Here is a 68,818-nt window from a genome sequence, read left to right as displayed (position 1 = left end):
CATAATAGTCAACTGTTAGCAGATATTGTCCGTTTTGACCAATTACGTATTGTTGTTCGTTGATTTCCACAGCCTTACAAACATCCTAAGGAATGTTTCGTTCCCCTCGCTCAGTATCTGACTCTGATACTATTTGTAACAAAATTGCAAAATTAATTTATACCAAAAAAACAATTATTATTATTTTTCTCTCTATATAAACACACTATAATTCTCGATCCAACGGTTGGCCTGAGCATAGGTTAATTGATTCAAGCATATATTCTCGACTAAGAAGTTAATAGTTTAACCCTAAACTCGAGAAAATAAAATAAAAAAATTAAGTTGTAAAATAGTGTTCGGTAAAAAATATATATATATTAAATGGTTGTAAAATAGTTACAATAACCAAAACTTAAATTAATAAAAATACTAATAAACTTTATATTTGGTCAAAAAAAAAAATTAAAATTAAAATTCCAATACTACCCTTAATCTTTAAAAAAAATTTAAAAAAATACTATTATCGAAACTATTAACAAAACAAAAATACTTGTGAATTTCAAATTTAATTAAAAAAAAACCATTACTAACGTAAAGAACTTTACAATTATTTTTAAAAAATAAAATTATAATTGTATTTTAGGGAGTATTTTTAATTATTTTTTTAATTTAAGGATATTTTTAAATAATTAAAATTTGTTAAAGGTTAATTAAGGAATTTGAAATTTAAAGATTATATTTTTATTAATTTAACTTAATTAAAATTATAAATTATTTAATTAAATAAATAGGCTTAAACTTTCTTTTACAAAGCTATTATTCAATAAAAGTAGCCGTTTAAGCAAATACCTTCCCCGAAACTTTGAACTTCTCCATTTCTTTTGTTTTCTTTCTTGATTTCACGTGTCCCAATCTCACGTCTCTTTGCTTTACTGTGTAGAAGAAATCAATAAATCAAATCTGTAAGTTTAGATTGCCAGTTCGTCTCTCTGAATCCATTTCTTCTTCTCAGCAAAAACCCTAAACCACGCGATCTCAATCGGAATAAGATTCGTTTCCAAATACCCATTTGCTTTAAACCCTAATTTTGATCTAAAACCTTCGTTTTATTTACATCACGGGATTTCTTTCCTTCCTTAAATGTCGCCGCCGGCGGTGGAATTACGATCTCCGGCGATATCCCCACCAGTCGAATGCTCGTCAGCGGCGCTCCAAAACACTGAGCTTAACCCCCATCGATTCGATACATCGTTTGGTTTCCCCGCTTTTTGTACCGGTGATTTACAGGGTGACCAGCAGAGAGTGAACTCTTTTAGCGCTAGTGATCCGAGTGGACTCGATTTGAAGGTTGTTTCTGATTCTCAACGTGTGGCTCGATCGCGGCCGAGACTTACGAAGGTCAGGAAACGGGTTGCGTCGCAGCATGCGAGGTCGAAAGTTGGTTCTTGCGAGGTTAGTTCTAATGATGAGTTTGTGTTTTTAGGTGATACTAAGAAATTTGACGGTGGTTTTGTGTTTGGAGCGAATCGGGATGGCGATTCGAATTCTGGGAATACGGTGTCCAACGATGATTTGCATAAGAAATTGGCTTCTGGGAAGGTCGAGAATGAAGGGTTTGTATTTGGTGCTAAACTGAGCAACTGTGCTTCGAGTTCAGAAACTTCAGACAACAAATGTGAACAGTCTAGTGTGAATTGTGAGAACCTTGTAGCGGACGATGGGGTGAAGATGAAAGCAGAGTGGAAATGGGAGAATTTCATGAATGCTGGTAAGCTCGACTCCGGTGGTGGTAGAATGAAAATGGATTCCGTAACGAATCCTGCCCTGAATAACAGTACGGAGACGATTGATCTGGCATCCACGGTTAATGCAGAAGAGGAAGAGCTTGATAAATCCGTGGGGAAGGCGGGTACTGAGAGTTGTAGCAATCTTAAAACTAAAAATGGTGGTTATTTAACGAAATCTTTTGATTCGAAATTTGTTTTTGGCGACAGTTGGTTTGATGCAACAAGTAATGTAGGAAGCTCTGTTCCTGATTTCGGAATCGAGATGAAAGCAGAAAGCTCAGCAGCGTTTCAGAATGCGGAAGCAAGTAATGTTAACTTAGGTTGTGAAGAGGGTAGGACCCTCAAGGAAGATCTTGGTAGAGATGTATTTATATTCGGGAGTTCCAGCTTAAATAAAGCAATGAAAGGGAGGCCAAAGACACTATTTACACTACCGGATGAGATGAAGAATCTGAACATCAATGATTCTGGGAGTATTAGTGGATGTAAAAAGCCTGAGTGTTCAAATGCTACCTTTGCTGATATCTCTTCCAGCTCTAATGATTGTGACAAGCCATCTGGCTCTTTTGAAGGTCTGGCAGGCTCTACTGGTAAGACCTTTGAGGATAATCCTGAACGTAGTGGTAAGTGCAAAATTGAATTTCAAAGTGGTTGTGAATTTCCTTCTGCTTTTGAGAGTTGTTCTAGCGCTGAGCCATTTAATTTTCTGTCAGGATGCTTTGTAGGTTGTGGTGGGTGTCAGTTTCCTAAACCTTGTGTAAATGATACTTTACATGTACAAATGGCCTCAACAACATCATCATTCTCATCAGCTAACTTTCAATGTCAATCAAATGATAATCCACAAGTTCATTTGGGTGAAGTTGGAAAAAGTGATGAACATGTTTCTTTAGATACAGAAAATAACTTTACTTCCGGGGAATTTAAAATTCCACAGTGGGACCCTTCTTCTTTCAAAGAAAATCTGTTCTCAGACCTCAATAGGAATTCGGTATCGAGTATTAAGAGTAAACTGAACAAAACTAAGAAAAAGAAAGTAAGGGGAAATCTGAGGCAAGCTAAATTGCAAGATAGAGTGTCAAAGGACGATGACAGCTCCCAAATTAATCTGGACTCTCCTGGATCTTGCACACCTATGGATTTCTCCCCCTATCAGGAAACTATGTCTGTTGATCATTATTCAAGAGATATGCCTGGTGAATCCTCCGACCCAGTCCATAGTTATGTACCTTGGACGACAGATTCTACAGTCTGTACCAATGAAAATGATGTTCTTTTAACTGGAAGAAAAGTAACAGATGCACATAATGGTATTTGGAAATATAGTGATCCTAAAGTGGGAAGTTTTGGGCATCATAGAGATGGGAACTCTGTTCATAGTTTTGAAGGTTTTGATTCTAGAAATGAAACAGTCTGCTCCAGTCTCAAGACCGAGCAATGCTGTAGCAGAGGTTTTGATGGTGGGGTTTCTACAGAACCTACAGTGGCTTTCAACGTGAGCTCGGATACACTAGAAAGCAATGGCAAAAGTTTTACATTTTCTGCATCTTCTGCCATTCAAGCAAGTTTATCAGAAACAAAGAGCCGGCACAGAAAGAGAAATAAGAAGAAGTCCAATCACAATGCATTTGTCGTCTCCCCAAGTCCAGATATTAAGTTAGGACTACCTCTTGATTTTTCATCCATTGGCAACTCATCTTTGCATTCAGAGGATTCAAGTAAATCGAAAGCAGAAGAAAAGCCTAATCAAGGGTATTCTTTCGCGACTGCAATTCAAGAGACATGTGAGAAGTGGCGACTCAGGTATTTTCCAGAAAGACCAGTTTTAGCATAGTTTTTCTTACTGATTTTAATCACGTGCTCTAGTTCCATGTTATATAGCTGATATCAAAAAAAAATTCTTTGACCCTGTGATAGAGGAAACCAGGCGTACAAAAATGGGGAACTCTCAAAAGCTGAGGATCTGTATACACAGGGGATAGGTTCTGTCCCACCTAATGAAGGATCAACATCTTGCATTAACTCTCTCATGCTCTGCTACAGCAATCGTGCAGCCACGCGAATGTCACTTGGAAAGATTATGGAAGCTTTGGAAGATTGTGGGATGGCTACTGAACTAGATCCGAACTTTCTCAAAGTTCAAGTGAGGGCTGCAAAGTAAGGATTTTTTTTTTGTGATTTTAGGTTATAGTTATAAATTTATTCTAACAATTTATGCAAATGAGCAATCTATGATCGTATGTTTTACTTGTATGTTTCTTTTTAAAAGTATACAAGGAATCTCAACTTAGTACATGTTTGCATGCCCCAGGATCTTCTTTCACTAGCATCTCTTATGGTCGTTAAGTATCTCGAGGTTCCAAATTGGTCTTGGTTTTTTTTTGTAATTATTGCCTATGGAAATTAATTATTTCTACAAACTTTTTATTACCAAGTTGCTTTAATATACTTCCTGTTTTATTTAGATATATTTCTTTGAGCATCTAGCGAAGAGAAAAAAAATTCCCATTAAATCATGAGAAATGCACTTAATGGTTATACTATGACTGAGCAGTCTAATCAATTATCACTGGTAGAATTCTTTATTTATGTATCAATTCAATACAATCTGCATTGCCTTTTCAATTGATACTCATCTATTCTTATGTTCTAAATATTTCCCTTACGGTTGTACATCCTCTTCTTGGGGTAATTGAAAATGCATTACGGTATTCCAGCAAGTACTTAGAATCTAGGAATGGTGTATGTTTAGATCGGAGGATGAGCAATGTAATATTTACACTTAATAGTTAAAAATGCACTTAATAATTACACTATGACTGAGTGATCTAATCAATGATCACCTATATTTATGTATCAATTTGATACAATCTGCATTGCCTTATCTATTGATACTCATCTATATTTATGTTCTAAAGATCTTGCCTCCCATTACAGTTGTCATCTTCTTCTTGGGAAAATTGAGAATGCATTACAGTATTTCAGCAAGTGCTTAGAGTCTAGAGAGGGTATATGTTTAGATCGGAGGATGGTAATTGAAGCAGCTGATGGCCTCCAAAAGGCTCAGGTATGTACTACATTTTTTTCTACTTCACCTTATGGGCGCTGGTGTAAGTTATCTTGTTATTTTTCGTCACAGTTGGCACCCACCAATATATGAGTAATTTGAAGTTTTTAGAATAAAAAATTAATGAAGGTTCTATATGGAGATTACATTTTAATGACTCACTTTAACAAAAAAGAAAAAAAAAAAAGAAAAAAAAAAAAAGTTGGGAAATTTAGATGGGAGAGAAGTTGAAGATACGTTTCCCTTTGTTAAAATATATTAATCTTTTTTTATAACTTACTAATATAAGCCCTGACATCATATGATTGAACTGCTATATGAAATGTGGACACCACAACTAGAATATCTGCTGCCAACCAATGTGGGATTCTCACAATCCACCCCCTTTGGGGCCAGCGTCCTTGCTAGCACTCGTTCCTTTCTCCAATCGGTGTAGGACCCCACCAAATCTACCCCCTTCGAGGCCAACGTCCTTACTGGCACACCACCTCGTTCTACCCCCTTCGGGGAACAGCCTCCTCAGTGGCACATAGTCCGGTGTCTGGCTCTAATACCATTTGTAACGGCCCAAGCCCACCGCTAGCAGATATTGTCCTCTTTGGGCTTTCTCTTATGGGCTCCCCTCAAGGCTTTAAAACGCGTCTGCTAGGGAAAGGTTTCCACAACCTTATAAAGGGTGTTTCGTTCTCCTTCCCAACCAATGTTGGATTCTCACACTGGTCTAGTGCTTTCTTCATTTGTTGGGAAAATCTCTAAATATGATAATTTTATCTTAGGTTTCTACATATTTTTATTGGAAACCTATATTTTCATTGATTCTGAACTGTTCTGTTGGCGTCATACTTTTTATATTTTTGTGGTTACTGGGGTGTATATCTGTGTTCTATACTCATAAAATGAGAGTTAAAAGAAATACAAAAAATGACTCTAATTCTACATTCTAACTTTTGGTTAGGCAAGTATCTTCCTACATCATCATGGATAGTGGATGTATAATTTTCCCCCACATCCTTGTAATCGCCCTCGTTCTCTGTCTGCTGTTTGTTCATGTGAACAGAGTTCTCAGAGTTCTCAGCTGTATTCTGATGATTGTTTGGCACTTCTTTTCTGCAGAAAGTTGCCGAATGTACAAGGCGTTCTTCTGAACTTATGGAACAAAAAACTGAAGATGCAGCTCTCAGTGCCCTGGATTTGATTGCTGAAGCTTTATCCATCAGTCTGTATTCAGAAAAATTACATGAAATGAAAGCCGAAGTACTCATTAAGGTTTGTATCATTTCAACTTAGTTTTTACGTACAATCGAGTATGATCATTTCCCTTTTGAAAATGTCTTATTATTTATGTTATGGATGGTTTGTTCTTTTCTAGACAACTGTGGTCTTTTATTTCTCAACTTCGATCTCATGTTTGTTTTTATTTTTCATTGGATCTTCTCCTGCAGCTCCAGAGGTATGAAGAGGCAATTAGGCTGTGTGAGCAGAGTCTTTGTTTTGCGGAGAAAAATTGTATTGCAGAAAGTGTTGTGGTTGAAACAGATATTTCTAGATGTCAAAGTCCTTCACTCGCTAGGTTGTGGAGATGGTGCTTGATAACCAAAGCTCTTTTCTTTCTTGGAAAATTTGAGGATGCTCTCAATACAGTTGGGAAAATTGAGCAAGAGAAGTTTAATGAAGAAAAGTGAGACACAAGTACCTTCTTGAGTACTTCTAAATCAATTAGGATCTTCATTTCTTTTAGTTGTTTGATCTTGGTGCTAATATTTTTCATGCAGGTCTAGAAGCAAAAGTTTGGAATCATCATTTGCATTAGCGGACACAATACGTGCACTTCTGCGTTGTAAGGTATGTGACTATTTTGACACTTTGAATTCAATTTTTTCTCTTTCCTGATTTTCCTATATTTGCTTAGAACTATTAATGTAATGCCACGAAGTTTTCTTAACCTAATTAGTGATGTATCTTGCATGCAAAAGACATAATGCGGAAGCTCATATAAGATAACTTTGAAAATAACGGCATGGTCTTACATAAGTAGTTCAAAACACGAACTTTGTAAATAGTGGCATGGACCAGCTTCTTTGCTTTCATCATTGATATCACCTTTGAAAATAATGGCATTGATATCACCTTTGAAAATAATGGCATTGATATCACCTTTGGCATAGCTTCTTTGTTTTTTGCCTTTGTGGGGATTTTACAAGCTTTAGGAAGGCAGACCTAGTTGAGTACTTTCCAGATCCTCAAGGGACCAATTGATTCTGTCCTCCCCTTCACCATAGTAAGCTTGAATTTAACTTACCAATGAGGTTCTTTCTGTTGGAATCTTTTGTCAGAAAGTAAGGATAGAACCTCCATTAATCTTTGTACCAATTGGAGGGTTGTAATCTTTTCAAATTTGGGTTTTGGCTCTCTGTTTTTTTTTTTTTTTTTTTTTTTTTTTTTTTTTTTTTTTTTTTTTTTTTTTTTTTTTTTTTTTTTTTTTTTTTTTTTTGTTCTTTTTGGTAATGTCATACCACCTATCATTTTTTTTATTTCCTAAGAAAAGGAAAATGTTTGTTCTATAACCTTAGTATTTTTAATTTGAGTATTTGTGTTTATAATCCAAATTATTCATAAAGGGTTGTTCACTATGAATGTAACTGTTTCAAGTTTTTTTATGGGATAAACATTTGCCAGTTGTTGGAGAAATATTACAATGTGAGAAGTAGTTTCCTGTTCCATCTGCTGTATTATGATCGCTGTTCGTCGATTCCTTAGGGTTTGGGAATTCACGCTGCTTCTTCAAATTGAAACTAAAAGCATTTGATATTGAATAACCAGAAACTTTCAAGTTTAACCAGAGTTAATAATCCTTTGAGGCAACCTTTATCTACGTAATTTGTGTACGCATGAGTTTATAAGTTATAATTTTCCACTTGATGCAAACATGGTCTTAAATAACAGAGTGCAGGGAATGAAGCATTTCGATCAGGGAAATACGCTGAAGCAGTGGAGCATTATACAGCTGCATTATCTATTAATGTTCAATCCAGATATTTCACTGCAGTTTGTTTATGTAATCGTGCTGCAGCATACCAAGCTTTGGGTCAGATTGCCGATGCCATAGCTGACTGTAATCTTGCCATTGTCCTTGATGAAAAATACTCGAAGGTAGGCTTTTATATGCTAGTGGAATATGCTGTTGCATGGAGCTTGATTGTTGAATTTAAATTGTTTCTTGTTCACTTAAACTTAGTATTGGTGGAAGAGATTAGTTGACTGTTAACATTTAATGGTACACCATGTGCTTTATATTGTGTTTACGGGCACGGTAGGACATTTCTCGTGTGCTTTTTTTTAATGTTTATTTAGCAAAAAAATTGTTGGGAAATCTATGCTTTTAAGGTTTTGGATGCTCCTGGGTATACTTTTCAGCTAAAGTAATATGCTCAAATGTTATGTGGGCATTTCCAACACCTCGCTTTCTGTACTCAAATAGCATGCAACAATTAGAAAGAGAAATAGGGAAACCGAGTTGCCTTGTGTCAGCCTTGGTAGTGAGGACTTTTTCCTTCGTCTCATATTTAGAAGAATTGATTAATTAAGGCAAGAGATGCAGCATAAATCTAGTTCCTCCATTTACCTCCTAACGCTTTAGCCTAGAGAACGTCTTTGAAAGACCAAGCAAATCTGCTATAAGCTTTATCCAAATCCAATTCGAACACAATATCTTCATGATTTCTTCTATTGCAGTCATCGACCACCTTGTTAGTCACAAGAATGGAATCAATAAGTTGGGCATAAATAGTCAAAAGGTAGCATAGAGACCTTAGTCCTTCAGGAGCTACCTTCGCCTGTAAGGTTGTAGTGATAGGTTTACCTGACCAAATTCTTAGATATGTTGTGATGTTTCTCTGACCTAGCATGATATTTAATGCGATGTCCGATAAAAATTTCATTGGAATACGGAGATGATGTTTAACTCTGTTGTCGAACTAATGCTCTGTTGTGGGTGGCTAGTGGGTGGTGGCTTCCTCTTCCTGCCTTCTATAGAGATCTGTTTTATTTCTAATATATTGGTTCTGGTAAAAATTGATTAATGCTTTCTTGTGCAGGCATTTTCTAGAAGGGCAAATTTCCATGAGATGATCAGAGATTATGGTCAAGCAACTAGTGATCTCAAGAAATTTATTTCCATTGTTGAAAATCAATCTGATGACAAGGTCACGCCTAGTAGACAGGCGGGTAGTGTCGAGTTGAAGAAAGCTCGTAGGAATAAGCCTTTAATGGAAGAAGCCGCTAAGAAAGAAGTTTCCTTGGATTTTTACCTTATCTTGTAAGTTTTAGCTTTGGCTGATACTTCAATTTTCTGATCGATAGTATTTATAAAATTCCTTGAACCTTTATAGACGTAATATCCTAGTAGGAATGTTAGTATCTGATCCAGTTTCAAAATTTTCATGTCAGGGGAGTTAAACCAACGGACTCTGTATCGGACATTAAAAAGGCGTATCGTAAAGCAGCCCTCAAGCATCATCCTGACAAGGTTTGGAAGTGTTTTATGCCTGTAATTTATTTGTGTTGATACACTATAGGCCTTGTAACTCGTTTTATGATACCACTATGCCCATTGTTTGTTGGAGTTCAGGCTGGTCTGTTCTTAGCAAGAGGTGACAGCAGTCATGATGGACGACTCTGGAAAGAAATCTCCCAGGATGTTTATAGGGATTCTGACAGGCTTTTTAAGCTCATTGGAGAGGCGTATGCTGTGCTCTCAGACTCCAGTAAGGTTTGTAACTTCGTATCTAAAACTCGAGTAATTTCATGTGTATGCTCGTTAGTAGTTCATCTTGAATTGAACTTTGTTGAATTTTGAAGAATATCCAATACATTGAACTCCAGCCTCTTTGTTTCACTTTACTCAATATATGTACAAACTACTGCTTGAGCCACATGGCTGTTTGCTTCTGGACATTGATGTCTTCAAAACTAAATACTAGTGCCACTTTTTTCCTCCCTCCATGTTTATCGGTTTCATGGCAGTCACGGACTAGGGTGAAGGACTCGAATTGTGGAGGTTTTACCACCAGCCTTGTCTTTGGTAAAACAAAGAGGGAGTTGGGAGGGAAAGTTTGAGATCCCATATCGGTTGGAGAGGGAAACGAAACATTCTTTATATGGGTGTGAAAATCTCTCCTTAGCAGATGCGCTTTAAAAACTTTGAGGGGAAGTTCGAAAGGGAAAGCCCAAAGGGGACAATATCTGCTATAGTGGGCTTGGGTTGTTACAAATGATATCAGAGTCATACACCGGATGGTGTGTCAGCAAGGACGCTGAGCCCCGAAAGGGGTGGACACCAAGCGGTGTGCCAGCGAGGATGCTGGACCCCGAAGGGGGGTAGATTGTGAGATCTTACATCGACTGGAGAGAGGAACGAGTGCTAGCGGGACGTTAGGCACCAAAGGGAGTGGATTGTGAGATCTCACATCAGTTGGAGAAGGGAGTGAAACATTATTTATGAGGGTGTGGAATCCTCTCCCTAGCAGACACGTTTTAAAAACCTTGAGGGGAAGCCCAAAAAGGACAGTATCTGCTAGTGGGTTTGGGCTGTTACAAATGGTATCAAAGTCAACGGTATGCTAGCAAGGATGCTAACCCCCAAAGGGGGTGGACACCAGGAGGTGTGCTAGTGAGGACGTTGGGCTTCGAAGGGGGTAGATTGTGAGATCCCACATCGATTTGGAGATAGGAATGAATGTCATCGAGGACACTAAGCCCCTTTAGATTGTGAGATCCCACATCAATTGGAGAGGAGAACGCGTTCCATTCTTTATAAGAGTGTAGAAACCTCTCCTTAGCATGTATGTTTTTGAAACCTTGAGGGGAAACTCAAAAGAGAAAGCCTAAAGAGGACAATATTTGCTTCCTAACGGTAAGCTTGAATGGTTATAATTGGATCCATTGTTCTATCAAGCGTTAAAAATGAAAGAGGTGTTGATACTTCCCTTCTTGTAGTGGGGCTAGTTTGTTGCTGCCTTGTTAGTTCAACTAAGGATCGTAATTTAGTGTTGGTTGTTTATATAATCTACTTCGAATCTATACTGACACTGTTTCCTTCTTCACAGAGATCACATTACGATCTTGAAGAGGAAATAAGAAAAGCTGCAAAGGAAAGCAACAGAGGCAGCAGCAACAATAGAAGATCTTCCTCCAATGTCCATGGCTGCTCTCCATTTGAGCCATTTGAGAGAAGTGCCAATGGACGAAAGTACCAGAACAACTGGAAGTCGTGGGGAAGTTCGCAATCTCGATGGTAAACGGAGACCGACCACGTTTGTACAAAACTTCATTATCATCATGGAAAGGGAAGAATAAGAGGGAGGGAGAGAGAGAGAAGGCCAAAGCAAGCTGGGAAGAACATCAAAAGCTAACCACAGAAGAAGAAGGTTGAAATATTTTTTTTCTGCATTTCAACGCCGGAGCTGAGCTGAGCTGAGGCTGATTAGTGGGGAAGTCTTCTCAGTTGTTCTTATATGGTGTATTCATAACAATTTTGTTTCTAAAATTTATGATGATTTTTTTTGGGGCCTTTTTGAGATTTGTCTTGAACTCTATATGATACGTTTGGTAAAATTCATTCATATTAATTCATCTATAATTACTTCTCAATTTTTCAAAATTCTAAGCTAATCCTTCTATATTTATACTTTTTTCTTTTTTTTAAAGTATCAAAAAACTTTCAATAATATCTTGATATTTCAAAGGAAACCATTCATCGTTACTATTAGTACCATGTTTCAAAATATTCGTAAACTTTTTAAAATAACATTAAAATATTTATACATAATCTACGACATTTTCATTCTTTATTAATAGCACGATAGAATATTTAATTTGAATATTACCTTATTGCTCACGAAAAATACTCAATTTTCCTATATTGAAAACCTACATGTAGCCCAAGAACAGAATCTGATGACAAAATAAAAAGAGAGACGAAAATGGTTATTTTGAAGAAGAAAATAAAATTGCTCAGAAAAAAAATAATAATAAATAAATTGACAAGATAATGAACAAGATAATCAAATTCATAATTCTACACTTAAAACATAAATTGACAAAAATTATGAAAAGTTACATATCATTTCCTTAGAAACAAGGAATCAAATATGGAAAATGTTGCTCAGATCTCTGCCGTTTGTTTGTCAGATGAGAGGTTCAGAAAATATAACAAAAAAAAAAAAAAAAAAAAGGGCCAAACATCCAAAATTTATCTGGTTGCCTGAGCCTGTGCATGCTCTAGTAGTTGAGTGACTAACTTGTAGGTACGCCCAGATAATGATTTGGTGTGATCTATCAGTTCTTCATATCTGAAACCAAGCACACCAATAATTGATTCAAAGGTTTTACTTCAGGAGGCAAAAATTTAATGAACAGAGAGCTAATCGAAACGAGAATATGCATTATATCTCGAATTTTATTACCGTCTGTCTATTCGATCTATTGTACACTAAGCGTACAGACCCACTAGACACTTTTTAAAGTTCAAAGACGACCAAGAAAGTTCATCGACAAAATTTGTAACGCGTATATTGGGCACTCTCGGGAAGGCTGAGAAATGGTTTTGCTGAAGTAAAATCTACAATAGGGAAATATACTTACACGTTGGGCTGGTTTGGTTCCATTATAACCGTTCCCGTCTTGGAATCAATCTTGGCATCAAGCTTTGAGGTCCGAACAAGATTAACAATCCACCGCTCCGCTCCCTCGTAATTTAAGTTCAACTTCTCGGCAAGGACACTGCCACAAGTTACCAGCATGTCATTTATAATAACGAAATGAAACAAGATAACCCACAATGACAGAAAATATGCAAGCAAGGGATAACCTAAAAGAATGGAAAGAGAAGTATAAAATAAATTTAAAATGAGAATGAATATGCACCTCATGTCAATGCGCTGATGTATTCTGCAGTAAGTCTCAAAGATGAAAAGGCGAGCATTTTCCAAGAACTCGTCCCTCAAAGGAACGGTAGAAAGGTTTCCCTCTTCAAGCCTCTTTCCTAGGAAAGGGTCATTCAATATAACCTACATTGAGGACAAGTAGTTAATTATGACTTGATAACAGGGGGGAAATCTAAAAATTGATTACATTTATCATTCAAGGCCAGCTAGAATACGACTTAATAACCGAATCATCCAAACAGATGCAAAACCCCACCATGAAAACAATGAACAAAAAAGCACCATTGTAAATTAGCATATAACTCCCTAATTCCTAGTGAAAAAGAGAAGCAGGAAACTTACTTCTTCACACTCTCTCATCTTTTTTTGTGCCCCATCAAAATCATAATTGACATAGACACAAGTCAAAAACTCTGTGATGGGATCCTTATAGGAATTCTGTTCTTGCTGAATAACCTTGATAAAATCTTTGAACTGTGGCCTCCGCCTTTTGTTAACGATGAATGCAGTGGCCAAATAGCGTAATAGATGGGGAGCATTGGTTTGAATGGCACTTAAATACCTACAGATAAGAAAATTACCAGCTCATTAAAACATGGAAAGGCCTGAATTACCTCATCTCCATGCATCCTCTATTCTTAACTCATCTCACAAATTTCTTTTCATGTTTTAACTCATCTCTACAAGACTAGATTACAACATCATCGAACATTACCATCCCATTAAAACAACAGGGAAACAACATGATAATGGAGGACGTATGGGACATATTGTTTTTTAAGAAAGATATTTTCACATAATTAAGAATAACAGAGAATTAGCAATAAAAATAAGGAAGAGCACATCTCCATGCAGTATCAGTAAAACGTAGTGAAAAAAGGCCAAATTTAGTATACTTACTTATCTTGATTAAAAAGGTCAATTATCTGTGTTCTTCCATTGTCATGATTGAAAAAAATGAAGAGGCTCCAATGCATCAACCATATTCTGCTTTGCACTTGATTCATATGCGACGAGAAATTCTTAAATAGACATTACCCGAAAAAAAGTCAGTAACGTGATGACATATTATCGTACAAAAAAAAGGAAGAACCTAGATAGGCCACACCACCTTAGAGTCGATAATTTCCTTCAAACGATTAAGCTCTTCAACAGCAGTATCCCAGTTCTGCATTAAAATCTCAGCTGCCCATTTTCCCCATAGAGCACTCAGGCTCCTTTCACTATTTGTGCACAAAGCTCTGTACTGATAGAGATAGTCAGCAGCACCAGAGTAGTTCCCGCACTCGAACTGAAATTTGGCATATTGATACAATGCTTCTATTTGATCTGGACCAATCTGGAATTAGGGTTTTATGAAACCCAAAACGATAAATCAATAATCATTGTCAATATTAGATGGAAAATTAAAGAAACCTCAACTGAATCAAATATAATAAGAGTTTTACACAAAAGGAGCAAAGAAATTGTAAAGAATCATGGAATATCAGTAAAGAATCATGGAATATCAGTAAAGATATCATGGAATATCAGAATCAATACTCACCATGCCTCAAAGAACAAACTGACTCGAGCAGGAACAAAGAAATTAGCGTTGTTTATGGTAAATAAAGCACATGTAAATCTAAGACCATAAACTCAACCTGATAACGATCATTAAGCATTTGAAGATTGTACTGCTTATCAGCCCTCAATTCCTGAACAGCAGCAGGATTCTGAAGAAAAGTAACAAGTGGCGCAGCAGACTCCTCCAAAGCTTTAAGCCTCCCCACGACTTCCGCCCTCCTGTCCACCATATCTGCGCCAATCCCATCACAAAGTTAGACCCAACACACATCAATAATTAAAAAAAATATTAACAAAAAAAGAAACCAATAAGCAATAAAATCAAAACCAAGAATTGTCCATGCCTTGAGGAACATCGTCAGTGTGGTACAGCGACTTATGGATGTCCATGGCGTAATCAACCATGTTGGTTTTGTTGAGAAGTTCGATCTTGGCCTTTAGGATCTGCTCGTCGGGGTAAAGCTGCCTCTCTTGAAGAAACTCAAGGAGAGGGAAAACAAGATGGCGGTCCAGATTCGGCGCAATTCGTGGAGTTAGATCGTAATCCGCCATTGTACAGTTGCTTGTGCTTGATGAGGATTCAGAGAGTAGATGGCTTCGAGGAGGAGGGTGGATAAAAACCCTAATCGGCCACAGGAGGAAGAAGTCTGTCTGTTCGTTTAGGTTTTAGCCATTTTTCTTTTTATAATGTCAATTTTACCCTTATACTTTTCGAAAGTACCATTTTGCCCCTATCTCACTTGATGCTTCAAAATAAAAAATTTATTATTATTATAAAATTATTTTAAGAAATATTAATTATTAAATTAAACAAAACATTATATATTAATTAAATTAGTTACAAATTAATATTCTCCCCAAATTTTATTAATTAATTAAATGATCTTAAAACGACAATTCCAATAATTTTACGTGTCTTTCATCACCGTCATTTGATCGAGTAATTCTACTTTTGCAAGTCCAAAGAATTAGGGCGAAAATTACATAGCAGAAATCTAAATGGTGGGGTCGGGAATTGATAACTCTCCCGTTAATTTTTTTACAGAATAAGTCTCCTTCATTTAATTTTGAGAACTCGATTCACTGAAAACGGATTGAGCATTCAACGGAGCAAAGTTTGCACGACTGTTCACACGTGAGAGGAAAAATTCATTAAATGAGTTGTCAGATGACAGTCTAACAGTGTCACACGACCAATGAGAGGTCACTATGTGTCCTACTCGGTTTAATCATCCCTAAATTCGTAAAAGGATAAGCAGATAAAAAGAAGCAAATGTCTATCAATTTGAGAGATCTAATCCCGAGTTCCTTAGCTCTTGATTAGAGTTCGTTATTTTATTTTATGAATTCGTTAACGTATTTCAGTTTTTTGTTTAGCTCATGTTCAGTGGTCGAAGTTAAGTACTCGACTACACGTATGGTACATGAGTTTAGTTTTTACTAATTACTGATTTCTTCTATGAGATAGCTAAATCGAAGTCGAGAGCATCGAACTCTCCCGTGTCCATGCTAAACCTTCGAACATCCATGCAGGTTCTTTCAAACATCGAACTCTTTCGTATCCATGCAACCAATTACAACATATGTTCCGAATAGTGAGTGCATAATCTAAGCCCCGAACATCCATCTAGTCATTCAAGTTCTCTCGAGCATCGGACTCTTCCATGTCCATACTAATCAATTTATGGCATACATTCCAGTTTAAACTCACCTTTGATATACTAGGTGTGAACTTCTTCGAGTTGTGATCCCAAGAGTTAAGTTACTAAACTCACCTTTGATAGTTTTTGATGCTCGCGTTAAGTCGAACCCAGGAGCATTATAAAATATAGAGAACTGAACTTAAAATTGATGTCATGGGCCACCTAGGTTGACTTTGATGCAAATGACAAAATTGAATTTTTATTAAGGATAAATTGGTGACACTATAAGTTAATCGAGTAAGTGGTCTTGCTATTGGCATGGTTATCTTTGATATTGACAAGGCCCGTATATTTGATGTTGACATGTGCTCCGTGGTTCTACACGTGTCATATATAATATATATTGATATGTGTGAATTATTTATGGATCGATATGTTTATGATATGTATATGTTATAATATGTGAATTGTATGACAACATTTACCGTACGATGTGTTCAATAATATGTTTGAGATATGATACAAGAAAGATGCATTAAACGTAATGTAATGATGGGAGTAAGATATGTTAAAGAAACGTTAATATTAGGTTACGTATCGAAGTGCTATGGATATGAGAGATCGATAAAAACGATACGGTCACAATCGATTGATAAAAGAATATGGTTAGGTTATGAGTAGAAAGGGATAAGATTATAATATATTGATAGAACAATAGCGCTAGAATACATTCTTGTAACGATATGACTGTGATGAGTATAAGAATGTTAAGACTGATAAGTTAGGGAATGATATGACCACAAAATATTTATGATATGATATGATTATGATTCGACATGTGAATTACGTATAAATATATTGTGATATGATATGAAATATGTTATGGTACGAGATATGTGATATATTGACATGTTCATGATATATTATGATGCAATATGTTATAGTATAATATGTATAATATGATGACAATTATTCTGTCGAAAAGCATGGAATGTTATGATATGATATATTTATGTTTATCGGTCAGACAGGAGAACGATCATTATGTTTAGCCAAATGTTGTCGTGACAGTTACTAGTTCTAACAGATGTCCGACCTAAGGAGTTCCTAGGAGTATGCTTGTCCGACAAGGAAAGTGGTCAACGGTGTGCGAACTGACTGGTGAGTCCATCCTCACACGTATGGATTGTGTGTAGAGTATATGGTACACATCCAAGTAACCCGTTAGGATAATACCGTAGGAAAATAGATTGAAATGATAGATCTCGTCATTGCATTTGCATGTTCTTGCATTTAACCCCAATAATAGAGTCACTTACAGAATATTTCTTTAAATACTCAAGCCATGTGCTACTACATTTTTCCAGATTAAGGCAAGATGACGACATCATAACTCGAGACCATGACACATGCAATAGAGTAGTCGTATTTATTTTCTTAGACTTAAGCTAGAATATGTTATTTTTAATTTAAACATTAATTTATTTTATTTAGACTTAGTCTATAGCTGTGTTTTAAGCGGAAGATTATGTTTTAGGAAGGTTTAAAAGAAGTATTTCTGCATTTAATGTTCATGATATGGATACAGTAACGACCTTAAATTAAGTAGAAAACTAAGCTTAGCTTTATATTTCCCGGGCGAGGAGTTGTGATACCAAGCTTATGGGGAGAGTAATTGGAATATAATGTATTCCCAAGAATCATTTATACCCGTAAGGGCAAGAGTATTCAATAATACCCTTAGCCCAATGAATCGTTGCACATTACATCATATATGACACAATGACCTAAATTTTAGGGTCAAATGAGAAATTGGAAATCTGGGATAGGATAAGGATAAGGCTGCATAAATATATTCTATCAAACACAATGGAAATCAGAAGGAAAAGCCAAAGAACACTCGAGGCTTTATATTGAACGTACCTGATGGAACGAAGGCTGAAGAACTCCTCAGGCAATGAGAAATGGTAGGACTGTCAACATGAAAGCCTCGTAACTGAAGGTTGCTGAACCAGAGTACATGGTGTCCTTTTCCTTGAATTTTTCGGTCAGCCCCTGTAAATTTTTACATCGCGGTCACTTCGAGTTTTAGTCACAAAGATCGAAATGGCTTTGTTTTGGAAGGATCGGGTTGACGGTTCATTCAAGGAGTTCAAAATAACTGTGTGTGAAAGACCATTGCATGTTACATGAAAGGAGAAAAACAAAAAACAATAGTAGTAATGAGAAATTAGATGGTAAGTAACTACTTGATAGCCATGGGTGTTCAAATGGTGTAACAGGTTGTGAGATCCTATATCGATTGGAGAGGGGAATGAGTGTCAGCGAGGATGCTGGCCCCGAAGGGAGGTGGATTGTGAGATCTCACATCGGTTGGGGAGGAGGCATTGTTTATAAGGGTGTAGAAACCTCTCCCTAGCAAACACGTTTTAAAACCGTGAGGCTAATGGCGATACGTAACGGGCTGAACGGACAATATCTGCTAGTGGTGGGTTTGGGCGGTGTGCTAACGAGGACACTGGTATCAAAGCTAGGCATCGAGCAGTGTGCTAGCGAGGACATTGAGTCCCGAAGGGAACTGGATTGTGAGATTCCACGTTGATTGGAGAGGGGAACGAGTATCAACGAGGACGCTAGCCCCAAAAGGGAGTGAATTGTGAGATCTCACATCGGTTGGAGAGGGGAACGAAGCATTCTTTCTAAGGGTGTGAAAACCTCTCTCTAGCAGACACATTTTAAAATCATGAAGCTAACGGCAATACGTAACGTGCCGAAACAGAGAATATTTGCTAATGATGGGCTTGGATTGTTACACTGGTATTTCGAGGTATTCATAGGCATCAACATGAGTGGAACAAAATCAAGACAACTAAACAAATATGCATGACTAAATACACGGATTCAATGATCATGTCATCACCTCTAAAGAGTATAGACTGTAGTATACAAAAGACATGCAAATAAAAAAAGCTCACCTTGACTGTAAGACAACACCTGCAATTGCAAAAATAAAAAGAATTGATAAGAACAGTGATTAATGTGAAGTGAAAACTCAACACTAAAGGGTAACTCAGAAACTCTCATCAGGAGTACCACGTAAAATCAAGAGTAAGGAAGACAAACTAATACCAAAGACCCTTGATGTCTCCCGGGTCCGGCCCTTGGGGCGGGTGTGCGTGCCCCCCGGGACATGGGAACAAAGCTTCAACTCCCAGTTATAAAAAGAAAACGTAAGGAAGACAAACGTACTCTATAAAATTATCATACTCAATGGCCTTGCTATTCCCACCACTTTTGTCAAACTTAGACACCAGCAAGTCCAAGATCATTGGTGAGACAGAAAAGCCCAAACTGAAAAGTGCTTCTTTCAACTCTCTGGAATCAATTTTTCCACTTCGGTCTGAATCAAATCTCTCAAAAATACCCTGAAAAAGATCCAATAAATAGTCAGTTAGACAATGTTGGCTGAAATGATATTAAATCTTCAGCTTACCCTCCAGCTTAGAAGACCATAAAACAGAGCAATGAACTCCTTGGGTCCTGTTTTCCAGAAACGAAATGCAAAAGACAATATCAATAGAATGATAAAAAGCAGGATTTCCAGATGAAGGTCACTCAAGGCCTAATGCATAAAAAATTAATAATAATGATAATAAGATGATTCGAGCGGATTAAGAACAGACACTTTAACCATCACTCTAATTCAAATGACATCGTCATTGTTTTGCATCATGGAGGAATGATTACCTTGTAACAGAAAGAGTGCGTTCATGATGTTCATAGGTATGATTTATGAACATTAGGAGCAGTTGAGAATTATTGAAAGAAGTAGTCCTACCTTGGCTAATTAAGAGGAAGATCGTGGGTTTACAAGTAAGGAACAATATCTCAATTGGTATGAGGCTTTTTGGGGAAACCAAAAGCAAGGTCATGAGACCTTATGCTCAAAGTGGACAATATCATACATTGTGGAGTGTTGTGATTCCTAACATGGTATCAGAGTCATGCTCTTAACTTAGTCATGTCAATAGAATCCTCAAATGTCAAACAAAGAAGTTGTGAGCCTCGAAAGTATAGTAAAAAATGACTCAAGTGTCGAACAAAAGGGGCGCCAAAGAAAGGAGTCGAGCCTCGATTAAGGGGAGGCTATCCGAGGGCTCCGGGAGGCTCTATGATGTACTTTGTTCGAGGAGAGGATTGTTGAGAATTATTGGCAGGAGTAGTCTCACATTGGCTAACTAGGAGGAAGATCGTGGGTTTATAAGTAAGAACACTATAACAAAAGTACGAGGCCTTTTGAGGAAACCAAAAGTAAAAACGAGAATTTATGCTCAAAGTGGATAATATCATATCATTATAGAGAGTCGTGATTCCTAACATAAACAGATCAACTAACAGAAATAAGAAACCATCATAATCACTAAAAATCACTAAAAAGGAAGATAACAATTCTATGCAATTATATGAAATTCACCTCGAAAGTTCTAACAATGAAGCGTTCAATTTATAAATAGACATTGATCTCTGTCAGATTATGTTCAAATTAGCTTAAACTAATAGTAAGACCTCCCCTGCCCCACTGGCCAAACTGTTTGTCTTTTTTCTCTATCTGGGCCCTCCAGATTCCCACAGGTTCTCTCNTCCTTTTTCTCATAGCCACATGAAATTTTATTGTTGCCAGGGCAAACAAAAAGGCGATAGAGGGAGCAGAGAGATTACCGATCTTCCTGGTGCTTGTGTTGGTGAAATGAAACATCAGGAGGTGAACAGTTCTCATGCTAAACTTCTGATTATACGATGACAGAACACCTTGCAACTCCTTATCATCAATAAACCCACTCCTATCCCGATCGGCTACTTGAAAACACGCAACGATGCTCGGATCAGTCCCAGGCGGAAAGGCGGAGGGCATGAGTGAGGCAAATGGGCTTCCATACGCAGAAGGCGGTGGATAACCATGACCACCGCTGGCTGATCCGCCGTAAGACTGATTAGGCTTGTCCTTGGGCGGTTTTTCGCCCGGAGATGATCCATACGGTGCCGACGGTGCGCCATATTGCGCGGCCACCGGAGCGTACGGCTGCTGAGACTGTGACGGAGGATGTTGCGAGCCGTAGGGTGGAGAACTGTACGGCTGAGACGTCGGCGGTGGAGCTCCGTAACCGCCACCACCGCCGTAACTATAACCGTAACCGGAAGGTTGATTTCGGTAACCTGACATTTTCCGATTAAGCAAAAAAAAAATGAAATTACTGATCCTAATGAGTAATGTGATCCGAAAAAATTTTCTGGTGGAAGGTTTATATAATCTTATTTGTTCATGCCTGATTTTAATTAAAATTATTTAATTTTAAGAGATAATAATTTTAAAAAAAATTAATAGGCAAATATGACCTAAAACCTAGCTTTAAATTATTTTTAAATAATAAAAAATAAAATAAAAAGATTTAATTTGAAGAAATTCAAACTTAAAAATAAAATCAACGGTAATAAATGACTTTGTTGTTATTAAAAGAGGTTCATTTATATATTACAAATTATAATAAAAAAAATTTCTTTTTATATATTTTATTCATTTTATAATTATAGCAAAAAAAAAAAAAAAAAAACGGATAGTATCTATTGGCGATAAGCTTGAGGTTTTATAAGTTGTATCAAAACCAGACATCGGACAGTGGCGAGGACGTTGGCCCTCGGGGGTGTATTGTTAGAACACACATCAGTTGGAAATGGGAACGGAATATTCCTTATAAGTGTATGAAAACCTTTTTCTATTAAACGCATTTTGAATCCGCGAGACTAACGATGATACGTAATAGACCAAACTTATGATAGAAATTTTAGAAATCCATTCATTTCGTAATAGTATCCGTAGATGTTTATATTTTCACACATATAAGCCCAAGGATGATCGACCTAGGTCGAATAACCGAGCTCGAGACCCATTGTAGTGTTGGGAAGAACCAAGCTCAATGGCTGGTCTCAACCAAGGTTGACTAGGTTGAGGCTTAAGATGACATACTACTTCTATTTTAGGTTAATGCAATGCACTATTGTACGGCTTACAACAACATCGCAACTCGAGACCACGACACGTGCATATGGTAGTCACATTTATTTTTTTAGACTTACACTAGAATATAATGCTTTTAATTTAAAAGTTTATTTAGTATTTTGTTGTGTCTTTTTAAGAGTGTTTTCAAAACATGTAAGTTCATGACTGTGTTTAGATGTGATATATATATATATTAAGTTTTTATAGTAATGAATTTCAATAATTACATTCAAATAAATAACTTTAATAAAACTATAAATTATAAATATAAATAGTTAGCATAATAATCACATTAAAAAATTAATTATACCTTATATTTTAAAAGTTAAATTAAATTAATTTTAAATGAGACATATTTATACATATTATAAAACTATCCTAAGTTATTAATAAAACAATAATAAATAAATAAAATTATAATAAAACAATAAAAAGGGAATTTAATTAATTACAGTTTATTATTTGAATACTCTAAAATTTGTATTAATAATTAAGTCAATAAAAATATTTCCGTAATTAATTATAATTATTTTAGCTAGTTAATTAATAATTTTAGTAAACAAGTAATTTATTATTTAATAAAATAAATTATGTTATTAGTTACATTAATTTTGATAAACTAAGATTAATTAATTAAGTATATCAAAGACAAAATATCCTCTTATTTATTAAACATTTTTAAAATTTAAAATTTATAATTTGCATAATACGAAAATTTACAAATAATTAAAAAAACTCGATAATTAAGTTGATGGATAAGTTTTTAGATTTAATCCAACGGTTAATTTTTAAAAATAATTTTTTTTTCTTACCTTACAATTATATAACATATATTTATTTAATTTCATAATATTTATTTTATTATTTATTTTTCAACTGTTAAAAATAAATTTTAATTATTTGAAAGATAATATTTAAAAATATATACTCTTAAATTTTAATTAAAAATTTGAAAATAAATAGATAGATGTATTATAAATTAAAATCTTATTTTTATCGAAAAGAAAAATTTGAATAAATTAAAAATCCAATAAAAAAAAAAAAATGTTCGTACAAAAAAAACAGCTCACATATAGACTGGTCGTTACCACGGCGCCACGGCGGCGAGGAACGTTTTTAAACACGAATGTTTGCAGCCGGCGCACGTTAGCACACATAGACGCATCTCCTTCTTCGAATTCCTTATCCTGCGCCGCACTTCTCAACACTGCGTCGTCGTCCCCATTCCCAATTCCCAAAATCCCGGTTCTCTTCTAGGGTTAGGGTTTCCACTCTCTCTCTCTCTCTCTCTCTCTCTCTTCTCTCCCATCCTCCCGATGCACTCTGCAGATTCTGCGTCCTGTTTCTCTGGCCCTCACTCGCTTCCTTGTTGCCTCTTTTCACATGGACCGTAACAGGCAATCCAAGGATTTGTTCTACTCCAACCTCTTCAATCTCGAGGTTTACCATCTCCCTTTTTTTTATTTTTTCTTCGTAATGTTATCTTTTTCCCCCTTTTGTTCTGGTAATCGTTGTATTATGTGTGGCTTGTTCTGAATTTCTGTGGGTTCTATGGCTTTTATTTTTAGTTTTTCAGTTTTTGGGATTTTGTGTTTGATGTTCGTGTGCTGCTTGTTTAGTTGCTTTCTTTTGTGGGTTTTTTAATGTAGGTTTTAGTCGAATGAGGTACTTCTGTTCTAGAATTTCTAGTTTCCTTTTGTTTATCTTGGGCTCTGATGCAGCCGCTGCTGAACTTCCAACTTCCGCAACCGGAGGATGATTTTGATTATTATGCGAATAGTAGTCAGGATGAGAGCAGAGGTAGTCCAGGTACATGTTTCTCTGATCGACTTTGTGATATCTGATATATGCCTTGCAAACTTACCCAAAATTGAAAATTATCGTAAAAGATATATGTTTTGAGGGGACGTGTACTGATGGTGAATGTATATCAGGTAGAACAATTGCAAAACACGGTAATGGTACCATGACTAAGAGAGAGTTCAGCTTGGCAAGGAAAAGAAGGCAGTCCCTGAACAGTGAGGAGGACAACGACAGTGTGGACGATTACTACGGGACGCACGTTACTGAAGAGCGGTATCGACAAATGCTTGGAGAACACATTAAGAAGTATAAGCGAAGGTCTAAAGACTCCTCATCTCCCATGCCCACACGCATTGGGAATTCAGTGCCCAAGGGCAACTCAAGTTCAAGAGCTAGGAGGTCGGGGAGTGAGCAACAAGGAGGATTTCTTGAAGTGGAAACTGCAAATGACTGCCTTAATGATTATAATCCTCATAGACCAGGAAGTCATCATGAGGCAGGTCTTGCTCGGCTGCGTACCACTGACAGGTTTTCTTCTGTAAATGATTATCTGTAAGTGTGAGAAGTCTTTTAGTTGTGGACATCATTTTAAGATCTTTCTACTTTTGCAGAGTAATATATGAGCCTGCATATTTGGATATTGGGGATGGCATCACTTACAAAATTCCCCCAACTTATGATAAGCTGGCTGCTTCACTGAACTTGCCAAGCTTCTCTGACATCCAAGTAGAGGAGGTTTACTTAGAGGGTACATTGGATTTGGGATCCTTAGCATCGATGATTGCTGATGACAAAAGATTTGGAATCCGAAGCCAGACGGGGATGGGGGACCCTCAGCCCCAGTACGAATCGCTTCAGGCAAGATTAGATGCCTTGGCATTTTCAAACTCGCCACAGAAATTCAGTCTCAAAGTATCTGACGTTGGGCTGAATTCATCCATCCCCGAGGGGGCTGCTGGAAGTATAAAGCGAGCTATTTTATCTGATGGTGGTGTGCTACAGATATATTATGTTAAGGTTTTGGAGAAGGGAGACACTTACGAGGTTTATAATCTGTGATATTACGTTCTCAGTTCTCACTTTGCTTTTATTTGGGTTATTCATTTTCATATTTGGGAAGGATCAAATGTTCATTCCACACATTTTGTGCTGCAGATTATTGAACGAAGCCTGCCCAAGAAACAAAAAGTAATCAAAGACCCTTCTGTCATAGAGAGAGAGGAAATGGAGAAGATTGGGAAAATCTGGATCAACATTGTTAGGAGAGACTTGCCAAAACATCATCGTAACTTCACAGCCTTTCATCGGAAGCAGCTAATTGATGCCAAGAGGTTCTCAGAGACTTGCCAAAGGGAGGCATGTATTATTTATTCCTTTTCAGAGTTAGGGAGTTTGGTTAAACTTTAGCTTCTAATTATGTACTTTATCGGGAATGTTGTAGTGTGGCTTCTTCAACATGGTGTCTTTTATCTTAAGCAGGTCAAAATGAAGGTCAGCAGATCTCTTAAAATGATGAGGGGTGCTGCTATTCGAACAAGGAAATTAGCTAGAGACATGTTGCTCTTTTGGAAGCGAATTGATAAGGAGATGGTATTCTTCTTTTCTACTTTACTAATTATATATCTTATTTTGGTTTGAAGTAGGGTTTTAATATGTGTCTAAGCATGCTTTGTGCCTTGGTATGAGTTGAGGCAACCCTGTGAAGCACATGTTTTGGAGTTGCGGCTTGTGTATCACACCTTTCTACTTGGCCTCAATTTCTTTTTCCTAACACCAGGGATGAATATTGATTTAATGTCTATGATAAAAATCTCGTAACCCTTTTTTTCCTTTTTTGATTTCATGTTTCAATTTTACTATGTTACCTGTATCACCTCATTTAAACCTATAATTTCATTTTAGCCGGATGTGTTACTTCTGAGGGCTGTCACTATCACATTTATTATGCCTTGTGTTTTTTAAAAAACATGGATGGTATGGGGGTAATAATTTAGGGACAGAAATTCTAATTTTAATTTTAGTAGGTTAGGCAATAAGCCAGATACTCCCCCATCCGAACACAATCTCGTTCCCTGGCTTGCTTTTCCTTGTGTTCATTCAAGGCTGAGTTTCGCAGGCAGCTGCTAATTTATGGCAGTGTTTTGGTTGCTCGGGTCCAATAAAATTATGTATCTTATCTTAACCTCGGCATGGCAATGTCAATATGTGAAAAATGAAGAACTGTTAAACTGAAAACATCGAATCAGACTCAAAGCAAACCCTTCTCTCTCTCTCTCTCTTTTTTTTTTTGGTGAGAAAACAAATACCTTTCTCTAGTCTTTTTTATTGTATAAGGATGTTTGATTCATCCTTTAGTTCTCTCCATTTTCATCAGGCGGAAGTGCGGAAGAGAGAGGAAAGAGAGGCTGCTGAAGCTTTGAGGCGAGAACAGGAACTTCGAGAAGCTAAGAGACAGCAGCAGAGGCTCAATTTTCTTATACAACAAACAGAACTTTATAGTCATTTTATGCAGAACAAATCAAATTTGCATCCTTCTGAATCTCTACCTTTGGGAGATGAAAAACCAAATTTTGAAGAAGAGACTTGGAATTCAGATAGCGTGCCTGCTGAGGAAGAAGATCCCGAGGAGGCTGAACTGAAGATGGAGGCACTTAGAGTTGCTCAAGATGCAGTTTCGAAGCAAAAAAGGTTAACAAGTGCATTTGATGATGAATGCTCAAGGTTACGTCAAGCTTCTGAACCTGATCAAAATGAGGTTGCTGGAGCTAGTAACATAGATCTGCTTCATCCGTGAGTTTTCCTTTTTGTTTTTTAAAATGTTATCCCCACTTTGGAGTTTGAGACTGTTCCAATTTTATAGTCAAGTTAATGGAATTATATTGCTGTTTGGCAGCTCAACCATGCCTGTAACTTCAACAGTTCAAACACCTGAGTTGTTTAAAGGTAGCCTTAAAGAATATCAGCTAAAAGGTCTCCAATGGTTGGTCAATTGTTATGAGCAGGTTGTATGAAGTTCTTGTGAAATGATTATCTTGGATTCATTTGTATTTTAAAAAAATTAAGTTCGGTCCCGTGGTTATTAACAGGGTTTAAATGGAATACTTGCTGATGAAATGGGCCTTGGAAAGACGATACAGGCTATGGCTTTTTTGGCTCATTTGGCTGAGGTAATGATCGTACAAAGTTATTTTAGTATTTTTTTTTCTTAGTATTGACTACTATCACCTTTCTCATATCAGGATAAAAATATATGGGGGCCTTTTCTGGTTGTTGCACCTGCATCTGTCTTGAACAATTGGGTTGATGAAATCAACCGTTTCTGCCCCGACCTAAAAGCTCTTCCATATTGGGGTGGGCTTGCGGAGCGTACAGTTCTCAGGAAAAAGATTAATCCCAAGAATCTATATCGCAGGTAATCTGAAGTTCGACTTTTAAAAGAAAGAAAACTAAAGGTTTAGCTCAACTTTTGTGATTCATGCCATGATAAATGTTTGTTTCAAAAATAATTTGTTGTCTATCTTTTTTAAAATAAATACTGAATGATTTTTCCTTCACAAAACGATGACATTACCCACTTGTGAACAATCATGAAATTGTAATGAGACAAAGCAGTGACGGAGAACTGAATAATATTTAGTTGTCAAATTAGGCATGCTCTTTCTCCTACCTTTTAAGCTTTCGTTTTTGTTTGCCTTCTTCTTCTAGACTGGATGATTAAGGACGTATGGCTGTTTGAATAAAGTTGACTAAGTTAAGAATCTTCTGATCATCTACCTCTTCTCTTTTTGTATTTGACAAGTATGACTATGGCCTAATTAGTTTGCTTTCATCTTGATGAAGGCAAGAATATTCATTCTTATCTTGCAGACTATTAGCTAATTTGAATTTATTTAATGTCTAGTCCATTGTACTTCTTTATTTCTTCATTATTATTATTGTTCTTTTTTTTTTTTTTTGGAAAAGAAACGGGGTTCAACTCTGTCATTGTTCTAAGGTCAAGAAACAGGCATTTCATCGATGAATGGAATTAAGGGGAGAAGGCAAAAAGACCTTCCATTTGGCCAATAATGCTAAGATTATAATTGGAAAAAAAAAAATACATTTACCCCAATATAAAGCTCAAGTACAAACCAGATTCAAAAAGGATCCAGAGGACTCCTTGGTCAGTGGTCTTGTTAATGATATAGTTGTTTCTCCTTACCATAAGCTTACAAAAGAAACTCTGCTTTTTTTGAGCCAAAGAGTTTCTCTCTCCTTTCTAAGGGTGGTCCACCAATGTGGCTGCAAGTAAATCTCTTGGGTTGCTTAGATAGTTTGCCAATTGAAGGCATCTAGAATGAAGGATGAAAATCCATAAATAAGGAGGCAGGAGACAAACTGATGGATCTATGTTTAAGCATCCTTATTGCACATGCAGCAACCAGCAGTTGGGGGCAAGATATAGTTGTCTTTTAGAGAAGGTTACTGTAGAGAATCCATTCCCACGTGATCCTGGCTGTTAGGAGAGGTGACTAGTGAGAGAAGTAGGATAGGGGAGCCCGTTCAATGATCTCATTGTCCTCTAGCTGTTTCCTAAAACTAACGGAGGCGAACTCTATGATTGTTGATGGTTTTCTGTTTGAAAGAAAGCAGATACTTGGGAATGTATTTAAAAGTGGCTCATGTAGTAGAGTTAGATGATTGTCTTGTAAGATTAGTTGAGGTTCGCGCAAGGTAACTTGGACATGCAAAAATATAGAAGGAAAAAAAAAAAGGAAAGAAATGGCCTAGATCCAATCCAATAATCCTTCCAAAATCATATTGCTTTCATTAGCAACCTTGTATTTGACCTTGGAGTACAAGAGGAGGTTGCATTGGATCACCGTCATGGAATTCTTCTAGGTATAAGGTATCTCCATATCCATTTGGACGACATGGCTTGATTTGTTTGCTCAATGTTGCAATGTCAAGACTTCCAAGATAAGTAGGGCGTTGAATCTTTTTACAGCTGACTAGATGAGAGCCACCCTTTGTTTGGGGCCTCCCTTAGAAAATTTCAGGACGATAGGTTGCTAAAAAGGGAGACATGTAGTATAAGCTTTCCTCCGTAGGTAATACGGCATGCTTCTAGTTTAGAAGCTTTTATGCAATTCTCTCAAGGATTGGGGCCCAAAAGCTGGGAGATTTAGGCTTACCATCAAAAGGGAAATTGTAACCCCCCATATCCAGGATTCAGACCAGGATTTGAGATCCTGATTTTGATGGCCTCGGCATTGTTCGGCGACATGACCATGTTACCTACTTGACTTGAACTACTTTGAAGAGTGAAGACTATCCCCACAAATTAACAAGAGTCCTTTGAACATACTTTGTCCTCACTCGCATGCTTCCTAGTAGGTCACCCAACATAAAATTGCTTCAAGCCAAACATGCTTAACTTTGGAGTTCTTATGATTGAGCCACCAAAAAGAAAGGTGCACCTTGTTGGTATAAGTGGTAACTATCAAATCTTTTTAGCATTTCTTAATCATAACATCATATCTTCAAGACCACTCTTATTCAAATGTGATCTTAGTTCATTCATGTACTCCTCTTTTACACAAGCATCATAGAGGCTAAGATAGGTATTTGGCTGGCCAAAGCCAAATCATCAATGTTGATAGTTATGAAGAATTTCAGACATTGGTATCAAGCTAGATGCTTTTTCGGAGATGTCTATGATGTCGAATAGGTTTTCGTTGCTGTTCCTTTTACCATGCCATTATCCTTTTTATTTATGCCTGTTACTGTTTTATTTTTTTCTTTCATGGATGCTTGTCATTTTTTTTTTCTTTTTTTTTTCTTTTCACGTTGGTTGTTTTCTTTCCTTCTCCTTCTAGGGATGCTGGTTTTCACATCCTCATTACCAGCTATCAGCTACTTGTTTCTGATGAAAAGTATTTTCGTCGGGTTAAGTGGCAATATATGGTTTTGGATGAGGCACAGGCAATCAAGAGTTCTACAAGGTTTGTTCCTATTACTTTGCATTTGGCCCTAGCTGATATACCTATTTGTTGGTTGGTCTTGGTGCGCAAACGTTTATTTATTTAGTTCCTGTTAGTGTTATAGGTAAACTCTACCTGTGGTTGTTTATACTTCCCTGTAGTCTGGAAAGAGAACTATAGGTTTGAAAAGGCAGTAGTTCAGAAACTTACTGTAGAAGAAGTGTCACAAATCTGGTTATTGATGTGAATTTGACAAGATATTTTCTTAGCAAATGTGTGTGTACACAACAAATATCCTTCTGGAAAGTTAAGAGAGATTTTTTCTTATAAAAAAATATTTCTTGTTATAAAGTTTTATTTTAATATAATCAATCGAATCTTCTTGGCTCAGGGTGGATATTTTGTCTTCCCTCCCTGCATGTTAATAATTAAAGGTTTTGTTTTGCATATTATCGACCATCCCTTCCTATTTTAATGTACTAGTGGAACTTATGTTAATGACCCATCATGTAACTGAGAAGCAGTTGGATCAAGGGTAGGTGATAGGCTTTCGTTAGCATAAAATCCTCTTGCTTGTGTCATGAGTATTTTAGTAAACGACTAAACAGCTGAATAGTATTGCTCTGCTAAACCTTATAAAAAAGTATTACTCAGCAGAACTTATTAAAAAAGTATTATTCAACAGAACCACCATAATTATGGCCATTTTTTAGGCTCTAGAGTAATGTATTATGTTGGTTTCATTAAATTGACAGCATAAGGTGGAAGACACTGCTAAGCTTTAATTGTCGGAATCGATTGCTGCTTACTGGGACTCCTGTCCAGAATAATATGGCCGAGTTGTGGGCCCTTCTACATTTCATCATGCCTACTTTATTTGATAGCCACGAACAATTCAATGAATGGTTTTCAAAAGGGTCAGTATTGATTAGTTGAGCTTTATCGCGATTTAATCGAACTATGCTAAGTAAATGTTATTTATTCATATTCTTTTCCTGCAGAATTGAAAATCATGCAGAACATGGGGGTACTTTGAACGAGCACCAGCTTAACCGCTTGGTAAGTACTGATTTATTACCCTTGAAATCTGCCATATCACTTTTGTTGTTATATGAAATGAAACTGCTTCTATAGGAAGTTACACACTCAAAATTCCTTGTTTAGATTGCGAACGTGCTGCACTTCTGTTTCATCCTTACGAATCTCCTACTTGAAGAAATTCACTATGACAGAAGTTCCTCCCTGTTTTATATGATAGAGTTATAAAAATTTTCATGGAGAAAATTTAAAATTTGTGTTGGTGTTGATAAAACTAGATCTAGTTTTAACTATCTCACTCTCCTCTCGGTGGAAAAGTACTTTTGGGTCAACAAATTGCTTTCTGATAGAGCCTCATTTTTATGTAGCTTATTTTATACACTCGTTGTATCTTGAAAGTTCGAAACAAAGGACATTTCTTATCAAGACATCATTGTTCTATAACGGTTTGGATCATATAGTCTATTTTCATCTTTATTAAGAAAGCTTTCTTAGATATATTTTATATTAGTAAATGGAATTTGGATCATAGAATAAATCAAGGGTTGGAGTTATAAAAGATTCAGTATTTTGTGACTTACTTTGTTGGCTTATTCATGGGTTTCTCATTTTTCTGAAACAGCATTCAATATTAAAGCCTTTTATGTTGCGGAGAGTAAAAAAGGATGTAGTCTCTGAGCTTACTAGAAAAACAGAGATTACAGTGCATTGCAAGTTAAGTTCTCGGCAGCAAGCTTTTTATCAAGCTATCAAGAATAAGATATCTCTTGCTGAGTTGTTTGATAGCAATAGGCATCTTAATGAGAAAAAAATTCTCAATCTTATGAACATTGTCATTCAGCTGAGAAAGGTATTTGATCTCTCTCTTTCTACAGACACAATAAGTACCTTTTTTTATAACAACAATTAGAGAAGTATTTGAACTATGTAAATGGGTAGGTGTGCAATCACCCAGAATTGTTCGAAAGGAATGAGGGAAGCACATACCTTTACTTTGCAGACATTCCTAATCCTCTTTTGCCCCCTCCTTTTGGCGAACATGAGGACGTTCACTACTCAGGAGGTCACAATCTCATTGAGTTTAAGGTACTTCCAATTTTTCCTCTATACATACTAATTAATATAATAGATGTCCATATACAGAATTAAAATCAAGTATGTCCACATCGATCTTATTAGTTATTGACTTTGGTGATTTGATGGTAACCCTCATCCCTTAATAGCTTTCCTAGAAGCGTATTTTTATTTTGCTTGTGGGCCTGAAAAACTAGTGGGTAGTTTATTGCCGGGTGTTACTCATAAGCTTTATTTATTAATTTTTTTATACAAATTTTATTGATGTATGAAAATTACGAAAGAAGGGCAAAACCCAAACCAAAGGAGTTACAAAAGATTTCTTAAATTGGAATATCTGTCTCAAAAAAAAAAAAGAAAAAGAAAAAAAAAGAATAATTGGAATATCTTTTTATCTATAAATGTAACAACCAGAATTTGTAAGTGTTATATGTTGTTTACATATAAATAAAAATGTAACTACCAAAAGTTGTATCCCTGATGATTTTGTAATTTACATTTTTTCATTACAGTAATGAAATAATGTTCTAAATTATCATATGCAATTTGATTTTGACTTATAATTTACTTTCTGTTCTCTATTTTTGCTTATTTTATTCTGGGGTTTTCTGTTGCATTGCCCTCATATATGATTCTAATTTTTTTCCTAAGAAATTCGACTTGTAAAAAAAACAATTTTTCGTTTTAAAAATAAATTGCCCAAACTAAGTTTATCACTCAGAATCTTGTTCTGTTAAATTATAGTATTTTAAAGTTATTATATTTATTTTGAACTTGTATATAAATATTTTAAAAAAGGAGTGTTAATGACTTGTAAATTTGTTATAAATTTATTACGGGGGTATAGAGCTGCAATTTTTTTTTTGAAGATTGCCCCGTATACTAGTATATTGACATGTGTACACATGAACTAATCCTCTAGTATACAAAAACTTAGAAAATACTTGAATTTAAATTTGGAAAAAATTAGAACAAATGAATAATGAAATACTTGTCTCATGTTTGTGCCTTCTAGTATATTAAGGACAATCACTTACCCATTTCTTAATATTTCTCTTTTATAATGGAATTTTCTTGACGATAAACATATTTCTTATCTTTCAGATTTACATTTATGGGTTATTCTATTAAGCTATAGGTCTAATTTTTTTAGAAGCTACAAAAGACTACTACTGCTGGATTCTTTGAAGCATATACCTCTTTTTGTGTATTTTCCATTCACTGAATATCTTCCATCATGAGGGTTTCTATATATGCACAATAAGTCAGTGTGGATGTTTTTGTTTAGTTCTCCTATTTACTCTGCTTTTCCAAAGGAATGACTAATATATGTTTTAATCTGATTGTTTGATTATTAGTTACCAAAACTAGTCCACCAAGGGGTTCTTCGATGTTCAAAATCATTTGCAGTTGCGCATGGCATTGATGGAGGATATCTTTCGAAACATTTCAACATATTTTCTTCGGAAAATGTTTATCAATCCATATTCATGCAAGGAGACAATTTACATCACTCTTATCGTCGAAGTGGTACTTTTGGTTTCACCCATTTGATGGACCTGTCTCCTGCAGAAGTTACATTTTTGGCCAATGGTTCTTTTCTAGAACGGCTACTTTTTTCCATAATGAGATGGGACCGACAATTTCTGGATGGAATCTTAGACTTCATTATGGAATCTATTGATGATGATCCAGAAAATGGTTCTCTTGAGCAGGGAAAAGTGCGTGCTGTTACAAGAATGTTGTTAATGCCTTCCACATCACAGACTAACTTACTCAGGAGAAAACTTGCAACAGGGCCCGGTGATACTCCTTTTGAGGCTTTAGTCATTCCTCAACAGGAGAGACTTCAGGCAAATGCAGGGCTTCTTCACTCAGCATACACGTTTATTCCAAGAACTAGAGCTCCACCGGTATGTGTGTATATATATATATAGTTAAAATTCAGTTTACTATCTTTTTTTTTATATGAAACTAGAAGCTTTTATCTTGACAGGTGAAATGAGAAGTTGTCAATTATCATTTGAGGTACTTGTTTAATACTTAGTTGCCGCATCTATTTTGCAGATAGGGGCGCACTGTTCAGATCGAAACTTCGCTTACCAAACGGTTGAACAATTGCATGACCCTTGGGTGAAGAGATTATTTATTGGGTTTGCACGCACATCTGACTTTAGTGGACCCAGAAAACCAAATGGACCCCACCCTTTGATTCAAGAGATAGATTCTGAAATACAAGTTTCCCAGCCTGCTCTTCAGTTGACATACAGTATTTTTGGGTCTTGTCCTCCAATGCAAAGTTTTGATCCAGCAAAGTTGCTCACGGTTGGTGTTACTTTCTCTTCTCACTTTACTTTATCCTTCAAGGGGTATTTATATTTTCAAGTAAGGTTCTACAATGAATTATATGTAGGACTCCGGGAAGCTACAAACACTAGATATACTACTGAAACGCTTACGGGCTGAAAATCATCGTGTACTTCTGTTTGCTCAAATGACAAAAATGTTGAATATTCTTGAGGTACTCATTCTTCATCCATGATGCTCTGGGATTTAGGGTTTCCTTCGATGATATGAAATCTGTTGCTGAAGTAAAATATCAAATTTACTGCATTAGATTTGAGATTCAGGCCGACTTTTTATTTCTTGATCCTTCATTATTTCACTATTTTGAGGAAAAGAGAAAAAACAGAGAATTGAGCATGGCATGATAGTGGGTCCAAATTCCTTTTTTTATTTTTATTTTTTAAAGGTGTAATCATGGCCCTTCAAATACTTTAAACCATTTTCAGTTCCTGTTGTGTTGAGTTGCTAGCTTATCTCGGCTACTTGAAATTTTAAAACAAGACGATATCTTTTGTAAGCACCATGGCCTTATTGTTTAACAAGGTTTCTAGAGTTCATTTGCTCACTTTTGCAATTATACCATTCCCTGCAGGATTACATGAATTATCGGAAGTATAGATATCTTAGACTCGATGGATCCTCCACTATAATGGATCGTCGAGATATGGTCAGGGACTTCCAACTTCGGTATAGCCTCTCTTGACATCAAAACAGTGCTTATTACATCGTTTTCTGCTATCGGATCAATTTGTTGCTTCCTTTTGGTTGCTCCCTGGATCTTAGCACCCTGGTTCTTATTTTTTAATGTGATCATGTTATATTGTAGGAGTGATATTTTCGTATTCTTGTTGAGCACAAGAGCTGGTGGACTTGGCATTAACTTGACAGCTGCTGATACTGTCATCTTTTATGAAAGTGATTGGAATCCAACCCTGGATTTGCAGGCCATGGACAGAGCTCACCGGCTGGGACAGACAAAAGATGTTAGTTTTCCTTTCATCACGGAATTTGAGATTTTAGTGGAGAATAGCTGCTGTCGATGTTTTGGGAAAAACTTGCTTTAATAGAAATTGGGATTGCATACTTTTCCTTTTATTAGATGAGTTTTCAATTATTATTTTTCTTTAAATTATAAATTGTTAAATTAGGGACGTCAACTACTTCACTTCCCTTATTTAATGGGATTACGCAAATATCTCCAAATTTAAGGCTAGGAATTATACAAATATTCCTTAAATCTAGGTCATTCATTTAACAATGCTGATGGATCAATCATCAATTCTTACTAATAGAGTTTGTAGCTAGACTAATTTTGACCTTAAATTGAAGATGTGTGACCAAATTGAAAAAATGGAATCTTAGGAGGTATAATCACAGTAAGTTTAATTTCTGAAAATATAATTTCTTGGGTCTTTAATTAAATCTGGTGTGCTTGTGAACTGTTTACTGTCTCTCTCTCTTCTTTATTCCCTTCCTCACTCCCTTTCATTATTTTATTGAACCTTTTCTTGCAATTTGCTTTATAGGTTACTGTGTACAGACTAATTTGCAAAGAGACCGTTGAAGAAAAGATTCTTCAAAGAGCTAGTCAGAAAAACACTGTTCAGCAGCTTGTCATGACTGGTGGTCATGTTCAAGGAGACATATTAGCTCCTGAGGATGTCGTATCTTTACTTCTGGATGATTCCCAGTTGGAGCAAAAATTAATAGAAATTCCTATTGTGGTGGGTCTGATTTATTTCATTTTCTGATCTTGCAAGAAGATTTCTATATTTGTATATTTTTACCATCTTCAGTTCCCTAAAATCTTTTTGTTACCAGGCAAAGGATAGACAAAAGAAAAAACAAGCAAAGGGTATAAGAGTTGATGCTGAGGGTGACGCTTCATTGGAGGATTTAATTAACCCTGAATCCGGGGGTACTGAATATGATCGATCTCCTGATCTGGAAAAAACTAAATCCAGCAGTAAAAAGGTACTGGACCTTTTCCATCTATTATTCAGACAATTCATGATATTCCAAACTTGGTAGTTTATAAGAATAGTGTGAATATAATGACATATAGATTAGGATCCCAAAACCTCTCTCTAATCCCATATAAATACAGGGGACACCTTATTAAAAAAGGTCCCATGGATTGTCTCCTCTCCAGACCGGTGTGTTATTTGTCAACAAAATGGAGAAACCATGATGCACCTTTTCACCTCTTGCCCCTTCGCAAACTCCTAGGCAAAAATCCTGAAGGCTTTCAACTTACACATTGCCTTGCCAAATGATCCAACGACTCTTTTTAGAGATGCTCTTCATGGGCCACCCCTTCAGCTAAGAAAAGGAGGCCGTATGGGTCTCCTTCAACATGGCATTCCTTTGGTTGATATGGCTCGAGCGAAACCTACACATCCTTTAGGAAAATGCTACATATTATGACTCTTTTTTAAGCACCTTAATTACATTGCTATCTCTCGGCATAAATTCTCCCAACTTTTCGGGACTTAGCCATACTTCACTCTCTGCTCATTGGAAATATTTTTTGTAAATCATATGGGCACCTGCGCGTCTTTTGTATTTCATCTCCAGAAATGAAGGTTGTTTCTCATTAAAAAATAGTGTGAATACAAGTATAGAATTTTGGACAAAGATGTGCCGCATTTTTATTGTTCTAGGATTCTATTTCTGTCCTGTTATATTTTCTAAACCTGAGTACAATCCATGATCATTTTTTGACTAATCCTCCAGTGCGTGAACTGTGATGTCCATTAAAGGTTTTTGAGGATATCAGAGTTAGACCATTGTTCCACCCAGTTTTGAACGCTTTACTTCACCTATGGATTGTTATGTTCTTAATATATATTTGGTATATTTCCATAATTTGATATAAGAATTTTCGGTTAACATGGATCCTCTAGTGTTAATGACTGGTAAGGATTTGAGTTGTTTGGAGATCCCTTTAAAATCCTAGGTTGGACACACATCGAAACCTTGATAACTTCAAATTCATGTCGTCTCCCAGAATTAGTATATAGGCTATAGGTGAAGCCTCCCAAGAGATTAGTGAGGATGGATCATTAGCAGAATGGGGCTTTTGATGCCTTTTTATCAAATCAAATTGTGAAGGAGCTATATTCATGGGTGTACACTCCGACTTGTTGCCTTTTATTAGAGTTCATTATTATTGCTTGTAGATATGTCCCACTACTTTTAATAAGCAGCGTTGTTTCAAATCACATATGCCTATATCATTGCCTGCTTGCAGGGGAAAAGGATTGTTTATTTTCCTATTTATAACATGTATTGTATATACATTGTCTTTGTGCAGAGAAAAGGGGGTTCTGAAAAGCAAAATTCATCAAAAGCTCGAAGTTTACAAAAGATAAACGAAACTAGCCCAGTGGTTGACTTTGACTTGGACGACTACCAGCAAAATCTCGAACCTCACACTCAGAAACCAAAGCGACCCAAGCGACCGACCAAGAGTGTAAATGAAAACCTTGTACCAGCAACTACCTCCACAAACATGGGAATTTCAGATCACACTCTGTATCCACAATAGCAGCAGTTGTGAGCTGGATTCAGTGCAGGCATATCTCACCATCCTGCAAAGCAACCGAACTTCGGTTGCGGAATTTGATCATACTGATCAACTGCGTAAGACATCGACGATAAGATGGCATACTTCATCTCTCACGCTTGTGTCATGGCCTGGCCCCTTCTCTGATTCTTTCCCATCTACTAATCCGGTGTAGTGTACGTTGTACGTCGGTTTTCTGCTAGCCAGTGGAGGAGCTCAGCAAAGCAAATGGGAGAAGCATCGCGAGAGCTTGTAAATATGCATATGAAGCTTGTCGCAATCACATAGCCAATTGAAGATTTGAAGGTAATTTTATTTATCTTTTTGGCGGAAATCATCTGTGTAATTATCTTTGTATAGATTTATATATTGGCTTATTGAGAAGCTATGTTCTTGTGCTATATACCGAGGTTCTAAAACTGAGTATTTGGTGGCGAATAGAAAAGAAAGGAATTCTTCATTTTCATCAATGGTGTTATCTTGTGTAATATTTTTAGTTCGTTTTTTTTTTGGTTTGCCTTGATCATTCAAACCAAATGGAATGAGGAAATCATGTCTCATCTTGTTCGAATGAGAAGCATCGTTCCTTGTTCAGATCAAACAAGGGACTTCCCCGTTCAATACAGATCTCAACGAGGAATATAGTCCGACGAGGCAACATTGATGTTGAATGATGGTGGCTAGCAAGAATTTTCAAGTTTCGGTTATGGTAATAGCCAAACCATCTAAATAAGTTTATGATATCATTGTGATGCAATATATATCGTGATTGATTTGAAATGTTTCGATAATTTGTCTTATCTTTTAAATTATTAAATCTAATCTTAAATGTCTGTTTTAAACCTATATTTTAAAATTCACCTGCCCAATTTTATTTTCCAAACATTGTTATTGTAGTTGGGTGGAAATGAATTTGAAATATGTGAGAATTTTATTTATGGTGATTGGTGAGAAAAAAAATGTCCGTTGGGGTGGTAATCTCCTTCTTAAGTATGGTAATATATAATTAATTATATTTACGGGGAGCCCCAAAATTCATTTTTTTGACTGCAATTTTACAAACTTTGTGCTTGTTCGCAAAACTAAAGTGTAACCGACCGAATATGACTTATTTGTACATAATCGATAAAATATAGTTCTAACTTCTAAGACATAATCGATAAAATATAGTTTTAACTTCTAAGACATAATCGATAAAATATAGTTCTAACTGCTAAGACAGAATATAAAATAATTTGTAATAGAATATATATATATATAATATATATATGTAAGAAGAGACAGATACAAAAAATAAAATCTCCCTCTTAGCGGGATCACGATCCTTTGTCCCGGCCATTGTAGTACGTGTGTCGCCCAGGGCATAAGGGGCATGATGACTTGACGTCATCCTCACCTTCCTCCGGCTTATCACTGACAGTCTGCTTAGGGTTCCAACCTCAACGGTTGGCAACTGAACATGAGGGTTGCGCTCGTTGCGGGACTTAACCTAACAACACCTTACGGCACGAGCTGACGACAACCATGACCTTAGATAGAGAGAGAGGGGAGCATAAAGAAAGAGAGTATATAGTTGAAGGAAGAAATCAACCGGAAAACCTTTGATTAAAGGAGAGAGAAGTGATTAGGAGATGTAATTAAGCAAATGTGAATGGAGAGAGGAAGGATTATAGAGAGTAGTTAAGAGAGAGCTTAGATATTCAAAAAAATAATTTAGTTTTTACAATACCTAAACTTAATTTAAAATTATATCCATAATAACAAAATCAATCCATGTTCACAAAAAGGTAAAAAGTGGTTCAAACTTTGGAATATAATAATACCTTTTAATTTTTTAATTTCAACTTTATATTTATTTTAATATAAAACCCGAAAGTAACATTTATTATTTATTTATCACTTTTTAGTTCAATAATTTACAAGGATGAAGATGAAACTATCCATCTTTAGAATAGTAATTAATGTCTTATCTACTGAGCTAGAATTCAAACATACTAAAAAATACTACCATATACTTTTTAAAAGCACTTTAAGTGTGTCGGGTTTTAAATACTAAAAAAAGTAGCTTGTAATATTCTCGATTTAAAATTTTAATACAAAATTTAGCCATTAAAACTATGAACAAATCAAGTATAAATCTAAAAAAAAAAAAAAGAAAACAAAATCGTTATCAAACTAGCAACGTAATTTTACTCGACCACTTTAAAAATACACGCCTAAACAAAACTTTAGAACCATGATTAATGGAAAAAAAAAAAAAAAAAGAAAACAAAATCGTTATCAAACTAGCAACGTAATTTTACTCGACCACTTTAAAAATACACGCCTAAACAAAACTTTAGAACCATGATTAATGGAAAAAAAAAAAAAAAAGAAAACAAAATCGTTATCAAACTAGCAACGTAATTTTACTCGACCACTTTAAAAATACACGCCTAAACAAAACTTTAGAACCATGATTAATGGAAAAAAAAAAAAAAAAAGACTACAATCACTAGTCACGCCACACAAAATCAGCTCAACTATTACCACATAACTTTTATTCAAACGACAAAAGAAAGCAACATTATTAGGCGAAATAGAACTCTATTATAACCAGTCTAGCAAGGGATCAAATACGCACCAAAGGACAATTTTTCACATTCACATTACAGATATCCAGCACACATAATTAAAATAACGTCGTGTTCATCAAAATTACTACTCACGATGCCTCAACTCCTCAAAGGATAGCAATTGGATCATAAGCAGCACAAGGTTTTAAGGAAGCCTAAGAGCTTGAGAGTGGTGACGAATGTGATCTTCAACGAAGGAAGCAATGAAAAAGTAGGAATGATTGTAACCTGATTGCAGCCTCAAGAGGAGTGGAACATTCACAGCCCTGCATGCCTCTTCAAACTTGTGTGGCAGCAACTGTCCATGTAAGAATTCATCATCCTCCCCCTGTTTATCAACAAGGAGATTACAATAGGGAAGATAATGAGGAGAGTAACGAATACGAGTATTGTTTAAATGAATGACAAAGTTTGGTGGCACTTTTTGTAATTAATGTTGAGAATGGTTGGGACGGAGTCCCACAATCATGGGTTTATAAGAAACTAAAAGCAAGGCCACGAAAGCTTATATTCAAAGAAGACAATATCATATCATTGTGGAGGCCTATAGTTCCCAACAATTATGACAGGACTAAATGAAAGTTGAAAGAATAAACATCTAAATAAAGTATTAGGAGTTCACAAACGATTAGTAAAATTAGAGAAGTTCAAATAAAAAAATGGAAAATGTATTAAGAATTCAAGAACAAAAACTATTTAGAAACAAATTGAAATTTCAGAATAAAATCTTTTGATTTAACAGAGGAAGCTACTAATGACAGGATTTTAGTTTTCTAAGTCGCTAATGCCACTGACATGAAGGAACAATTTACTTTGTGGAAGTTGAATGAACAAAAACCATTACCTGATCAATTAGAATGGTAGCTGATACATTGTGAAACTTTGAGATTAGATGAGTAGCATCATATTCCTGAAGTTATTCAACCTCAATGATTAAAAGCTTTCCATCCTCACATTAAATTGTGAAAAGAAAAAAAAATTGCTAAATATCTCATAAAAACTCACCTCCCAGTCAGCTTTATTGCTACCTAGATAATTTGTGAATGCCTTCTGGCCCCACGGGCAATTTATAGGATTGGCAATGGGTGAAAAGGCAGATACTGACTGAAAAATTAGGGAGAAAATGTTTATTGGGAGAAGAATAACTGAATACAAGATAATAAAAAGAACAATTTATTTATCAGGTCGAAGCAACAAATCGTAAATAGCCCAAGCCCACTGCTAGCCGATATTGTCCTTTTTAGGTTTTGCCTTCTAAACTTCGCTTCAATGTTTTAAAATGTGTCTAGTAGGGAGAGGTTTCCACACCCTTATAGGGAATGTTACGTTTTTCTCTCCAACCGATGTGAGATCTCACAATCCACCCCCCTTGAGGGCCCAACGTCCTCGCTTGCACACCGCCTAGTGTCTAGTTCTGATACCATTTGTAACAGTCCAAACCCAATCTCACTACTAGCAGATATTGTCCTCTTTGGTTTTCCCTTTTGGGCTTCCCCTCAAAGTTTTAAAATGAGTCTGTTAGGGAGAGGTTTTCACACTCTTATAAGCAATATTTTGTTCTCCTCTCCAACCGATGTGAGATCTCACACAATGATCCCTTCGTTTTTTCTTTTTCCTGAGCCTTTGGGGTGGGGAGAGCGTACAGAATCCTATCAAACAAATAATCTTTTTCTGTAATTTACGTTTTTTTAATCTTAAACAGAAAATTAAATAAGAGGATTATCATCAAATACCTTATACTTGTCCAAGTTTTTCAGGTAAATTGTTAGAGCCCCATGCCCACCCATAGAGTGACCAAATATAGATGCCCGTGATGTATCAAGCTGTGGAAAGTTCTCACTCAGAAGTTTAGGTAGCTCCTTGACAACATAATCATACATACGCCAATTTTTCCATTTCTCTTGTGTAGCATTGAGATAAAATCCAGCACCTTTTTAAGAAACAATAAGACAAAAGGAAAACACAAAAGTAAATTCGCATCTTTGTATGATGAAATAATCATACATTTTTTTAGAAACTAAACGACCATATAGAACGAGATATAAAATACCAAAGGTAGGACTTCGGAATAATCATACATACACTTCAATCTATAAGAAAAGCCTTGTTAAATAAAGTTATTAAGTCAAAAAATCAAATGAAAGCTAAACCAGCCATACACGACAAAATATTCATAAAGTTACTCTGTTTATCTGCAATGTCACAAGTCAGAAGTAACATACCAACACCAAAATCCCAACTGTCTGCCTCTCCTTCCACATTGAGGCCTCCTATTAAAAGAATGAGCAAAACAATATATGTATAAGATCCTGGTCACATTTCATCATAAGAGAGTACTCACTTCCATACTGAAAAACAGTTTGAAATAAGATCCGTTTTGTATCAACAAATCAAGCAAAGTAAAAATTAAACACATTTGCCAGGCCAATGAATCTTAGTTAAACGGGAAAAGAAAAAGATTTTTGCAAGAAACTTCCTTCACTTTGTATTGCCAAGTTTTCAATATCATTCCTCATCAAAATACCTATTAAGAATAGCATTACATTGTGACATGACAAATTACTAAAACGAAGAGAAGGAAACGAACGTTCCATCTTATAAACAGGCGGAGACACCCCATCCCCTTCAAATAAAAGATTTTGCTTCATTCCATAAATTCTGGCAGTTCTTACAACGGAAGATTGTTTCATAGCCTTCCAACCAGTAGCTCATTGAAGCTATAACTAATTTACATTCACAATAGAAGCATTCAAACCATATAACCCTGCTGGTAAACTAGATATTATCAAAAACACGTCTTAAAATGCAAAAATTGTCAATTTGTACTTAGCATAAAATTATTAGCAGAATCCAAGTGAGTTCAAAGTCGTTAAGAGCACAAGGATTCCCTTCTTTTCAATCAAAATCGTACCCAACAACATCATCAATACTTGAAAATGGGTTCAAAGTTTTTCTTACTTGGAGATGTATCAGGTGCAATTAAAGCAACACCTTCACTTGAAGCAGTGCGTTGAGCCCCTGCCTTAATTATAAAATTCTCATCCGTACAAGTAAGGCCAGAGAGCCAGTACAGTACCTGTTCAATAACAAAATCGAGCCCCAACCTTCAACCATTGCAATTCCAATACATTTCCAAACACAAAAGGAAAAACACACCAACAACAATCAAATACCCAAAATAATAACTATTCGACATCCATTCCACAAAATCCACATCCAACGGCAGTAAAATCAAATCACATAAACATATACGGACACGATAATCCAAAGATCAAACAGAAAACCGATTGCTCCAGAAATCGAAGATCAGAAACACTCAAACATTGCTTTAACATTCGAGTTTCAATTAGTAATCGAAATGGATAACATCGAGATTGAATTGAAAAGGGAAATGAGAGGAGATACCGGAAATTTATGGGACGGAAGAGGAGAAGGAGGGAAGTAGACGGAGAACGTCATGGAGCAGCCAAGAGTTGGGCTGTAATGGCGGTATCTTCGATTATATCCTCCGAACATCTTCGAGCTGCTGATCTCGGTTGGCTTGGCGTCCATTTTCAGAGTGCTTGATTTCTTGGAGATGGAATGAACAGAGATGGATGATAACGGAGAATCTTCGTTCGACTGGGGTTTGATTTGGAGTGGGAAGAGCAATATAGTGACACTTGTTATGAGGATCACAAAAATATAAAGCTCGATTGGGATAAGTTCAAAAAGGGTATTTTGGTCCAACAAAATTCATATCCATAGAAAAAGACCTTCTTGCCCACCTCAACCTAGGACCCATACCCCAAAACTTTATTTGGAGTTCATATCTCCACTCTGGACCCATATTTAGGTTTGAGCTCGAGTCGCATTTACTTAATGTGGGTTAAGTGGTAACTAGGTCGTGACCTCAAGATTGGGTTGAGTACATAGGAGTTGGGCGGTCAGGCTAGGCTGGATATTGGTTTGCAAATGGATACCGACCCAGATCTACAAGTTGTGTCTTCTTCACCCGACTTTACGTGACAAACCTGACGACTATTAGGGAAAGGTTCACCGCTAACAGATATTGTCCTTTTTGGGCTTTCTCTTTCGGGCTTCCCCTCGAGGTTTTAAAACGCATATACTAGGGGAAGGTTTCCACACCCTTACAAATGGTATCAGAGCCAGACATCGGATGATGTGCCAGCATTCTCGCTGTTCCTCGCCGGGATGGTGTGCTAGTAAGGACGCTGAGCCCCGAAGGGGGATGAATTTGGTAGCAGTCCCACATCGATTGGAGAAAGGAACGAGTGCCAGCGAGGACGTTGGGCCACGAATGGGGGTGGATTGTGATGCCTCACATTGGTTGGGGAGGAGAACAAAACACCATTTATAAGGGTGTGAAAATCTTCACCTAACAGAAGTGTTTTAAAGCCTTGAGGGGAAGTCTGAAAGGGAAAGCCCAAAGAGGACAATATCTGGTAGCGGTGAATCTGGGGCGTTACATTCTCTCCTCATGAGCGTCTCCAACCGTGTTTTCTATCGCCATTTTCTCCAGATTTGCCCTCTTTCACATTGCACTAACATGTCCTTGTCTTCCACTACACTATAGTAACTCATACGTGCCTACACAACGCGATTTTTTCAGTTATAATCATATGTGTTTACCAATGGGGAATGAAGGCGTAAATGGGTGTGTGCCTGTGAGTATTCTTACCGTGAGTATGCTCAGAGTCTCTGGTCGGTTACAACCCACGGGTTGCGCTCGTCATTACGTCTTACGTTGGCTCTCCTTATCTTGTCGAAAAATTCAGTCTGTTGGTATTCTCTGTTCACAGTTGTTGTCTTTCTCACACTCGTTTTAGTCTCTGTTACTCACACTTTTTCTTTTCTCTTGTAGGTGCGCTTCTGTAGATTGATTGAAGTTAGTTTGACATATTGTGGGCATCGGGGGGAGCGTGTAGGTTGAGGGTGCGAGAACGGCGCCTAGCCAGAATTCTTGCGCCTTTTCCGGCGATGAGATTTTTTTTTTCAAAACTATTACTCGTGGTGGATTATAGACGAGATGCAACAATAACGACTCAAGGCATGACGACAATGCCCTTAGATATGTCAAACACATGTTGGTGCAACAAAAAAAGGGGACTGAGTGAGCATAAGGAAACATAACTCCAACGAGTCTGAGGGAGACTTGGGAGATAGAAGCTTATTGACGTAGAAGCTTCACAAGTGTCTAATCGTACAACGTTCAATAAGAATACTAGATTTTTGTAAGAGCGGTCATCATGCATGACGATAGTATGTGAAGAAGCGAAAAATCGTTAAAAAAAAATTACACGAAAACCCTAACGTTGTTGTTAGGACACATTCACTGTGCAAATGTTATAGAATAACATGAGTCATTTTATACCGAAAAACAAATTAATTAACTTTCTCTCAAAGTTTCAAAACGTGTATGCTGGGGAGAGTTTTCCACACGCTTATGAAGATTGTTTTGTTCCTCTCTCCAACCGATGTGGGGTCTCACAATCCACCCCGTTCGAGGCCAAGCAACCTCGCTAGTACTCTTTCTTCTCTCCAATCGATGTGGGATTTCACAATCCACCCCCCTTCGAGCCCTTGTGTCCTCATTGGTACTCGTTCAACTCTCCAATCGATGTGGGACTTTACAATCCACCCCCTTCGAGGCCTTGCATCCTCACTGATACTCGTTCTACTCTCCAATCGATGTGGGATTTTACAATTCACCTTCTTCGAGGTCTAGCATCCTTGCTGGTGCTCGTTCTTCTCTTCAATCGATGTGAGATCTCACAATTCACCCCCTTCAAGACCCAAGCAACCTCGCTGGTACTCGTTCTTCTCTCCAATCGATGTGGGATCTCACAGTACACCGCCTTCGAGACCTAGTATCCTCTTTAACAACCGAAAAAAAAAAAGAAGCCTAAAGAGAATAATATTTGGTAAGAATGACTTTGCACTGTTACTAGAAACTTGTTCGTAAATCATTATATATACCATTCTATTTAATTCAATTTGACTATTTCTCTTATCTACCAGCCTCACACGATCGAATTAATCAACATTTAATAAAAAGTACGTCACGTCTTCAAGACTAGTTAGCTCGAGCTACAATATTAACTTTTTTTTTAAAACTATACCTCTTTTTGATGACAAGTTTAAATCAAGAACTTGATTATAAAATTACGAAAATGCCCTTGAACCTTAATCCATACAGGGGATCCATAATTATTACAACGCCTAGCATATGGCATTTGCTTGTTGGGGAGTTGGCCCCTCTTCAGTAAATAAATCCACCGGTGAACTTTCATCTATCCTCTTTTAATGCTCTCTTTTGTGTACACACCGGCTTACCGCCATCAATGCCTCTCTCTCCATCTTCGTCTTCTTCTTCTCAATTCCCCATTACCTTCTTCATCTCTGATAAAAACCCATTTCTTAAATCCATTTTTCACCGCTTCAATCGCCACCATTTTTCTCCTCTAATGGAGTTCTTCTCATGAACTTCCCCTTTCGAGCTTGTTTTTCAGCGTTGTCTGTGTCCGATGGGTCTGTGAGAGTTCGTACTGTTCTACGCAGTGTGGCTCTGGATCTTCGAATGTGCGAGGTGCGTCTTGCTGTTTTGAAACGATTTGCTTCGATTTCGAATTTAAACCCTACCCCCTAACTTTGTAGTTTCCGCCGTGTTGAAGATCATACCGATTTAATTGACTTTTTTCCCCCATTTCACACGTACTGGTCTTGATTTGAATATATATGATCGTTTGTTGTCTGTTTTCGTTTTTTTAATTGCGTTTTGTTGTTGGGTGTGGGTAGATGAACGAACTCCCTCGGGAAGATCAATGCTGCATTTGAATATTTCGATTCTTTTGAAGTTGGATGAAGTGTTTAGCTACAACTCTAGACCCCTCTGATTTGATTTAGACATTAGTTCCAACTACTTGATCTGTATTGCTGATATAAGCTTCTTGAAGGATTGTGTATTCAGATTATTTGTTTCTTTTGTTATCTGGGGCTGGTTTTTGTTCATTGATAGACAATGAATCTCTCACATTCAAATGGTTCAACGCATAACTTCAATGGATTTGAAGAGAAGCTTGATGAACTTAGAAGGCTTCTGGGAAAATCTGATGGTGATCCACTAAGGATCGTTGGTGTGGGAGCTGGAGCTTGGGGGAGTGTTTTTGCAGCTCTTCTTCAAGACAGCTATGGCCAATTTCGAGAGAAGGTTCAAATCCGAATATGGAGGAGAGCAGGAAGGATTCTTGATAAAGCCACAGCTGAACACCTCTTTGAAGTGATCAATTCAAGGGAAGATGTGCTAAGGAGGCTCATTCGACGATGTGCTTATCTAAAGTACGTCGAAGCGAGGCTCGGTGATCGAGTTCTCTACGCCGATGAGATTTTGAAAGATGGGTTTTGCTTGAACATGATTGACACACCACTTTGTCCTTTGAAGGTGGTGACTAACTTGCAGGAGGCTGTTTGGGATGCTGACATTGTTGTTAATGGCTTACCTTCCACTGAAACCAGAGAGGTTTTTGAAGAGATAAGTAAATATTGGAAAGAACGAATCACAGTGCCAATTATCATCTCTTTAGCAAAGGGTATAGAAGCTGCTCTTCAGCCTGTTCCTCACATAATAACTCCTACTCTGATGATCAACCGTGCAAGTAAGATATTCTTACCAAATTTGGCATTTAATCTGTTCTATTTGCATTGTTTTCTTCATTTTAAACAGATAAGAACATTTCGAGCTGAAAACGAGTTATTATCTGTCTGGATTTGAGTTCTTAGAACTGTAAACAACATTATCTCATAAAGATTGAGGAAGTTTAGACTAATAAGAACATTATCATAAAGATTGAGGAAGTTTAGACTAATAAGTATAGGAAACTTATTGGTTGGAGAGGGGAACAAATCATTCCACATAAGGTTGTGGAAACCTCTCCTCGCAAACGCGTTTTAAAGTCGTGAGGCTGATGGTGATACGTAACGGGTCAAAGCGGACAATATCTAGCAGTGGGCTCAGGCTATTACAAATGGTATCAGAGCCAGACACCGGGCGGTGTGTCAAAGAGGACGTTGTGCTCTCAAGTTGTGAGATCCCACATTGGTTGGAGAGGGAACAAAGCATTCCTCATAAGGATGTGGAAACCTCTTTCTTATAGACACGTTTTAAAACTGTGAGGCTAACATTGGTTTGTGTGTTATGAAATTTTTTTTCTTAGCTGGAGTGCCTATAGAGAACATATTGTATCTTGGTGGACCGAACATCGCCTCAGAGATTTATAACAAGGAATACGCGAATGCTCGAATTTGTGGAGCTGAGAAGTGGAGGAAGCCTCTTGCAAATTTTTTGAGACAACCTCAGTTTATTGTATGGGATAATAGTGACCTTGTGACACATGAAGTCATGGGTGGCTTGAAGAACGTCTACGCCATTGGAGCTGGTAAGTGGTAGATACTTTCTGGTTAATTTATCTTAATGATGATGGACTATGATTTTGTATATCTGAAGACAGTCTTTGATATATCACTTTGTTGTAGCAATTGCTTTTGTTCTTGTTCACGTCCATTTTAGTTCATAGCAATGTGGAGTTAATCACTGTTTTTGGTAGCACTCGTGCTCATGTGTAGCTGTTTGACTGAATCTTGCTTTGCAATTGCGAATAGTTAGATGGTGAGATTCCACGTCGGTTGTAGAGGGAAACAAAACATTTCTCGTAAGGGTGTGGAAACTTCTCCCTCGGAGACATGTTTTAAAACCGTAAGGCTGATGGTGATACGTAACGAGTTAAAGAGGACAATATCTACTCGCGGTAGGCTTAGGCTGTTACAAATGGTATCAGAGCCAGACACCGAGTGGTGTGCCAGCAAGGATGCTGGGCCCCCAAGGGGGTGAATTGTGAGATCCCACGTCGGTTGGAGAGGGGAACAAAATATTCTTCATAAGGGTGTGAAAACCTCTCCCTTGTAGACGTGTTTTAAAATTGTCATTAGGCGATACGTAACAGGTCAAAGCGAACAATATCTGCTAGGAGTGAGCTTAGACTGTTACAAATGGTATCAGAGCCTGACACTTTGCGGTGTGCCAACGAGGATACTAGTCCCCCAAGGGGGTGGATTGTAAGATCCCACATCAGTTGGAGAGGGGAACAAAGCATTCTTCATAAGGGTGTGGAAACCTTTCCCTCGTAGACGTGTTTTAAAATCGTGATTACGGCGATATGTAACGGGTCAAAGCGGACAGTATCTGCTAGCAGTGGATTTAGGCTGTTACAAATGTTATTAGAGCCAGACACCGGGCAGTGACCAGTGAAGATGTTGGGCCCCAGGGAGGTGCATTGTGAGATCCCAAATCGGTTGGAGAGGTGAACAAAACATTCTTTGTAAGGGTGGGCTTAGACGGTTATACAGTTCTTTTTCATTTCTATCATTATCATCGTACATTCACGACATTCTCTCTTTTTCGAAAATGTGATTGTCTTGGTGATCCAGATTTTGCATTGGACAATTTTGGGACTGTTTGAAGTTTTCTACCATGTTCATTGCTTTCCATTTTGAACTTTCAGGAATGGTGGCAGCCCTTACCAATGAAAGTGCTACCAGTAAATCAGTATACTTTGCACATTGCACCTCAGAGATGATCTTCATTACTTACTTACTAGCAGAAGAACCCGAGAAGCTAGCGGGGCCTTTGCTCGCTGACACTTATGTGACCTTGTTGAAAGGTCGTAACGCTTGGTACGGGCAAATGTTGGCCAAGGGCGAACTTAGTCTAGATATGGGTGATAGCATTAGTGGCAAAGGGATGATTCAGGTAAAGAAACTGCAGTTCTTTCTTGCTCCATTATGCGTTCATGTTAGAATCATTTGTATTTTCTTGTTTAAAAGCTTTACCGACAGTTTTCGAAGCACTGATTCGGAAAGAAATGCTCGTATTTCAGTACTGATCTCCAAGAAGACTGATTGTTGTGGATACACGCTTGCGTGCACACACAAACTCACTAAAATGTATACATATCTATGCTATGCACACACACGAACGCACTCAAATACATACGTATCTATGTTCACACACGCTCACTAAAATACATACGTATCTACGTACATACACGTGAACTCACTGAAATGCATACAAATCTATGTTTGCACACAAACTCACTCAAATACATACGTACCTACATACACCATGAACTCACTCAAATACATACGTATCTATGTACACACATGTGAACTCACTAAAATGCATACGTATTTATGTTCACACACGAACTCACTCAAATACATACGTAGGAACTCACTAAGATACATATGTATCTACGAACATACACATACAATATATAGTGCTAAAAAATCCTTTTCTGTATTGTAGGGAGTCTCTGCTGTTGGTGCTTTCTATGAAATTCTGAGTCAGTCAAGCCTAAATGTGTTGCATCCTGAAGACAACAAGCCTGTTGCTCCTGTGCAGCTTTGTCCCATCTTAAAGACACTCTATAAAATACTTATTAAAAGGTAATTGCCTCAACTTACTATTCTAAATTTGCATCAAATAAGTGGCCGGCAGAAATTGATATGAAATTTACTTCGAACTGAATCAAACCTAATCTAAGCCTAAACTCGAAGTTTTTCAATCACAATTTCTGTTTTCTTGTGTTTCGGGTCATTAGGGATGGATCACCTCAAGCTATACTAGAAGCCTTGCGAGACGAGACCTTGAATGATCCCCGAGACCGGATCGAGTTGGCACAAAGCCATGCTTTCTACAGGCCTTCACTTCTTGGTCAACCTTGAACTGTAGATTCCATGGCAAAACTTAAAACTAGTCTGAAAGAGAGTGAGCCCTGCATAAATGAGCTATGAACTAGTCTATAGGTTTCTTTCTTGGTCCTATAGACAATAATATGTCACATGGAGAAAGTTATATGATAATGCTGAATTTCAAATTATTTCTTGGCACTTTTCTTTTGAAAGGGAATCAATATCAAATTCTCTCATCTTTGATACCTTGTATCTTTTATGAATTCAAATCTTATTTCGGTTTTTGAACTTTTAATACTCATCTCATTTTGGTTTAGTTATATTCATCTATATGAATCGTTTCGTAAAAATTATGGGCAGCTTTTTGAATGTTCTTGGATATCCTCCATGTAGTAAGTGCTTGAAACATGTATAAAGGTTTTGAAACGGGATCCAAACTTCTAATAGATAAGAAACTTCGAAAATTATGTTTGTTTTCTCACACCTTTCTCATTTCAATTTTTTCTTCTTATTTAAGATATCAACAAGGCCATTAAAAGACGAACTCCTGTAAAATTTTGTGAAGTTTAAAAGCATGGTTATAAAAACATGAAGAAAAAAAAATATAAAAACGAGTCATCATTCGGCTAAAACAAATGTGTATCAAGAAAGATGCATAGAGCGCTAGGCAAATGCAAGCATATGCACTTTTTCATCAATTCTTTTTCTCTTATTACCATAAGAGCATAAACTTCTTTTGAAACAAAAACAACTCATTATAGGCTACAAAATTCAATAAACCTGCATTATGAGCTACATAAGATTGTTGTCATAGCTCAATGAGTTCCAATAATCATTTGAGACATCGATATAGAACCCTTGGCTCATAACTAAACGAGTACCACATGTTTGTTCTGACAAACAAATCTGTCAAGAATGTTCCAAGTGCAAGAAACAGGATTCACTTGCAGAAACACAAAATGCAAGCAGAATGAAAGAAATATCTCATTTAGCAATCAATCTAAATGATCAAAGCCTGCGCTTATAATCAGGCATTCTCTTCCCATATGAAAATCAGGTATCTATGCTACCAAGTGAAGTTGTTAAAGTTCGTTTTGTTGTCTTTTTGCGATCAAAGATTCGACATTTTGCAACCAATTCAAATACTGACCTTGCTCCTTTTTATGCAGGTGAATGAGAAGGAAGTCGGTCAGGCTTTCTTCAACACCTCTACTGATTAGGAATCCCTTGAGTGCTTTTTGTAACTCGGGATCTAACGAGCTGCCATGGATACAGAAGTTTTAAGTATCTGAGAGAAGAAAGCTAGAGAAAACAGGTAAAGCTTATGCATTAGATGAATGACAAAGCCTAGCTGAAAGATTGGAGAATGACTGACTAAATATCATGAATCATGATGCTTAGCAAAGTAGAAATCAAAATAAGCCATTCACAAACAACTTTCTCCAAATTGGTGTCCATTATGCAAGAAAGAAAACGAATGACAAAGCTACTTGTTTATGCAATGCACATATGCTCAGAATTTTTAGACAACGATTCTCCACATATTCAGATGTCATCTCACATTTCCTAGGGAGGAAAAGGATTTTTTGGATATGGCCTTAACATACCACCTTTTCAAAAATGCAAAATCCCTACTATGGAAAAAATTCATCATGATTTTCTTTTGGAATATGTGGAAAGAATGAAATCAGAGAATATTTACAGAAAAGACACAGACCCACACAAAACTTTTCGACAATGTTGTTTACCAAGCTATATCTTGGTGTAAACTGTCTTATTTCTAACCAAGCAAGGATCATACAAGAAGAAGAGGATGTGAAGATAATATAAACTCCAACGGCTATGGGGAATTACATAGAGGCTCTTGAAGACAATGAGACAAAACAAACAAGTTCTAGTAAATCGTAAAAGTTAGGAACTTGAACTTTAAAAGTGATAAGAAGACCGTTAACCAAGATATATTATTTTGGAGGAGCTCTAGTAATTTTGGAGGAGCTCTAGTAAATCGTAAAATATTTTGCTCCTAGAGAGACTATTAACCAACATGAAGAAATAGCTTGCAACTTGAACTTCAAAAGCAATAACTAACTCCTCAAAGGAAAATAAAAATGGTAACAGCAGGTTAGGAATCACGAACCTCCACAATAATATGATATTGTCCACTTTGAGCATAAGCTCTCATAGCTTTGCTTTTAATTTCCCCAAAAGGCTTCATACCAACAGAGAGGTATTCCTTATAAACCCATGATCAACCCCTTCATTAGCTGATGTGGGACTTCTCTCCCAACAATCCTCTCCTTGAACAAAGTACACCATAGAGCCTACCCTAAGACCAATGGAGCCCTCGAACAACCTCTCCTTAATCGAGGCTCGACTCCTTCTTTGGAGCCCTCGAACAAAGTATACCCTTTGTTCAACACTTTAGTCACTTTTGACTACATCTATTCGACGTTTGAGGATTTTATTGACAATGCTAAGTTAAGGGCATAACTCTAGTACCATGGACCTCCACAATAATATAATATTGTCCACTTTGAGCATAAGCTCTCATGGCTTTGCTTTTTATTTCCCCAAAAGGCCTTCTACCAATGGAGATGTATTCCATACTTATAAACCCATGATCAACCCCTTAATTAGCTGAAGTGGAACTTCTCTCCCAACAATCATCAACAGTACACACATTACTTTACTTTGGCAGTAAGATTCCATAAATTGTGCAGTGGAATCAACCTAGTGCCTTCTACAAGGAGGGTGGCGCAAAGGTTCGACGAATGTATGATGAATAGGATCCCAAATTACAAGAATTCAATAAAAACAACCAGCCCCAAGAGACAGCCTACAACTTTCACCCGACAGAGCTCTCAAAAGAAAAATGTTGAAGGAATTAAGCGAAAAGCCATCCCTATTCATCTTCTCATGTCATAACACTCTTTTCAAGATATAACCAAGAGACCAATCTCAACAGATGAAAATTCTATATCCAAGTCACAGTCCCAATTTGAAATCAGTAAACATAGAGAACTCAAGAATTTCTAGCTTCTAAAACAAGGCAATCAAAACACAAATGGTTACTAGAGTTGCCAAAAAGTAGTACCTGAACAAAGGGCCTCTGTAAACAGAAGGGCCCAAACAAGCAGATGATTGAAGATAATAGGCATTGTAGATTTTGAAAGGAGATCCACCATGACCATCCTCTGAAACCCCACAATCAAACTGCAAGAGGGAGTTAACTCCAGGCTTACTCACACAAATCTTCATCAAAATCTCCCTCGAAAAAGCCCCTTCTCGTCCAAAAATGAGAGGACCCGATAGGGCAGAAATTGCGATCTCCTCACCCGATTCCAATTTTCGCCGCAACACCACGTCTCGGGATTTGAGCGAATCATGTTCCACAGCGAAATCGCTGGAACTGCCCTTTTGTTCATGGTTCTGCGATTAAATTCAGTTCAGAAAGCAGCGATGATTTGTTTGTTTATTGAAGTGATTGAAAAGATGCGAGGAAATTGAAAAGGACCTGAAATGAAGTGGAAGAAAGCTCGTGGTTTATCTCCGATTGCAAAATCTTGAGGAGGTCGAGATCATGAAGGGCTTTACGAGCCTTGCGGAATATTTGATTAGCCCTCGGCATTCCTCTACTTGTCCCTTCTCCCAGCGGCGTCCTCTCACTCTCCAACATGCCTCAATCTCGGCCGCCACTCGATTTTGTTATAGCTCTTCATTTTCCCCTTAATTTTTTAAACATACAAAAATTAATCAATTAAAATTTTTAATTAACCAATTTTGAATTCAGGAATATAATCATTACAAACAAGTCAATATTTCATGGTTTACAAACTACAGTTGAATCAGAAGTCCATTTAACCACCGGAATTACATCTTATACATTAAGTACTACTAATTTTCTAATGAACAATTTGTTTATGATCTTATCATGACCTAAATCATTCTCAAGTAAGTGAGAAAGTGAGGTCTCATTCTTCAAATGTAAGAGCCCAAGTCTACCGTTAATAGATATTGTCCGCTTTGACTTTTTATGTATCGCAATCAACCTCACGGTTTTAAAACGCGTCTATTACGGAGAAGTTTCTCAATCCACCCTTTTTGGGGTTAAGTGTCCTTTCTCCTCTCCAACATATGTGTGATCTCACAATCCACCACATTCGGGGCCTAACGTCCTTGCTGACATTTGTTTCCCTCTCCAACCGATGTGGGATCTCACAATTCATCCTCCTTCGAGGCCTAGCGTCCTTGCTGACACACCGCCTGATGTTTGGATCTAATACCAACTGTAACGGCTCAAGCCTACTGCTAGCTGATATTGTCCTCTTTTGGCTTTCCTTCCACGTTTCTCACAATTCTCCGACTTTTGGAGCCAGTGTCCTTCCCCTCTCCAACGATGTGAGATCTCACAATCCACCCCCTTTCAGGACTCAATGTCCTAGCTGGCACTCGTTTCCCACTCCAACTGATATGGGATCTCACATCTAATTCTGATATCACACACGTAATAGAACTACTCATCTATTTACCTATATATGAGAAGGAATGAATTTCATTTTGTGAAGTTATGTTTCTAGCTTCCTAATTAGTCAAGTCTCCAACCTAGAGCTAGTTGGTTCATGACCAGGATGAAGCTTGGGTGAAACTAAGTGGAGGTCCGAACCGACTGATGTTGAAGAATCAACGGATGAGTTGTGGTTAGGGGTGAAATGTCACTTGAACCTAGAGCTAGTTGGTTCTCCCCGAAATGCGTTGAGGCGCATCAGTTGACTGGACATCTATGGGTAAAGCACTGTTTAGGTGCGGGCCGCGAGAGCGGTACCTTCCCTTACCAAACGCGTTTTAAAGCCTTGAGGGGAAGTCCAAAGAGAAAGAAAAGAGGAAAGAGAAAGATGAGACGCGTTTTAAAGCCTTGAGGGGAAGTCCAACGAGGAAGAAAAGAGGAAAGAGGAAGATGACAATGTCTGTTAGCGGTGGATCTGGGCTATTTTAATCTGGTGTCGTGAACTCACATAGGTTGCATAGGTTGACTTGGACTTCGAGAGAAAAATTTAAACTAGCTTCAAGTATAAATTAGCAATTTCAATTTAAGCTTAGATAAGTGGCTTCACTTCTGGTTTGGTTCAGATACGTGGCTTCACTACTGGTTTGGTTCAGATGAATTTGCTTGAAGTATGAATGATGCGCTCCCCATGCAGGTAAGTGGCTTCACTACTGGTTTGGTTAGATGAATTGCTTGAAGTATGAATGATGCGCTCCCCACGACCCTTGCACATATCGTACCTTGTGTTTGTTTAATGTTTGCTTATTAAGTTATGATATGTTGTAATTATGAGATATATGATGTTATGGCCTGTTATTCCATTGATGATTGTCTTATGTTATGAAATTGTGGTACCATGTTTTTCACTGTATTATAAAATGACATAAAATGATTGTGTTACGTATGAAATGAACAGAGATATATATTACATCACAAATAGTATCATGATTTTAAACTATGCGGACCTCATGCAAATTGTATATGCAGGTGCATCGAGATACTTTCTCGTTATGATCAGTACGAATACGCACACTACGATGTTACGATACGGTAATATGTGCACCATGATACTATGCACGCTCCCTTCTCTCCATGGTATATCACCATCATGAGTGTACACTAGTCGAAGGCTAGGTTCAGGAGATACATATATGAGCTTGCCTGGGTCCATCTGTAGAGAAGTACTACATCCAATTCTGTCCGGACTGAAAGTTGAGACCAAAGTATGAAACGATAGGTCCAAACATGATTGCACGTGATTACATTTCTTGACCTCAGTAGTGGGTCACTTACTGATTATTTTTTAAAATATTCAAACCACGCGCTACTCTCACTTTTAGATAAAAACAAGACACCTCTGTATATTGTGGCTTTTAGATTAGATCAAAACATTGTTCTATTCTTTTCTTGGTTTTAATAGTAAAAATATCTCAGAGCTTTAGGTTATAGATTATGTAGACTAGCCTACGATATAGCTTCGACATGCTCTTTTAGTCCCACCGCAGACACACCGTTGCCGTCAAGTATGCCTTACAAAAGATTAAAAAAAAGATAATGCTAATTGTTGTTTATGATTGATTCATGTGTACAATGCAATGTATAGTATGATTGTATGTGGAGAACAAGGCACGGGTAGAGTGTGTCCCGATTGTGGGGATCCGTGACTCGAACAAGCAAACAATGGTGGCAACCCAACAAGTCATTCGTGCTTTGTCAATCCTAGAGGTAAGGTACTTGAAGGATTTGAGGAGGTATGACCCCGTATCTTTAGCAGAACCTTAAAGGATCCAACTGTTGCGCAACTATAGCTATTGTGGATGGAGACAATCATTTTGTTGATAAACTGCCCGATATCAAAAGACATAGTGTGCTTCGATTATGTTGTAGAACGACACAAAGATATGGTAGAAAGATACTTAAGACATCTTTAGCCTTGACGGAGGAGTGATACCATGGTCACAATTTAAAAGGACATTTTGGGAGGATTATTACCTAGAGGACATCCGACTTCAAAAATTGCAAGAACTCCCCCCAACTGGCAGAGAATAAACGCTCCATCACTACCTAGAGAAGAGAGTTCATGAGACTGAAGAAGTTTGCCTCTGAACTTATCGACATAAAGATGAAGTTGGCTCAAAGGTTCATCCTAGGCCTGAATAAGAGGATTCATTGTACTACTAAGGCTATGATCCTGACCACGTCCTACCGTCCTGAGAGCAGTTAAGGCTATGAGGTAGCTACAACTTGAGAACACCGAGGGCCACCAACACTGTCAACCACAATAGGACAAAAACAGTGATATAATCAGATTAAACATGATGTTATTTGTTTTAAATGGTTAAAAAAAGTCATAGTCTGAGATTTGAAGGCTCAAAATATCATGTCGTGACAAAGATGGAGGAAAAGAAACGTTAACACTCAAAAGTATGATACGAACACGAAGATAGGGGAAAGGGAAAGGAAGGGTGGGAGATAACATTATTCGTTTTACATATATAATTTTATTTTAAATAATGCATAAACAAAAATTAAATTCGTTTAGGCGCTAACATGAACACACAACATTAATGTCTCTTGTAATATGAGAAATGAAAGAATCAAATTCCACTCGAGATACTCCGCCATTTGCAACTGATCGGCGTAGGGCGGTGGCAAGCTCGTTCGCTACCTTCCTCATCTCTTGACCTTCCCCTGATGCCATAAGCTTTCGCACTGCATTTTCTATGGTTGTTGCCATTACTATCTCGTTCCGATTAGCCCAATCCCTAATGAGGAGACCCACTCGAAGCATCTCTGTTATGAGTACAGCGTTCCTCGGTTGGTCAGAGTGCATTGGCCACGCTGCTATGGGAACCCCCATCGCTATGCTCTCCATGCAAGAGTTCCACCCGCAATGACTCACAAACCCTCCGGTCGATGGATGGCTCAAAATCTCTAATTGTGGCGCCCAATCTCGCACCACCAACCCTCTTCCTGACACCCTCCTCTCGAACCCCTCTGGCAGCTTTGATCTTCTAACTTCACCGTCAAAGACGTTTCCTTTATCAGCATCTCTCAACACCCAAATGAACTTTTGCCCACTTTTTTCCAATCCACCTGTGAAATTGAAATTGAAATATTACACTTTTTTTTTTTTGATACTTGGGTTAGGATTCCTAGGTTAAAAAAATTCGAAAGTGTCTATGAGATCCCACCGGTTGGAGAGGATAATGAAACATCATTCAGAACGGTGTGAAAACCTCTACCTAAAACACGTGTTTTAAAAACATTGAGGAAAAGCCCAAAGAGAACAATATATGCTAGCGGTGAGCTTGGTCATTACAAATGATATCAGAACCAGACATCGGACTATGTGCAGTGAGAAGGTTGAGCCTCGAAGGGGGTGGACACGAGGCGGTGTGCCAACATTGACGCTGTGCCCCAAAGGGCGGTGGATTGGACGGTCCCACATCGATTGGAGAAGAGAATGAGTGCCAACAAGAATATTGGACCCCGAACGAGGTGGATTGTGAGATCTCACTTTTGTTGGAGAGAAGAACGAAACACCCTTTATAAGGGTGTGGAAACCTCTCCCTAGAAGATGTATTTTAAAAACGTTGAGTAAAAGCCCGATCAATAACCATTACCGTGTATCTTGTAGATCATAAAATTAGATAAGGTTCATCCACACTAGTATGATATTATCCCAAAAGATTTCCTATTAATAGAGATAGCGTCCCTTACTATCTATGATAATTTCTTTAATTAGTCAATGTCGGACTTCAACATACCTGCTATTTCAGCAATTTGCTCGTCTTCCAAGGTCGTGGTAGTCCCAAAGGACACATAGACCACTGAGTCAATCTCTTGTTGGTCCAGCCACTCATAGCAGGGGTGACTGTGCCTTAGTGAACCCAATTCCACAGGATTTAATGGACCAATGGCCCAATGCCTAGTCTCATGGTTGATGCTTTGAAGAATCTCCAAGTATGGCTCTTCAATGGCCTTACAAGTGTTGTAGAGATTCCCACAATACTTTATTGGGATTCCATATTGCAATTCCACAAACTCCAAGAACTCCGGAGTGAAGCATCCATCAAGAGATGGAACATTCAAATCCTTGATAATGGAGTTTTTGTTTCCATTTATTTGTTTTGTTTCAAGATCATAAACCGCTAAGGTAAAAGCCGAGACACTATGAAAATTGTAAGACTCGACGTTTGGTATAGAATTAATATCTTCAACGGTAAATGCCATTAGAGAATCATGAATGACAATAATTCTTCTCGCGTAGGAAGAGAACGAACGTAAGAGATGTGTGAGAGGGCTACGGAGATGGACCGTCACAGTCTGAAATGAAGGGATGAGGTGGGCAGGGAACTTGGTCTCCGCCATGGGATCAGGCAAAGGAGAGGGAATAGAGGGAATGTCGAAGTCATGGAAATGGAGGTTGGTAAGTTCCGATGGATCCCAACCGTGAATGCGGGCCTTGGCTTGGCAGTTGTGGACGGTGGCGCCAACATAGTGAACAGGGATGTTGCGAGCGGAGATGAGGCGGGAGAGGTGGAGAAGCTGATTGAGATGACTCTGTGCTGGGAATGGCACCACGACGACCATGATTGGCCCATCGCAGGTCATGGTTGTGACTCGATTACTTAAAGTGTAAATGAGAAATGTTGACCGATATATTTCAAACTTGAGGTGTTGCATTATTAATATATTATAAGTGTGACATTATTATATAACTTATTAAAACATGACATGGGAATATTTTAAAAAATTTCTCGCTTAAATTAATACATTTCACATTTTTATTTGTAATTTTATTTTTAATATACTTAATTAATTAATATTTCCTTTACCAAAATTAATATAATTAATTATCTAGTTAAAATAAGTAATAATAATTTATTTAAATATATACTTGATTTAATTTTTACCAATAAAAGTTTGGTAAATAAATAAATTACTTATTTAATAAAATTATTAATTAGTTAGCTACAATAATTAATTACTAGTTGAATTATTTATAATCAATTAATTTTTATCTAACTTATTTATTAATATAGCATTATTTAAAGCATAATTAATTGATTCAAAATTAAAATTAATTAAATATTGTAATAATTAGTTTTTATTTGTTATATAATTTTTTTAATAATTTATTATTATTTTATTAATAATTATCATAATTCTATAAGGCTATAGGTATATCACACCCGTATAATTATTTTTTTATTTTATGTAATTATGTATTAATTGTTTATAATTAAAGTTATTTTATAATTTTATTAAAATTATTTTTTTTAGAATAATTATTTAGATGGATTACTAATTAAATTCAAATGGGCATGTTATTCGTTACATAAATGAAAATTATCCTAAAATGAAAATTATTTATATGAAATTTTGATATTATTTATTAACTTAAATATAGGGAATATATTATTTATGAAATATATCTTAGATATTATTTTATTTTATTCTCAATATTTAATTAATTTATATTTTTTTATTTGTAGGTATTAGTTGATAGCTTGTATCATATTTAAAGCTTATGAGTATCAATGAAAATACACACTTTCGATCCCAATTCTATTTGTCATTCTTAACAAACCCAAATCAAGTTGGTAACTGATATTAAAAAAAAATCAGTCAACCATGACCCAAAATTTTCTAGATTGAATAAAATAGATATGTTTAGACCCATGCCCTAGTCTCGACATCCGAGTCAAAAATGCGAACCGTAGCCTCGGTAGAACACGAACGCCAACCTCGCAAACTCAAAAATTTACCTCAGTAGCCTAGCTCGAGTGCACGTTTCCTTCAACCTAGTGTGCTTGGTCCAAACAACAAACTCGCACCCCATGTCTTCCAAGCCTGATTTCTCCTCTTCTTAGCTCCGAAACCAAACGTGACTTAAACGGTCTAACTCCACTTTCAAACTAAGGATAATCAGATTCGTAACGACCTATGCTTGTAACCTGTTACTCGACTCGAATCGAATGTCGACTGGTGCCCCTCTCAGTTTCGGCTTGGCTCTAGCTCTACGACTTCAGCTCGACTTCTGGTGGCTCCAACAACTTACCATTTTTTACCCTTTCGAAGTCGATTTTTGCATTTGAGATAAATACGCCCACTATTTGATAAATAAAAGTAAAGTGTTTAAGCTAAACTGGGTGGTAAATTATGACTTTTAATTAGATTAGCTCTCAAAGTATTTTAATGCCGTGTTGTGAACTCACATAGGTTGACTTGGACTTTAAGGGACAAATTTAAACTAGCTTCAAGGATAAATTAGCGACTCCAGCTTAAGCTACTCACGAAAGTGGTTCCCTACGGGTTGATAAATTGCTTGAAATATGCGACGCACGTCTCATGACCCTTGCACATATTGTACCTTGTGATTATTTAATGTTTGCTTATTAAGTTATGATATGTTGTAATTATGAGATACACGATGTTATGGGATATCATGTTTATATGTTATGCCATTGATGATTGTGTTATGTTTTGAAAGTGTGGTACCATTTTTTTTTTCACTATATTATAAAATGATATAAAATGATCATGTTACGTATAAAATGAACGAAGATATATATTGCATCATAAATACATGTCATGATTTTAAACTATGGGGATCTCATGCATATTGTATATGTCTGTGCATCAGGATACTTTCTTGTTATGATTAGTACGGACACGTACTCTATGATGTTACAATACAATATTATGCACACTCTGATGCTATGCGCACTCCCCTCCCTCCATGGTATACTGACAACATGAGTATACACTAGTCGAAGACTAGGTCGAGAAGGTATATATACGAGCTTGTTTGGAGGTTCATGTGGTCCATGTGTAGAGAAGTACTACACATTCAATTCTATCTGGACTAAAGTAGAGACCAAAGCCATGAAATGATGTTTTATGAAATGATAGGTCCCAAACATGATTATATTTCTACCTTAGTAGTGCGTTCACCTATTGAGTATTTTTTAAAATACTCAAACCGGGTACTACTCTAGCTTTTAAGTAAAGGCAAGACACCTCTACATGGATGATGAGGTTGCAGTGACAACCATGAGACTTAAGCTAGAGTAGATGCATTTCAGGGCATTATTCTATTCTTTTCTTGGTTTTATTTAAATATCCCATTATTTATTTTCCATTGTAATTGTGTTAGCAATTTTATTATGAACATATAAGTCCACGATATCGTTTTGAAAATTAAAAAAAAAAAGTTTTTCGGGTTTCGTAATTAAGACATGCGTGTAGTAAAACTCTATTTTAGTAGTAAAAACAGGATTGTTACAATAAGTATCAAAGTTTTAGGTTATAGATTTTATAGACTATCCACTTAGGCTCGAGATGCTCCTTTGATTTTATGTTTGCAATGCGATGTATTGTCTGATTGTATGCTGAGAGTCTTAGACTATGTACACGATATACATGGGTTGAGTGCTGTAGGCTTAGAATATTATGTGTTCATTATAGATCATGCCGCCTAGAAGACATGGAAGAGACATGAGATGAGGATGACCCTCAAGAGGACAAGGTAGGGTTAGATAGAATCTCGGTTGTAAGGGATTCGTGATTCGGACATGATGCAACGGGGCCAAGCTTCAAAATTAGGGTAATGACTCTATATAAGAAAAGAGCAAGAGACAAAGAGAGGGTTCGATGGTGGCTGTGAAGAAGAAAGGAACATGAGAGGAAGAAGAGGGCAAAAACTGAGAATGCAGACTCTATGGTATATTTTACACAAAGAAAGAAAGTGAGGGGCGAAAACGGAGTGGGGCCTTGTGGACTGGTTTGGTATCAAGAAAATGAGCACGAGTAAGAAGATCTCGAGCATATTTTAACTGACTAATAAAGAGACCATCAGAAGTGAGTGAAGAGTCATAATGATAGATCCAGAGACAACGGTTTTGTTCACAGCACCACCATTGCTAGGAATGGAGGGTCGACAACAGAACAGTAGGCGGAGTCGGTGGAGAAGTAGCCGACACCATAGCAGGTGGTGAAGTACCAATGGACAGAGAGGGATGTTAGATAAAAGCTTGTAGTTTTCTTTATTTAGTTTTTAAACGTATTTACTCAAATTAGTTAGTTGAATATTTTCATTTGATCATTTGATATACACGCTTCAATGGATTACCTTGTTTTTTTTAGCAAAATCAAATCCTAAAGCTTTCGTTCTCTTCCTATTTATGTTATTTTTTTGAGTTTTTTTTTTCTTCCAACAAATTTTCTTCAGCTATTTCTCCTCCGTCAAACGATTTCCTCTCACAACGATTTTCTCAGTCAAAAGATATCAAGGAAGTCACGTCCCTCGGAGAAAAGGACGAAGATGGTGTTAAAGCCGGAAGAGTCGCTACAGTAATTTTCTCATATTACGAAGACGGTGTTAAAGACGGCTTTTGTTGCTCATATTACGAGGTAGATTCAATCGAAACCGAATGAAAATTTGAGAAAAAATGAGTTATTTTTATTATTATTATTTTAAATTTTAAATTTTAATGTTAAAAGCTATTGGAAACGGAAAGCATATATATACCCATTACACCGTACTTTAAAAATGTAATTTTCTCATCTAGTTTGGTGTAAATGAGACATGAAAGTTTCTCATGTTCTCATGTTCTTTGTTTCATCTTGATCGAGTGTGTGTGTTGTTATGTGATTCTAACAACCGGTATCAGAGCTAAGCGAAATTCGCCACGACCTGTGAAGATGGAAAGTTCAAAGATTGCAATTGAGAAGTTCGATGGATCCGATTTCGATTTCTGGAAGATGAAAATAAAGATTATTTGTATCAGAACGATCTTCACCAACCCCTATTGGAGTGAAGCCATATACCATGACCACGGAGCAATGGAAGCTCAAGGATTGACAGGCCTTAGGGTTGATTCGGTTGACGCTATCCAAAAACTTGGCATTCAACATAATCAAGGAGAAGACAATGTCAGATCTATTGAAGGTGTTGTACAATATCTATGAAAAATCGTCGACTATGAATAAGGTGTATCTATAAGTGGATATGTTGCTGATCATGTAAACGAATTCTATATGATTGTAAGTCAATTGAGTTAGGTGAAAATTAATTTTGAATATGAAATTAAAGCACTGATTTTGATGTCATCTTTATCTGACTCGTGAGATACTGTTAATGTCGTGATTAGCAGTTCTCGAGGATCTGAGAAGTTGAAATTCGATGAAGTTCGAGATTTAGTTCTCAACGAAAGTATTCGCAAATGAGAAATTGGAGATTCATCTGGTGGTGCTCTCAGTGTTGACCAAAGGGGAAGAAATAAATCGAAGGGTCCAAACAAATAACCGTAAAAAAAATTCAAACAGACCAGACATAATGTGTTAGAATTGTAGAAAAAAAGGTTGTTTTCGAACAGATTGTACAAGACCAAAGAGGAAGTAGAATCACAAATCAGAAGAGGATAATGATTCTATAAATTCAGCAAAAGACATTGAGAATGCTCTAATCCTCAGTGTGGACAGTTCGAGTTGAATCTTGAATTTTGGATTTAGGTGCATCTTTTCATTCGTCTCCAAATAAAGAGTTGTTCCAAAATTTCAAGAAGGCACATCTTGATAACAACAAAGCCTTGGAGATCTGAGAAAAGTGAGATGTCTGCATAAAAAACTCAGTAGAAAATCAGTGGACCTTAAAGGATGTCAGATATATTCCTAGTCTCAAGAAGAATCTGATCTCGGTTGGTCAGTTGGATAGCACAGGTTATGCAACAAAGTTTGAGAAGAGTTCGTGGAAGATTGTGAAGGGTGCTATGGTGATAGCACGTGGCATAAACTATGGAACCTTATACACCACTGCAGGGTGTATGAACATGGCTGCTGTTGGCGAGAGTGCTTCAAATTCAAGTTTGTGGCACAATAGACTTGGACATATGAGCGTCAACGAAATAAAGATGTTAACTACGAAAGAAGTTTTAGAAGGTCTGAAAATTTGTTGATATGAGTTCTTGTGAGAACTGTGTTATGAGCAAACAGAAACAAGTTATCTTCACAAAGATTGTCAAAGAATGTTAGATAAATATCTCAATTAATGAGGAATGAGATATATCTCGTCTTCATGCATACTCTCCCTCTCTATTTTTTCAATATATATACGCATTAGTCAATGTTTTTAAAATGTACTTTCTTCCATTCCTACTTCAATTTTATCTATCGCGTTTTTTGTGTTCATCTTGATCTAGCGTGTGCATTGTTGTGCGATCCTAACAATTTCTGTTTGTCGTTCTCTAAGATCCACACTTGGTAGTACTTTGGTCGTCAGTTCAACTTGGTGAAATACTTTTCCACACCTAATTGACCAAAAAGTTCACGAGGGTATGAGATGGCGTAGCGGTAAAAAACAGGATATGTGTCGGATTTCTCTTTCATTATTCTCAACGACAAATTGTCCCGGCTTTCTTTTCTTTCAAGAGATTCGATTAATTCTGTAGTATGAAGGTATCTTGGCTCACTTCTAATAGACTAGGATCGACTACTGTTGGGATGGGTCCGACAGGAAAAAAGCTAATCGACTTATATTAATAACTAAATTCTCACAAAACTCAAATATCAACTATTTATAAGTCATGACATATCATTAACATCGATTACAAACGTCAAATATTCTTAATGTTCATAAAAATTTTGAAAGTAAAGTTGGGTTGGGCTGGGTTGGATTGTTAACGTTATTTTCGGATTATTTGGATTAACCTAACCAAAAAACTCAAATTCATCATTGGCTCATACGTGAACATATTTTATATGTAACAATCCATGTTCAAAATTTGTTAAGGATCCAGAATTTGAATCTGACACTTGATGGCCCCAACATTTCCCTACATTCCCTACGACATAGTCATGTTACTTACTTCTTGTTTCTAAGAGTAAGGACTATCCACACAGACTAACATGAGTTCTTCCAATATGTTTCGTTTTCAATCGCATGCATTTTAAAAAAATTCTTAAGAGGTCACCCAACATAGAATTGTTCCAATCAAAGCACATCTAATCATCGTTCATGGTTGCTTCCCCAACCATCACAGCCTCCGCTAGTCATCGAAGAGTTTCTCAACTCCATCATAAGCCAAAGGGTTTCGATGGTCGTTTCCTCATTAAAATTCCAAAATTCATAGTTCAAATTCGCATTTTGGAAAAACGTAAATGACTTAGTTTTTAATCATTTGCACCGTAAGTTTGATTTTACTTGAGATTCTTCACTCTGAGCAACTCTGGCATGTTTGTAAATTTAACCCTTGTTGGGGTCTTGGTGAGAATATCGGCACATTGTTCTCTGGTATCAACTTTGATTGGTCTCTGATCAACTTCATCTTCTTCATAAGAAGTTTCAATTTTGTAACATGCAATTTCATCCACTCCTCTTCCGAGCGGGAACTTCATCATCAGACTTGCATGTAGAAACTTCATCATCTCTTTTGACTCACAATGTATCATTAAACTCCCACATTGGCTAATTAAGGAAAAAATCATAGGTAATATAAGTGAAGGACGGGTATAAAAGTGATGGACACTATTTCCATTGATATTAGGCATTTTGGGGAAACCAAAAGTTAAACCATGAGAGTTTATGCTCAAAGTGAACAATATCATATTAATGTGGAGGGTCGTTCCTAACATGGTGTCAAAACCATGCCCTAATCTTAACTTGTTGTGGTAATGTCTCAGCCTATGATGTCGTCATTCATTGCGTAAACAAAGCAAGGTACTTGAGTCTAAGGACAAAAGGTTGAGTAACCTACATATACCCAAAGGGTAAAGAGTCAGACTAGGAACGGGTCAAAACTTTGAGGCCTTCTCAGAGGCTCAGATAGCCATAGAGATTAGGCTCGAACTTCCGAGAACCTAAAGAAAAGACTTGGGTAATCTAATTGGATAAAGATGCAACAATGACATATAATTAAGTTGTTTACTAAGTATTTTTATACTCACTACATTCTTTGTTTTTAGGTGACTGCTAACCACCAGACAATGGAGAAAGTTCTCGGGAGATGCATAATTATAAAGGGAGTCGTCCCCTTTTATGTCGTGTTTGAAATTTTATCCCAAACACATTCTTCGTTAGTAATAAATTCGAAGATCACTGACTCGTGATTGGATTTATTTATATCAAATAGAGATCAGAGAATATAATATTATCCGACCCTATTTATCAAATGGAGAAAAAATGTTCCCCACTCTCTTCCCATCCCCATTCCCATCTAAACAAGAAAGAACCCCACAGGTCCTCGACTCATAAAATGTGCATCTCCAAAATATTTAATGCAAAACTCAATAACATCTCATGGTTTAATTTAGGTAATCGATCAAATTTTGAGTCACCCTAAAGTAGGTCTCCAAAAAATGGAACACAAGAACAGTATGAACAAGCGAAATGAAATTTTGCATAAACACTCAATACTTGCATCATCATCACCACCAATCATCAAAGCTTCAATGCCACGAGGGAAAACAGAATACTAAAATGCAGAGTCCTAAAAATTCAGTATGAACTTGAAGCAAATGCTAAATTTGGGAGAACTTTGATTGTGAATTGAGGTGAAAATTATGGAGGTTCATTTGGAATTTTGATAATGGCAATGAATCTATTTAGAAAAAAGAGAGAGAAGCAGAGCAGGAGGAGGAGGAAGAAAAGAGGGGGATAGATTTTCTGGCTACCACTCCTTGTCTTGCAATCTCTGAGGGTTTAAATACAAGGCTAACAAAAAGTAATCATTCCAATTTCGACTCGATTTCTGTCATCATTCCTTAATCACTTTCCTCAACATTTCAGGGACTGCACAGGTTCTTAAGATCCTCCTCTTTCGCATACCAACCCGGTATTATCTTCGACACGTGCGGATACAGATCTTTATATGAATTTCTGATCGTCCCTTCTGCAACACCCGTAGCTACTGATATATCTGCGCTTAAATCAGATCCACATATTTAATACATAATACACTTGATCAAATTGCACATCAAGACTAACAAAAATAATGCTCGGGAGTAGAGGTCTAGTTTAAAGATGTTCATGGGACAGGGCAGAAACAGGACGACCTTATCATAACTATATTAAA

General features: G+C 36.9%; 9 protein-coding genes across 13 annotated transcripts in view; 3 read left to right on the top strand and 6 right to left on the bottom strand.

The window, feature by feature from the left end:
• The first annotated feature begins 862 nt into the window (after positions 1-862).
• LOC111467148 lies at positions 863-11,452 on the top strand. The gene is made up of 12 exons (XM_023111929.1): positions 863-2,392; positions 2,483-3,572; positions 3,687-3,926; positions 4,707-4,836; positions 5,950-6,102; positions 6,279-6,514; positions 6,609-6,678; positions 7,780-7,986; positions 8,931-9,151; positions 9,283-9,361; positions 9,464-9,604; positions 10,941-11,452. Exons 1-12 carry the CDS (start codon positions 1,123-1,125, stop codon positions 11,130-11,132), a joined length of 4,029 nt encoding a protein of 1,342 aa, XP_022967697.1. The 5' UTR covers positions 863-1,122; the 3' UTR covers positions 11,133-11,452.
• A 433-nt stretch (positions 11,453-11,885) lies between these two features.
• On the bottom strand, positions 11,886-15,000 carry LOC111467207 (eukaryotic translation initiation factor 3 subunit E-like). Its single transcript, XM_023112033.1, has 8 exons — positions 14,690-15,000; positions 14,423-14,577; positions 13,891-14,118; positions 13,680-13,801; positions 13,122-13,341; positions 12,760-12,902; positions 12,478-12,615; positions 11,886-12,185 (listed from the first exon to the last, which is right to left on the bottom strand). The coding sequence occupies exons 1-8, from the start codon at positions 14,895-14,897 to the stop codon at positions 12,086-12,088; spliced, it is 1,314 nt and encodes a 437-aa protein (XP_022967801.1). The 5' UTR covers positions 14,898-15,000; the 3' UTR covers positions 11,886-12,085.
• A 2,663-nt stretch (positions 15,001-17,663) lies between these two features.
• LOC111467251 (probable calcium-binding protein CML50) lies at positions 17,664-21,236 on the bottom strand. The gene is made up of 5 exons (XM_023112106.1): positions 20,708-21,236; positions 19,482-19,528; positions 19,238-19,413; positions 18,964-18,982; positions 17,664-18,043 (listed from the first exon to the last, which is right to left on the bottom strand). Exons 1-5 carry the CDS (start codon positions 21,207-21,209, stop codon positions 17,939-17,941), a joined length of 849 nt encoding a protein of 282 aa, XP_022967874.1. The 5' UTR covers positions 21,210-21,236; the 3' UTR covers positions 17,664-17,938.
• Positions 21,237-23,153: 1,917 nt separating this feature from the next.
• LOC111467146 (DNA helicase INO80) lies at positions 23,154-38,305 on the top strand. Of its 2 annotated transcripts, none has more exons than XM_023111926.1 (23): positions 23,154-23,483; positions 23,765-23,852; positions 23,978-24,374; positions 24,458-24,890; positions 25,002-25,202; positions 25,326-25,439; positions 26,224-26,636; positions 26,740-26,848; positions 26,933-27,013; positions 27,086-27,258; positions 29,705-29,830; positions 30,565-30,726; positions 30,811-30,868; positions 31,470-31,697; positions 31,787-31,933; positions 33,280-33,834; positions 33,989-34,246; positions 34,335-34,442; positions 34,860-34,954; positions 35,094-35,250; positions 35,794-35,991; positions 36,089-36,241; positions 37,584-38,305. In XM_023111926.1, exons 1-23 carry the CDS (start codon positions 23,427-23,429, stop codon positions 37,815-37,817), a joined length of 4,545 nt encoding a protein of 1,514 aa, XP_022967694.1. In that variant the 5' UTR covers positions 23,154-23,426; the 3' UTR covers positions 37,818-38,305. The 2 variants fall into 2 exon arrangements, with proteins under 2 accessions (XP_022967694.1, XP_022967693.1); XM_023111925.1 differs by having other exon boundaries at positions 23,155-23,483; positions 25,326-25,436; positions 26,221-26,636.
• Positions 38,306-40,336: 2,031 nt separating this feature from the next.
• On the bottom strand, positions 40,337-44,131 carry LOC111467250 (S-formylglutathione hydrolase). Its single transcript, XM_023112105.1, has 7 exons — positions 43,856-44,131; positions 43,409-43,526; positions 42,673-42,720; positions 42,184-42,380; positions 41,456-41,554; positions 41,295-41,360; positions 40,337-40,778 (listed from the first exon to the last, which is right to left on the bottom strand). Exons 1-7 carry the CDS (start codon positions 44,000-44,002, stop codon positions 40,596-40,598), a joined length of 858 nt encoding a protein of 285 aa, XP_022967873.1. The 5' UTR covers positions 44,003-44,131; the 3' UTR covers positions 40,337-40,595.
• A 2,561-nt stretch (positions 44,132-46,692) lies between these two features.
• On the top strand, positions 46,693-51,441 carry LOC111467198 (glycerol-3-phosphate dehydrogenase [NAD(+)] GPDHC1, cytosolic). 4 transcript variants are annotated; one of them, XM_023112018.1, is made up of 7 exons: positions 46,694-46,828; positions 46,867-47,039; positions 47,469-48,105; positions 48,664-48,885; positions 50,008-50,255; positions 50,811-50,950; positions 51,106-51,441. In XM_023112018.1, the coding sequence occupies exons 2-7, from the start codon at positions 46,932-46,934 to the stop codon at positions 51,227-51,229; spliced, it is 1,479 nt and encodes a 492-aa protein (XP_022967786.1). In that variant the 5' UTR covers positions 46,694-46,828; positions 46,867-46,931; the 3' UTR covers positions 51,230-51,441. The 4 variants fall into 4 exon arrangements, with proteins under 4 accessions (XP_022967785.1, XP_022967786.1, XP_022967787.1 ...); XM_023112017.1 differs by having other exon boundaries at positions 46,693-47,039; XM_023112019.1 differs by having other exon boundaries at positions 46,696-47,039; positions 47,249-48,105.
• A 448-nt stretch (positions 51,442-51,889) lies between these two features.
• LOC111467274 lies at positions 51,890-54,909 on the bottom strand. The gene is made up of 3 exons (XM_023112130.1): positions 54,711-54,909; positions 54,291-54,625; positions 51,890-52,456 (listed from the first exon to the last, which is right to left on the bottom strand). Exons 1-3 carry the CDS (start codon positions 54,870-54,872, stop codon positions 52,279-52,281), a joined length of 675 nt encoding a protein of 224 aa, XP_022967898.1. The 5' UTR covers positions 54,873-54,909; the 3' UTR covers positions 51,890-52,278.
• A 3,246-nt stretch (positions 54,910-58,155) lies between these two features.
• Positions 58,156-60,383, bottom strand: LOC111467201 (zeatin O-glucosyltransferase-like). Its single transcript, XM_023112024.1, has 2 exons — positions 59,510-60,383; positions 58,156-58,835 (listed from the first exon to the last, which is right to left on the bottom strand). Exons 1-2 carry the CDS (start codon positions 60,354-60,356, stop codon positions 58,285-58,287), a joined length of 1,398 nt encoding a protein of 465 aa, XP_022967792.1. The 5' UTR covers positions 60,357-60,383; the 3' UTR covers positions 58,156-58,284.
• Positions 60,384-68,262: 7,879 nt separating this feature from the next.
• The window catches only part of LOC111467238 (transcription initiation factor IIB-2), a 5,013-nt gene continuing 4,457 nt past the window's right edge, over positions 68,263-68,818 (bottom strand). Inside the window, exon 7 of the mRNA XM_023112087.1 lies at positions 68,263-68,662. Within this exon, the coding sequence (XP_022967855.1) occupies positions 68,529-68,662 (134 nt within the window). The 3' untranslated portion in view covers positions 68,263-68,528. The remainder of the gene's footprint in view (positions 68,663-68,818) is intronic.

Source organism: Cucurbita maxima, unplaced genomic scaffold, assembly GCF_002738345.1.
Source record: "Cucurbita maxima cultivar Rimu unplaced genomic scaffold, Cmax_1.0 Cma_Scf00033, whole genome shotgun sequence".
In the NCBI taxonomy this organism is placed as follows: domain Eukaryota; kingdom Viridiplantae; phylum Streptophyta; class Magnoliopsida; order Cucurbitales; family Cucurbitaceae; genus Cucurbita; species Cucurbita maxima.
This window is presented reverse-complemented; position numbering and strand designations above follow the sequence as displayed.

Excerpts from the sequence above, each read along its gene's own strand:
- LOC111467148 (XM_023111929.1), top strand. The coding sequence starts at position 1,123 with ATGTCGCCGCCGGCGGTGGAATTACGATCTCCGGCGATATCCCCACCA. Across the intron at positions 2,393-2,482 it reads GGATAATCCTGAACGTAGTG|GATGCTTTGTAGGTTGTGGT; the intron begins GTAAGTGCAAAA and ends ATTTTCTGTCAG. Across the intron at positions 9,605-10,940 it reads TGCTCTCAGACTCCAGTAAG|AGATCACATTACGATCTTGA; the intron begins GTTTGTAACTTC and ends CCTTCTTCACAG.
- LOC111467274 (XM_023112130.1), bottom strand. The coding sequence starts at position 54,872 with ATGTTGGAGAGTGAGAGGACGCCGCTGGGAGAAGGGACAAGTAGAGGA. Across the intron at positions 54,626-54,710 it reads TTTCTTCCACTTCATTTCAG|AACCATGAACAAAAGGGCAG; the intron begins GTCCTTTTCAAT and ends ATTTAATCGCAG. Across the intron at positions 52,457-54,290 it reads TACAGAGGCCCTTTGTTCAG|CTCGTTAGATCCCGAGTTAC; the intron begins GTACTACTTTTT and ends TATCCATGGCAG.
- LOC111467201 (XM_023112024.1), bottom strand. The coding sequence starts at position 60,356 with ATGACCTGCGATGGGCCAATCATGGTCGTCGTGGTGCCATTCCCAGCA. Across the intron at positions 58,836-59,509 it reads GCAAATTGCTGAAATAGCAG|GTGGATTGGAAAAAAGTGGG; the intron begins GTATGTTGAAGT and ends TCAATTTCACAG.
- LOC111467251 (XM_023112106.1), bottom strand. The coding sequence starts at position 21,209 with ATGTCAGGTTACCGAAATCAACCTTCCGGTTACGGTTATAGTTACGGC. Across the intron at positions 19,529-20,707 it reads CACAAGCACCAGGAAGATCG|GACCCAAGGAGTTCATTGCT; the intron begins GTAATCTCTCTG and ends TCTGGAAAACAG. Across the intron at positions 19,414-19,481 it reads ATGGTCTTCTAAGCTGGAGG|GGTATTTTTGAGAGATTTGA; the intron begins GTAAGCTGAAGA and ends GATCTTTTTCAG.
- LOC111467146 (XM_023111926.1), top strand. The coding sequence starts at position 23,427 with ATGGACCGTAACAGGCAATCCAAGGATTTGTTCTACTCCAACCTCTTC. Across the intron at positions 26,637-26,739 it reads AACATAGATCTGCTTCATCC|CTCAACCATGCCTGTAACTT; the intron begins GTGAGTTTTCCT and ends GCTGTTTGGCAG. Across the intron at positions 33,835-33,988 it reads CAAGAACTAGAGCTCCACCG|ATAGGGGCGCACTGTTCAGA; the intron begins GTATGTGTGTAT and ends TCTATTTTGCAG.
- LOC111467250 (XM_023112105.1), bottom strand. The coding sequence starts at position 44,002 with ATGGACGCCAAGCCAACCGAGATCAGCAGCTCGAAGATGTTCGGAGGA. Across the intron at positions 43,527-43,855 it reads TTCCGTCCCATAAATTTCCG|GTACTGTACTGGCTCTCTGG; the intron begins GTATCTCCTCTC and ends GTTATTGAACAG. Across the intron at positions 42,381-42,672 it reads CAGTTGGGATTTTGGTGTTG|GTGCTGGATTTTATCTCAAT; the intron begins GTATGTTACTTC and ends TTTCTTAAAAAG.
- LOC111467198 (XM_023112017.1), top strand. The coding sequence starts at position 46,932 with ATGAACTTCCCCTTTCGAGCTTGTTTTTCAGCGTTGTCTGTGTCCGAT. Across the intron at positions 48,886-50,007 it reads CGTCTACGCCATTGGAGCTG|GAATGGTGGCAGCCCTTACC; the intron begins GTAAGTGGTAGA and ends TTGAACTTTCAG. Across the intron at positions 50,951-51,105 it reads TATAAAATACTTATTAAAAG|GGATGGATCACCTCAAGCTA; the intron begins GTAATTGCCTCA and ends TCGGGTCATTAG.
- LOC111467207 (XM_023112033.1), bottom strand. The coding sequence starts at position 14,897 with ATGGCGGATTACGATCTAACTCCACGAATTGCGCCGAATCTGGACCGC. Across the intron at positions 14,578-14,689 it reads CACTGACGATGTTCCTCAAG|ATATGGTGGACAGGAGGGCG; the intron begins GCATGGACAATT and ends GGATTGGCGCAG. Across the intron at positions 12,903-13,121 it reads AGATGAGAGAGTGTGAAGAA|GTTATATTGAATGACCCTTT; the intron begins GTAAGTTTCCTG and ends TCCTCAATGTAG.